Source organism: Embiotoca jacksoni, unplaced genomic scaffold (assembly GCF_022577435.1).
Source record: "Embiotoca jacksoni isolate LCO1_2020_lvr unplaced genomic scaffold, fEmbJac1.0.p SCAF_8, whole genome shotgun sequence".
In the NCBI taxonomy this organism is placed as follows: Eukaryota; Metazoa; Chordata; class Actinopteri; family Embiotocidae; genus Embiotoca; species Embiotoca jacksoni.
Window position 1 is genome coordinate 5,281,712 of NW_027185436.1, and position 72,089 is coordinate 5,353,800.

The 72,089-nt window shown below is 39.0% G+C and overlaps 1 protein-coding gene across 1 annotated transcript; it reads right to left on the minus strand.

Annotated features, from left to right (window-relative positions):
- Nucleotides 1–40,334: 40,334 nt before the first annotated feature.
- Nucleotides 40,335–60,038, minus strand: tars1 (threonyl-tRNA synthetase 1). The gene is made up of 19 exons (XM_069138653.1): nt 59,869–60,038; nt 59,150–59,227; nt 57,498–57,688; nt 56,109–56,232; nt 54,781–54,905; nt 53,874–53,991; nt 53,719–53,783; nt 53,092–53,170; nt 52,716–52,862; nt 51,919–52,017; nt 50,122–50,288; nt 48,229–48,391; nt 46,736–46,873; nt 44,639–44,716; nt 44,440–44,540; nt 42,620–42,724; nt 42,344–42,416; nt 41,062–41,176; nt 40,335–40,949 (listed from the first exon to the last, which is right to left on the minus strand). The coding sequence occupies exons 1-19, from the start codon at nt 59,926–59,928 to the stop codon at nt 40,801–40,803; spliced, it is 2,175 nt and encodes a 724-aa protein (XP_068994754.1). The 5' UTR covers nt 59,929–60,038; the 3' UTR covers nt 40,335–40,800.
- Between the last annotated feature and the right edge of the window lie 12,051 nt (nt 60,039–72,089).

The window sequence follows — 72,089 nt, forward strand, 5'->3', positions numbered from 1 at the left end:
CCCAGTTAACAAGACATTGTGGATGAGGCAGAGAGCTGCTGCTGGAGGACGAGATTGTAGGACGAGGTTAGTTGGACATATTCATCATGCACCTCGACAAGCCTCAGGGCAGAGGAGATCATCATCAAACAAATCATGAACTAATTGCAGACCATAATGGTGCAGGTTCTGCAGCTGAGCCGTTTGATGTGTGTGTGTATGTGTTGTCCTCATTTCAGGAGGAAACCACAATGTTTAATCTAGATTAGTACTTCTTTAGCAGGCGCAAAGCCAAGCTGTGTATGTTTGGTGTTGGTTAACCAGCCAAAGAAAAGATCCTAATGAGATACCTACACTTATCGGCTGAGCTTAGCCAAAACACTTTGTTCAGCCGGAGGGAAAAACCATACAGCAACTTAACGGTATTTTAAAAATACTTTCACCGCCGTGTTTGATGATACTGTACTTTCAGAAATTTCTGTCGTAAAATATAAAGGGCAATTTTCCTGAAATAAAGCCCATATTCATTGATGCCATGTGTATTTTAGTTAAGTGATTTTCAAGTTGAATTGGCTACATTTTTTGCCTCATAAAACCTTTACAAATTGAATTTCCATTTCTGTCTCTGCTTTTTTATGTTGCTTTGCCATTTTTAAAGATTTTTAAAGTCACATTTTTCCTTTTCTTTTAAAGTAATGTTCGAAAGTAATCAACATCAAGGCTAAAACTGTGTTTTATTTAACTGATAAGATGCTCAATAGAAAATGAATACTCCAGCGTCTGTGATATGAAGATTTGTTTATTTTCTCTCAAAATTCTGATTGTTTTTTAGACCTAGTGTTCAATTAATTCAATGACTTCAGAAAATAAACATTAATTATTGTCAAATGCAGTGGTAATTATGCTAGAATCCTTCCATTGCTTGATGCTTATTGAGGATTAGCGTGTAGGTGCTCATACATTTTCGGAGCTCCCATCGCAATGGATCCAGACTATTTAGCACCAGATGATGCTAAACCTGACCTAATGGGGACAATAATTCTCTCTAATTTAGCGTGTCTTCAGTTTAATAGATCTGACACATTCCTAAAGGGCATTTATAATTTCTCAGTCGGTTTGTGTGTAAATGGGCCAGCTGCCTGCTCTCAGCTGTTCTGCTTGATTCCTCTCCGTTGGTCGCTGCGAGGTCAGCGGTGGAGACATACTGCGTTTGCTGAGAGATATGAGGTGTGCAGCCACCATTTGGCCACAGCAAAGCCCCTCCCAATGTTGTTCTTTGTCAGTCATGGCTCAGTTTGTGTTGTGAGATGGGGAAGAAGTGGAAACAGAGCTGCCTTCAGTTTGTCATTACAGACGTCCTCCATCTTAAACCCCATTTTCACCACCGCTGTTGTCCAACCTCAGTGTTTTCGAAAAGCTAAAACTTCCTATGCATGCTTCATCATGTTGTCATCACAGTCTGCCTCAAACCGCTTACAAACTGATATCTGCATAAAGATTTTTGTGGTGTGAGACGCTGGGTCGCTGGTGTTTGGAATATGTTTTTTGGGCTGTTTGGATGAAATTGATATTTACAGTCAACACCAGTTATCCTGCTCTTTTAAATAATGTTGAACATGGAGTGTGGAGCTGCAGCAACTAGTCAATTAATCAGTTAATCTGCTATTATTTGGTAGTCAACAGACACTGTGAGTTATATAGTTTTGGTAATTTAAGTCATTTTTCAAGTAATAATGCTCATTATAGATATGTGTAATCTGACAATTTATAAATTTGGTGCATCACGTTTTTAGACTTGCCATCGGGGATGGCAATGTTGTTATTCCTGCATATATTAGTAACTATTTGATGTATTGCCATTAAATTGCTCCACACCTTCATGTCCGCCTTTATAGCAACTTTGGTGGCTGACTTTTCATTTTGCGCCACCAACAAGTCAAAATTAGGATTTCTTTGGTTTGGGACCAAATAAATATAACATTCCCATCAACCTCAAGTTTGTGTTTTTTGCAAATTAAAACAGAGGTGGCTATTGTGAACATTTAAGCTGCTAAATATCACTATGGTACCATTGTCACTGTGAACAAGTTAGCTATTGACTCTTATTCTTGATGATTTTCAATTTTGCTTCAGATATTCTTTTAAACTGGTTTGATGGCTGAATGATCAAATCACAAAAAGTCTTTTACCCTTTGTTTATTTAAGGAATTGTTTAATTTCTATCAGAGAGTGGAGAAAAAAAAGGTCCATCCCATTTTCCCAGAGTCCAATGACATATGTTTAAATTGTTTGTTTTTGTCCAGCCAACTGTGAAAACCCAAAGACATTCAGTTTACATAGATGAATTACAGAGAAAAGCATCAAAACCACACGTTATTAAAGCTTGAACCAGTGAATGTTCGACAGCTGATTGTTTCACAGTAAATTAAACTTCGTCCTCACCTTCCTCTTTGTGTCTGAAACCAAAACCTACAAAACAAATGCCACCTTTTGCTTTTGGGAAGTGATACATCCCCTTGACACCCGGCCTGTCCTCCCTCTTTAGCACCTCAAGAGTCTCCAGGATCTAATGCTGTTAAACAAACAAAACCTCAAGGAGAAGAGCAAAGGGCACCAAGCCACATTTAACTTTCTAACCCTTCGCTTGTTTAATCTTAGCCCCTGTTGGATTAGAGCTTTTGTTGCTGTATTTATCTTTTCATTCACATAGTAATTGTTTTGCTTGTGGCCCTTGCAGCCATTCAGAAACTCTGATAATTTGGAAAGGTTTGAGCGAGTACATGCAGCGTAACGTGACTTGTAATAACTTAAATGCCTTCACTCAGCAGTCACTATTATCTAATGAGCAGCTTTTGTGTGTCTTTTGTCACTCACAGTTAATCAACAAAGCAAAGCATGTCAGTGGCACTCAGAGGAATTAAGTCCAATCAAACAATGTGACCACAATGTGAAACCTTCTGATCTCCTTTCAAATCCCTGCTTTACTGAGCTCTGCTCAGCGCCAGCCAAAGTAAACTTCTCTCTTCATGCACCTTGAATGGGAGCAGCACGAGGCAACGTAGCAGCCCTCCAGATCCCTGTAAAGCTCTTTGTTTGTGAAGTACTTTTAACTGGAAACTGAACTGTAAAAGATACGTAATTATCCAAAGCTGGCTCGTAAAGAGAGAAAAAGCTTTGCTGCAGGTGACCCTGCAGGTTGTGCAAGAAAAGCTGCAGACATTTTGTAACCAGCTGCATTTGGCTACCCATTGCAGTGCAACACTTCAACACTTACTCATTTTGTTGTTAAGAAGGTGCGTTGGTGAGTGCTCTCTTTGTCTCTCTTTCGTACACAAAGAATCCACCATTGCATTGTTGCTCGCAAGTAATGAGACGAAACTATGACAACAGTTTCTATCAGCAGATAATGAAGTGGATGTTCTTTAATCCGAGAAATAGTTAAAGTATTTTACCATTAAAATAAACATAAAAAAACAATAGTTTCACAGTCTTTTTGCATGTCGGTTGGTTTCGACTCAGCAGGCAGCAGCTTGATTGAACCTGTATTTATCTATGTTCAGCATCACTCTCACTGTGCAAATGCTGGCAATGCAGTACAATCACATACATTTTAATGTTGTTTAAAAATATTGTCTGTCTTCCCTCTTTGCTTTCGTCATAATTAATGAGGCTACTAAAAGCTTAAACACATGAACGTATTTGTATGTTGTTTTGACTCACATGGTGTCATGCTTCATAACAGGGGCGTCCTCTGTCAGAGCTGGATTCATTCATAATGAGATGAAGAGAAAAATTAAATGCCAGTGCGTTATTCTGGGCTTGCAGTCACGTGTGGAACTATTTGCTTGTTGATGTCGGTGAACAGTGACATCTACGAGTTGTGACAGCATTCTTGTATAAATTGGGATCACTGCAGACAGAACAATGTGTTTTCAGTAAAGTATCTTATATGAGAATCTTGTAAGAAAGCAGTATTGGTTTGGGACACCGCTTTTTGGGAATGAGCTCGTGCCTTTTAGCTGCTGGTCACAATCTTTCCTCTGGTGGTGTCCCCACATAACCAGAGCAGAAGTATGCTTTCATCAGCCTGGGGGTTGGATTTCTCTTCTGGTTTCTTCGCCTGAAAAAGTCTCAGAACCGTGCCTGTCTTCATATTTGTTTTCATAAATGGACTTTGCTGTGGTCCGATTTCCCCACAAAATTAACAGTGGCCACAGAAACGATAAACCACTGATTAACCGCAGCTTCAAATCCACTCAGAATTCATGCATGTTATGAAACTGAAATATTCGAGTCTGTGCAGCCAGTCGGAGTGAAACAGGAAGTTAAGGCAGCAGGCAGAGAAGAGGTGAAAGTGCGCAGAGAAAAGAGCAGACGTAAGTGAAAACAGAGGACAGGTCCGCTCATACGAGGCCTGATGCAGGACAAAAAGACTCTCCATCTCCCGATGATCAATCCCAGTGCACAGCGCAGCGCTACAGGAAATGGCCATGGCCGTTAGTCTGGCGTATGACTTTATATTCCATCCCTGTTTTGGCTTGAGGCCTCGGACAGAAATGGGAAACATTGAAATGATTGTGCACCGCAAAATTGTCGGAGAAGAAAAAAAAAAAAAAAACATGCTGGCATACATTGCTGCTGAAGGCTATACACAGATTCACAGCACACCAGGCAGAACAGATTAACGCACCCAGCGAAGAGAGAGACGGTAACATGTTCTAGCCAAGGCAAACCCACACTCGTGTTTATGGACATTTTTTCTCTGGCAGACCACAGGCTCTCTGGTGGTGGCTTTGGATCGGTCCATGAGAGAGAGGGAGAGAGTGTCTGTCTGTGATTTCCAACAAGATTTTTTTTTCCACCCTAAATCTCACTCTAATCAGTATTTGAATTCTAATTGTACGTTTAGTTTTTGTAGAGGGCTTTGATGTTTAACTATAGTTTGTGCTGGGAGAACGAGCTAACTGCTAATTTATGAGTAGATCAGAGTCTGTGGTGCTCTCACAACATAGAATATTAGTCCTTAATATGAAACGTAGTACATTTTTATGTTTCTTTTGTCTTCAAAATTGTAATGCAATTTGCGGAGTTTTATGTGATTTATTTATTTATCACAGTACAATTTCGAGAATTGGAAAAAATTGCACAAAAAAAAATCTACTTTTTTTCTTTTCACTATTACATAATGAAAAAAGAGTCATATGTAATTTTCTTATGACATAAAAAAAATATGGCACATACCAGAAAAAACTGCAAATATTTTCCTATCCTACTTTTTTTTTAATTTGGTGATCTAGACCCATGGGCTTAAAGTTACAAAAAAGATATCCAGAGTCATACACATGATGTAGCTTTACAAAACAGTCTGACTGTAATATAGTATACATGCTTACATTTTATGTAAACAAAACAAAAAAAAGTTATTTAAATGCTTATTAAATAATAATAATTCAACATGCACTGTTTGCACAAAAACAAACTGCAATATCGACCACATTTCCCATAAACCCCATCACTTGCAGGAGGAGAGGATGAAGAGATTTTCTCACTGTAAATGAGTTGATTTTTGTTGATTTAGCAAATTTAGTTTGAAGAGGCTCACTTTGTGCCGTAATGCCTTTTGCAGCTCATCTTTTGAGTACTTTTTGTATTGTATATGCATATGTATCAATAGATCTATTTTTTTTTTTAAAGTGTGAAGCCTTTTCCTATTAAAATCGGTTACACTGAAAACAGTGAGTGCTGAGGTATGTGGGATCCTTTTATTCACATCTTTTTTTTCAAATAAAGACAAACAATGTTGTTGTTTTTTTTCCTGAAGTGTCTTGGCTAAACTTGAATTTTAACTTTTTAAAAACAGAAATGTTGTGACAAATAAAAAAAAAAGTTAAAATTGTGTATCCGGTCCTGACGATGGCCTAAGCTTGTTGGGAATATCATGTTTTCATGCTTTGTAGTGTTTTTGCAGATGGCCAGCTGCTAGTGGTTTGGCCAGCCATGGGAAATCTCCCTCCCATTAGCTTGTCTCCTGCCCTTAGTCATCTCTCTTATCTTCTAGCTCAGCCCATTGAGAGAGCAGTCCTCTGCCGAATGGACAAAGATATTTCCCCATGAATGGAGCTACAGATAAAATCTTCCCCCATGATACCCTAGAGCATAGTCCCTCTCCCTGGGTGCTACCCTGAACTATCAGAGCTACATGCAGGCCTTCCAGCTACCAAACTATTTTAATGAACACACAATTAGAGCAGCCCAGGGTCAACTGAGGCCTCAGGGTCCAGATGCCATCAGTGTAAGACATGCACTTGTCTAGACAGTTGACATCAGTCCAGTCTCTGCATTTTTATCAAAAACATTTTCATCATTTTGCCCTACTTCAGTCTAAGATTTGCTCCTGAATTGGTTACAGATAAACTAACAAACTCACCGGAGGACAGGATATCTTCGAAGTGACCTATAGGCTCATTAGGCAGCTGTAAATTGACAAAAATACTCAATAAAGCTAAAATCATGTTATATAGTCCAATAAATTTAAAAAAAAAAAAAATCACAAATCTGCCTCAAAGGACTTTACAAAAGTGTCTTCCTTTTAAGACAATACCAACAAAGTTAAATTCAGTATGGTGCAAGATTTTCTCCTTACTCAGTCACGCAATAAACAAAATAAACTGATCCACAACAATTATTTTCATTAATTAGAAAACCATTTGACAAAGCAGTGTGTGCATCTAGCGGTCCACCCTCCCTTTCCAAGCATATAAGAGGCTCTACGGTGGCTGCCAAAAATGTGAAAGGCTGTCTCTAGAGCCAGTGTTTGGTTTGTCCCCCATGGGCTGCTGTAGAAACATGCTGACACAGCACTCCGTGGAAGAGGACCCACTCCCTCTGTAGATTTGAAGGCCTCATTCGAAGGCAATGAAAACAATGATTTTTTTTTTGGTCTCATATGATTATATACTAATTGGGGGCTGTGGCTCAGATTGTAGAGCAGGTTGCAGGTAATCCATGGGTCCTCCTGTCCACACACCGAAGTGTCCTTGGGCAAGACACTGAACCCCAAGCTGTCGCCAATGGTGTGTTAATGTGTGAGAATGTGTCTGAATGGGTGAATTTGAGTAAACTGTAAAGTGCTTTGTGAGACTGCAAAAGGTAATAAAACACTACATAAGTACAGTGCATTTACCATTGACGTAATTATGAATGTTAAAATTAATTTCTACCAATAGATTCTCTGAAACCCACTCATTGAACCTTTCAATATTTGTAACACAGTTCATGCAATCCAAATGCTACAACGTTTTGGGCAGTAACACATTATTTAGTGATTTATGATTATTTTAATAATGATTAAGGGTTACACCTTTCATCAAAATTCATTAATTACATAACGGTTACCGATGCCAGTAATGTTCTGTTACTTTCACATTTTGTCAGCTTGTTAAACTACAGTGCTGGTAACATTACTACAAACTAGTGCAATGTGTTAGTAAACTGGTGATTAGTAACGAAATGCAATTACTTTTTCCATTAGTAATATCTAATGAGTGATTACCACCTTCAATTAACTTGCCTAACACGGATGACATCATATCACATGAGCTGTACTTGAGGTCACTGAAAGAAGGTTGGGGGGCTTGAAACTTTAATATAAAATGGAACTAAGATGATGAATTAACAAATAGTTGGTATATTCGATTATTCAACTTGAAAAAGAGTTGATTTCTGTTAGATAAAACATTGTTTACACAATGTGGAATGAAAAACTTTCAAATGCTGTTTCAAATTTTCATTTGTGGACATTTAAGTCATGAGAAGTAGGTAGATGGCAATTTAGTAAGACTCCTGACTTAACCTTGACTTGCTCTATTTGGCATGTGGCCATACATTTACATTTACAAGACTTCTACTCAAACTTGTCTCCATTCACCTGAGCCAGGTCTGGCGTTTTTACATCCAGCAGATAATGTACAATAACTACAATAACCATATGCCATTTTGGGAGTCTGCAATATATAACCAGTACAAATATATGCTGTGTTCACACTAGTTGAAGGAATCCCCACATATGACCTGAACTTGGGAGTGGACATATCAGTCTATAAAATAAACTCTGTCATCATCTATCACACTGCAGAAGGTGTATGTTGTTCACCATCATGACCGACAGCCGGTGCAGAAGTTGAGGCATGTCGTGTTGCTGCAGCATGTTTTGCATTATTCAACTGCAATTTGTATAATGTGACAGAATCAGACCAACACAATCTGATTAGACAAAAAAAAAGTACAGTCAAATAACGTGACATTTTCTGATAATGCTTGTGAAAATGCCAAGTATGTTTATTATTTATAGAGATGCAAATCAGTTTCCACAAAGTGGTCCTGGATTTGATTATAGTCTAAACATTTAAGTTAAGGTCAGGGCATGCTGTACATGCACTTTTACACATTTGTATTTGTTTTGCAGTTTTGTTATTACCATCTAGAGACAGCTAATCGACTGTAGATTGCAGCAGCTGGTTTGAAGCAAATATTAGGTGACTTTTTAGATATGATTGAACATCATGAAATGTTTAGATTTTGCCTCCAAATCTCTAATCGACTGAAGTGCTCTGTTAAATAGAAAGAGTGGGGGCCCCAGTCTCTTCTCCAATAAATAAACTCATATCTAATATTAGTTGGCTTTTCATTTGCGAACAACAAGACTTCAGGCACTTGGAAGACATCTCTTTTTTTTTGTTAGCTCGTTTTTCTGCTTTTTCTGCTCGCTCTCACAGCCTCCTCCTGCACACCCTGACACAGCAGCAGACATTCTTTACCGAAGTGAAAGATAGCACCAGCAAGGGAGATAGAGAGATAAGAAGAAACTGTCATGACATGCTTGTTGTCTTTTAAAGGAAAATTAGAGGCAGAAAATTGCTGAAGGAATTCCACAGTCAGCATTTATAGAGACAAAGACTAAACTCAGTGGAGATGTTTGAATCAGAGAGGGAGACTGTGTTTTAAACATTTTGACATGAGATACACATTGTCCAAATCTATTAAACAGCAGAACTATTTCCCATACACTGTATTGTAATGAAAATAAAAACATGTTAAGAAACCAAAATGTGGTCAAAAAACAAAACGTAGATGAAGCGGGTTGTCGTGGTCCATTTCAAACTTGTGTTGCCTCAGGGACTGTTGGCCAGCTGTACTTCATAAGCGTCCCTCCGACCAAAGACAGGTTAATAAAAAAAAGTCTCAGACCAGACTCCTTCAAGTTTTGAATGTAGGCCTCCAAATGCTTGACTTTATTATTTTAATTTCCACCGCCCCGACTTGTTTGAGTAAGTTTTGAATTTCCTACTGTGAACATTCCTGTGCACTCAGCAGACTTTAGTGGACATGGCATGTTGGTGAGGTTGTCAAAACGGAGTGACTTTCACAAACTAAATGCTTCTAAAGGCTTGGAATAAAGTTATTTTTTATAGATCAAAAAGTATTAAGTTAACTACATCAAAATCATCCAGCTTGTGGGAAAGAGGAAAAGAGTTGAACGAGAACAAGAAAACAGAACAGATAGCTCACCTGACAATGTATCTGACATTGTAATTGACATAAAACAAAAATTGTGAATAAAGTAAATTTTGGGCTTTGTGACTCTTCTAAGGAATTGTGCTTTTTTGAAAAAAAAAAAGTCCTCAGAGATGAACTTTGCTCTGAACGTCTGTCCACTTCATTGTTTTTATGCAGGTAGGGCTTCGGGGAAACACATATCGATGGGGGAACAGAGTTTGACATGAATACCAGCTTCACTCACAACAGTCAGTGGGTGTAAAACTTCATAATGTCCAAGACATTCTGATCGCTTCCGCTCGCTCCGAACCTCAACGGAGGTGATACTGAAATAGCACCAGGTGCCTTCCACGGAGGATGGAAAACCAAAAAATAAGCCTGGTAGATTCAAGACCAGCTCAGCCGAACCAGTACCTTCAGTGGAAAAGGAGCATAAGCAACCCTTTCAAGGCTACCTCACATTGCTATCTTAAAAATATTGACAGGTTGTATGTATGCCCATTTAACTCTCATATGTACAGATTTGTACATATGAGAGTTAAATGGGCATAATAGAAATAGCAGAACAGGGTGTTGTTGGTTTTTTTTGGGGGGGTGGGGGTGGGTGACATGACACATCTTTTTGTTTGCACATTATTTCTGTACTGGACAGAGGAAAAAAAGAAAGTCCTGGTAAATGCAATTTTACAGAACTTTGATTTAAAGTACTTTATACAATTACAGCCATTACAATTACACTCTTAAATAATCCAACTAAATGACAACAGCCCTGTGATTAGTGGATAACCTACTCTACCTTCTGAGTCGCAGCTACTAGTTAGTTCCTTGTACTTACCTCTTGAATGTCATTATAAACAGTGTTTACATGGCAGAATGTATCAATACTGCTTATGTTTGCATCAGAAAGATGAAAGGAAATATTAGTCTCATTGTGTTATACTATATATATAAATTGATTTATATTCTTATTATTATGATATTAGATTTATCGCAGTTTAAGCCTTCTTTCCCTGTCTCTAAAGATGCATACAAGAGCCATTGTACAGTATGTTCTTTCCCTCAACATGGCATACTCAGTGATGTCATATAAATTCCTTTGTAGGTGTATCATTTACTGATGTCAGCTCTTATAATTCAGAGGAGGTAACCAGCCTGATATCACAAGTGACAACCTGTTGATGTGTTTTTGCAGCGAGGCGAAGGAGTTGCTTAGCTGTTTTTTAGTCAGCAATTAATTTTAGGCCCGGCCAAGGGTGGGTGTGACGGTCCAAATGGCTCAGAGGGGTTTGACAGCCAGCCAAGAGAGTGTGAGAGAAAAACACAGCGAGAGAAGGAACGTGAGCAAGAGAGATTCCTTCAGCTGACTCTATTTTTATGGCCGACAAACCACAGTAAACAAACAAGAAAGCATATAAATTGTTCATGGACTTCCCTCTAAAACCCCAAACTCTTATAAGCAGTTATGTTGCAAGAAACAAACCTCCTCCATGACAAACGTAGAATGACTGATTTTAGTTGGAAAAAAAAAAAAAAAAAAAAAAAAGTCTTTTAATAAACCATGGCACATTTGTAGATTATGCAATGAGAAATGTTGTAAATTGCCTGTATTTGAAGTGTGATTGTGTTGAGAGCTGTACATTTAATCAAATGATATATAACCCTGAATGCATATCTTGCTTGTGCATTTGACTATATCCAGATACACGACGTACTGTGAAACATGTCTCCGAGTGCCATTTCTAATGACAACTGGAATGTCAACTGTGCAGCCCACAATTAATGTGTCTGCAGCCATGTCGCCTTTTGAATGTAAAAATACACAAACTTAAAAATGTAATGTGTGTTTAGACAGCAAGTAGACAAACTGCCATTTTCTCATTTCTCTTCCTGTTAAGCTGGAAAGGTGTTTGACAAATAGAGTGAGCTATACTCCCACCAGCTGAACACCCACACAACAACAAACTAAACAAAGCTACCCAACCTCTACATGGAAATAAACATGTCACATACACAAGTTGGACATGTTAGGGCTTCTTTAAACCTGCTGAGCTTCTTTTTTATTTTATGGACTTCATCGCTGCACATTGGCAAAAATACAGCAATATGATACATGTCATAATACAGGAGTTACGTTTCAATATATTGTGATTTATTGGGAGACTGTAAGCAAGGTGAGATATAGAGATTTTTTTATATTTACGAAAACTGTCATAGTATACACTATTTTCTTTATAAGTTCTCAATGTAATATGTTGGAGTGGATGAGTCAAATGTCTGAAGATATATCATAACACTGCTATCCAGTAGTGAGTCAGCACAAATTGACATTTCTTAACATGTAAACTAGTAATTTAAAACCAATACAGTGTTTGTGAGAATCAATGCAGTTTCACGTAACATAATATTACGATACTCAAGTACATAGACATTTTCTTATGTACAGTGGTGTAAAAAAGTGATTTCCTGATTTCTTATTTTTTTTGCATGTTTGTCACACTTAAATGTTTCAGATCATCAAACAAATTTAAATATTAGTCAAAGATAACACAAGTCAACACAAAATGCAGTTTTTAAATGAAGGTTTTTATTATTAAGGGAGAAAAAAAAAAATCCAAACCCACATGGCCCTGTGTGAAAAAGTGTTTGCCCCCTAAACCTAATAACTGGTTGGGCCACCCTTAGCAGCAACAACTGCAATCAAGCGTTTGCGATAACTTGCAACGAGTCTTTTACAGCGCTGTGGAGGAATTTTGGCCGACTCATCTTTACAGAGTTGTTGTAATTCAGCCACATTGGAGGGTTTTCCAGCACAAACCTCCTTTTTAAGGTCATGCCACAGCATCTCAATAGGATTCAGCTCAGGACTTTGACGAGGCCACTCCAAAGTCTTCATTTTGTTTTTCTTCAGCCATTCAGAGGTGGACTTGCTGGTGTGTTTTGGATCATTGTCCTGCTGCAGAACTCAAGTTGGCTTCAGCTTGAGGTCATGAACAGATGGCCGGACATTCTCCTTCAGGATTTTTTGGTAGACAGTAGAATTCATGGTTCCATTTATCACAGCAAGTCTTCCAGGTCCTGAAGCAGCAAAACAGCCCCAGACCATCACACTACCACCACCACCATATTTTACTGTTGGTAGGATGTTCTTTTTCTGAAATGCGGTGTTACTTTTACGCCAGATGTAACGGGACACACACCTTCCAAAAAGTTCAACTTTTGTCTCATCAGTCCACAAAGTATTTTCCCAAAAGTCTTGGGGATCATCAAGATGTTTTCTGGCAAAAATGAGACAAGCCTTAATGTTCTTTTTGCTCAGCGGTGGTTTTGGTCTTGGAACTCTGCCATGCAGCCATTTTTGCCCGGTCTCTTTCTTATGGTGGAGTCATGAACACTGACCTTAACGGAGGCAAGTGAGGCCTGCAGTTCTTTGGATGTTGTTGTGGGGTCTTTTGTGACCTCTCGGATGAGTCGTCGCTGCGCTCTTGGGGTAATTTTGGTCAGCCGGCCACTTCTGGGAAGGTTCACCGCTGTTCCGTGTTTTCTCCATTTGTGGATAATGGCTCTCACTGTGGTTCGCTGGAGTCCCAAAGCTTTAGAAATGGCTTTATAACCTTTTCCAGACTGATAGATCTCAATTACTTTCTTTCTCATTTATTCCTGAATTTCTTTGGATGTCGGCATGATGTCTATCTTTTGAGGATCTTTTGGTCTACTTCACTTTGTCAGGCAGGTCCTATTTAAGTGATTTCTTGATTGAGAACAGGTGTGGCAGTAGTCAGGCCTGGGTGTGGCTGGAGAAATTGAACTCAGGTGTGATAAACCACAGTTAAGTTATGTTTTAACAGGAGGGGGCAAACACTTTTTCACACAAGGCCATGTGGGTTTGGATTGTTTTTTTCTCCCTTAATAATAAAAACCTTCATTTAAAAACTGCATTTTATGTTTACTTGTGTTATCTTCGACTAATATTTAAATTTGTTTGATGATCTGAAACATGTAAGTGTGACAGACATGCAAAAAAATTGGAAATCAGGAAGGGGGCAAACACTTTTTCACACCACTATGTACTGTATGCATAATCAATATTTTAATATTGACAGGGCATTTAGTGACCACTTGTAATCAGGAATGGGTTGCACATTGATTCCATTAACATGTATCACCTGATTGGTTTCCTTCAGCTCCATGCTAGCTACGCTAAGGCCAGCTTGTCCCTCAGACTCCTGAGGGCTGCCACGATCACAAAATGTTTGATGACAATGAATTAATCATTAATCGCAAATAATTGTGATTGTTTGTGATATTTATTAGCAGTGATGTTTTGCTTTGCAACTAAATCCATGATTGTAATGTCATTAGATGCTCATCAAAATTTCATTGGTTGAATATTTGAAGTTAGGTCTCTGGAGATAAACGGTTGGTGGCACTAATTCTACACTATTGTGCTTTTAAACCTCAGTAGAAGTCGAGTTTGAGATGAGATGACATCACTAAAAGACTGCCAGTAAATCTTCAAATGATAGAAAAATCATCCAGCTATTTTTGTTCTTGTAAATGAAAAGGATTCTGATGATTATGCAAAATGTTGACAGTTATGCTTAAATAATTGTGAACTGGTGATTGTGTAATAATTGTGGTAGGTCTACACCTCAGTTGTTGATTTTATCAAGCATGAGTGAATGAGTGGAATTTTGGCTACAAGGTCTAAAAAACAGTCCATATGCAACAACGCTTGATCTTATGGGTCTGATGAACCTTTTACTGTTGCCACTTCTAGCAAGAGACGTAAATATATTCTTTGATTTTGAAACAGTAGCTGTATGTTGTTGTCATTTTGCCTTCCCAACGCTATTGCATGGTTGAATCACTGACTTTTAACTTATAAAAAAATATTGGTATCTACTGTGGATAGTAGTATGCAGAAAATTTGGTTTAGTATATATATGTAACGATATGTCGTCTGAAAAGTTTGAGAACCTCTGCTTTAACCCAATTGTTCCTCTGAACTTGAAATGTGATTGAAATGGTAAAATGAAAAAATACTCACCAAAGCTAAATGTCAACACTGATTTAATCAAATCTGGTGTTATTCAAAGCAGCAAAAACAAGATAATATATTACAGTACAGCACTGGATGAAACACATTTAGAAGTTCTCTCTAAAAAAATGTCTGTCTTTGTTTTCAGGTTTTGAGTCAGATCCATTCTGTTGTGGTCATTTTGCCGTGATTTTAACTAATGGAAGACCAACAACATCTGGACTCACTAAAGCGCTATTAGCAGCTTGCTCATAATTGCCCCATATCCCTTATTCTGAGAGGTCATCGGTCAGAAAAGTTTGGGTAGTTTAGGAACAGGAAAATTAACTTCCTGTTATTCAATGATAATGACCACATTAGGTGCAAAGTTAACTAAGGGTCATTAGTGAGACTGTTATACACAAACAGCTGCTTGGAATTTTTAGAAAAATGTTTATTGAATTTACTGAATGGAAAACAGCTCTAAAGAAACACGCTGATTAAGGATCAAACAGGTTTAGCCAAACCTCTGTGGGAACTTGCATGAATGAGGTCTAACTAGTGTCTGGTGATTTGTAGCTCACAAAAATGTCTTGACATTTTTATGTGGTCAGAATTGGACCAAGTAGACAAAGTCATCTAAAAACACACAGCTTGAAGTATGTCTATATATATACAGTTTTCTATGTATGAACTTCCATACTTACACATATAATACATTCAGCAGCATGCTTGTAAATGGTAAACAGCCATCAAAATAAAGCTGAAAATTAACCTCCATCCAAGTTTCATTGCACTTCTCGGGAATCCTTTCATCATTATTAGATGCCAGCTTTTTGTTCTCGCGTCCAAAAAACATAAACTTTGACTGTAATCTTTGAAGCTTTATGCTGCCTGCAGCGATTGGAAAATGTCTCACTGAGGCGACTGCTCACTGCTGGTCCCGTACAGAGACAGAAAGGGCCCAAGGCTTGCTTCTAACTAACTCCATATGGTACAGGTCTGGACATCCAACTGACTTCTAAGACTGTTTCAGACTGGTTCAACGTAAACTTAGCATCTCATCTGAGCAGGGGCCACGGGCAAACCCCCTCCCATGCTCTAAGGAGAAGCATCTGTATCCCATCGCTCTCAATATCCACCTCACCCACTGCCAAAGGCTCTGACAGTGATGTGGCTTATATTTGAAATATTACACACCGCGATTTCTTCATTTATCTAGTTTTATACAGAACAAATCATCCAAAAGAACCGAGGTCAGAAAGTTTTAATAACTAATACTTAAGACTTTATACAAACAGCACATCGAGGCTCCTTTTTCTAGTTTTTGTCAAAGTCTGAGACACTTGGATCCTTCTTTCTGTGAGGAATTTTTATTGAGAACTCTTCAGTGAACGAGATGGTGAAAGGGACTGCTGGCACTGAGAGTGAATTGGTGAATGAGGAGGGTAAGAAAGAGTACAACAGGTAACAAGGACCCACTGCTGAGAGACAGATGGCTGAGCTGCACAATAAGAGGCCCGTACTCTAACGGGAAACTCTCTGCGTGTGTGTTAATGTATGCATGTAAAAAGCTCTTTTATTCACTGTATATCAATTTGTCCAATGAGCAATCAAAGAATGTCTCGTGAATGACTGTTTCACAGAGCTACTGACATTTCTTTGGGGGTTACACACTCCCTGGTCTTTAATGAACGATGCAAATGTGGCTGCTTGCACCAGAAAATACTCATCATGGCTGTGGGATTTCACGTAGAATAAAGTCTGTCCAAAATTGTGTAGATAACACCAACAATTTTATTAAAAAGTGGAAGCAAAAAAAAATGAATTTATGATTTGATAGATATGGCTTATATGTGGACTAATAGATTGCAATGTTTGGCATATTCTTGTTATTATCCACTATTTTCCTATCTATCATTTTGTAAGTGGTAGTCCAGTAATTTTTGGAAACAAATAAAGGCAAAAGAAGGCAAACAAGGCAAATGTCATACAGGTTAGGCAACAGCCTCCATATTACATTTTAGACAGAATGGGCTCCAGTTGAAGTCGTCCATCACAGATCAAGAGATTTTGGTTGGTTTGCTTGAGATGCTCTCTCTTCAGAAGGTTTGGGAAATGTTGTTCTCTTAAGAAAAGTACAGGAAAACACACCATGTATAGGCATACTCTTAACTGTACATATATCCACTCCCAGATTTAAGTTTCTTGGTATTTGTTCCTCGTTTTTGACCCTTCAGTTGTTCTATTCAGTGATATAAAGTCAGAAACAAGCGGCAACTAACCATGGCATCACCCTTTGGTTTGTGAACGGCAGTTTTGAAGCCTTAGTATTTCGGCCGTAGCCATCTTGGTTTTTTGAAGCCAGAAGTGACCATATTTGACACGACCTGACAACCCGAGGACACTATGGCTGCCCACCTGCAGCGGAAGCCTGACTGCACCACAGGCCTGTCTAAAATATATAGCTCTTTGAAGCCTAATATCTAGTTAAGTATGAAATTATTTTCAGATAAACTGCCACACATCTAATAAGGAGGAGTGAATTTAGCAAATGACACCATAAATTATTATTTTTTTAAATGTGTTGACTTTGTATTTCATGAGAAGTTGAATGGGAGTCTATGGAACCAGAGGCTTTTTGTAGCCAACCTCTAGTGGCTCTCACCGGTATTGCACTTGAAGGCACTTATGCACTGGCTTCACTTTTCCGACCGCGAAGCTATGTCCACTTTTACATACAGTTATGGTCAGGAATGCATGTAAAACTACTGTAAAACAACTTTTAAACCAAAGCTGTTTTATAGTCAGTTAAACAGTATAAACATTCAACATAGCAACAATCAAACAAACTGGGAAAACAAAGCTTTAATTTGGAAGATACACTTCCTTAGTATACTGTATCTAGAGCTGGTTTATTGAGTAAACCACATGTATCTGCATTACGTAACGTTTTTGAGTTTCTCACGTCCCAGAGAGTCTGCACTGACATACATACGTGTGCTGATTGCATTGGTGTTTTTGATTTTTAGAGTGCATGTAGAGAAACTTGTTCATCCAACATGACACCCAGTACAGAACCACAGCTGCTGCTGTTTGAATTTGTTTTTGTGTACATCAGAGCTCTTTCCTCCTACTCCCATGTCACAAGAGGGTAGAGGGCAGTAGAGGGGTTAGATTTGTTGCTTTCAACCAAAGAAGTTTTGGATTTGTGAACACTGGGGCCTACCGTAGATTGTGGGTCTGTCCATCACTCAAATTGCAGTATGTCTAGAGGTTGCATTGTATCTGGCCTACCGAGGCTAATGGTCCTGGAAAATTGGCATCTCTGCCTGTTTCATAATGATTTTATTACTGTATGTTTGTTAACCATAATTAGAAAAGGCCTTATTCTGAAGGATAACCCTGACACTGCAGATGTTTTAGGTTGCTGAAAAATGCTCTACAATCACACTACATCAAAACTGCACATGAAATACTGCCTGTTCACATGACATCATGTCTTCCAACCTATCTCTGGGAAAAAACTCAGAACACTCAGAGAATTCAAAGTACATTACAAACAGCTGTTTTCAAACAGTTGCAGACCAAAAGTAACTTTTGCAGTATGTAAGAAATTGTCCATGTTTCGTTCTTTATTTCTTCAACTGTAATATTTTTTTCGGCCGCTCACAGATGTCCACAGTAATATGAAAAAGTGACTGCATGGAGTAAAATGACAGCAGACATTAAAGGCTTTTTTTGTTGTTGAAATCTGTACAGTGATTATTGTCAGAGAACATGATTACCAGTCAAGCATGCAGACATAGTATGGTTGAATCACAGAGAATCTCAGATTGCAGGGCTCCAGCCACTGTAATTGATAGTCAAACCACCATCTCCCCTTTGGGAGAAAAGCTACAGCACAGAGTCAAACCACATCCAGTTTGGACCTTTGCCAAATAATTATTCATCGCTTCAGCTATCTGGGCCAGTGCAGAATCATATGGATTACACACTCTCACACACACACTGGTGACTTATCAGGGGCAGACTGAGCTATTTTCTGGAAGTGATGTTGTTGGCTGCGGTGGCTCTCCACACTAAATAGCGAGGCTAACCAGTGTTTGCTTTGTGGAAATCCCTTTGGCGTTTGCAGAGCGAGATGGGACGGATGGCTCACACAAGCCAGCTGCCCTTCTCTTTTAGTGACGTGTTGCATGTCGCGTTAGAGGCTGTGTGTTTATAGTAAACCATGTCGTAACTGTGCTGGTGGGGCAAAATACATGTTACAGAAATGAGAAAATCAGCCATCTGATCATGCAATAAAAGAGCTAAACAGCACATTAAAAAAAGGAGTGGCCATGTTTTTCATATTGCAAGTAAAATAGATATCAATATAAGGTAATTTAAAGGTTTTAGTACACTATAAAGGTTTGATTCTAGAAAACATCAGCTAGACATTGATTCCTAAAAAAAAAAATGGGCGGATGTTTGTGTTTCAAAAAACAGTATCCAAGTAAAATTACATTTTTCTGATGCATGGTGCCTTTCTCAAGTAAGTACCAGCATGTAACAAATTGTAACACAATAAAACCACAACTAGTGCCGGAGAGTGCATGAAAACCAGATAGTTAGTTCAGAAGTTAAAATAGGTCAAAGTAATGGATGCAGGCCTGGTTAGGTGAAATAGGATGGATTTTCCAAAAAGTTACCACAACATTTTATTTTAATTAGCCAAACAAAATGGTCAACCAGTTGAAAAAGCAGCTCAAATTAAATACTAAGCTAGGCTATGATAGTTAAGATAGCTAGCTAAAAGTAATACATGCTCAAGTTCTGTCAGTCCAAGCAGAGTAGTGTGATGGATGCAAACCTGACAAAACTAACTTAAAAACATGACAGCTGTATTAAAAAAAAAAAAATCCCTGTTATCCATTTTTATTGAGCGTTACTTGACACCTACTTTAAAATACATTGAAATGAACAGATCGTTGGTGTTGGTGGGGCACTTAAGCTTGTGATGTGGGGGTACGTCAGACAAAAAGTTGGGAACCACTAGCTGAGAGGTTGTTTTTTTTACTCTTTAACCCATGATCCAGGTCTCCCCTGTCAGGATTTGACCTGGCAATCTGCAGGCCGAAAGTGAAAGCGCTGCCAGAGTTTGGGCCCAGACTTCATATCATCTGTTTTCTATTCTCTCTACCCTGTCCAATGAAATCTGACCTGCTTTAGAGGAGAATTGAATTATGGGCCCATCAATAAATACCATATTTCCCTCTTTGAAGTTTCATACATGATGCAAAGTGGTAGATGTCATGTGTTAAAGTTATTACCCAATTCCTTAGTGCTAATCTACTGTGCTTGATGTTGAAGACTGTTGTGGCTTTATCTATCCTGACAGCAGCCAGACCATTTTTTTTTTTACTCTACCAAAACGTCACAACTATTTTCAATCTCCCCTCGACTTTTGTAACCCCCGTAGAGGGAGCCTTTGCCTCGTAGGAAGAGGGAGAGGTGGGTGCGTTACTGGGGAAAGATTGCCTTTGGATGTTTCGTGACAATAGTGGATCATTTTACCAGCTGGTGAATAGTCTGCTCTTGAGTCATATGGAATTGCCTATAAAGCCTGTGTGTAATCTTCCTGCCTCCCACTCTTTAATTGTGCCTCTCACGGAACAAGTTGCTTTTGTTAAAAAAAAAGAGATTTAGGCCTTAGGTCTTTCTCATCCAACAAAAGACAAGACGTGAGGATAGTATGTGGATTCATGAGATTTATTGTTGTGCAGTATTTCAATTTTAGTTTTTTTTATGTTTAGCTTTATTTGATATTTGATAGTGAATATAGGAAAAATGGTAAAACAGAAATGACGACATGCAAAAAATAAAAATCAGTGGGCAGATTTGAAACCAGAAGTGCACAGCATATAGTCACATGGTGTGCACCTTAAGTGGGTTGGCTTGGAAAGAATTAGTTTAGAGTATGACTGAAGGCTGAAGTGTTTATACCTGTTCTGACTGGCTATACCTGAAGGCAGGTTGAAAAGCCTACGTCATTATGAGGGCCAAGCATGAACGAATTGCAGATATTGCACATTTTGCATTTGTGGTGTTCCACCAAGTGGCAACCAACAGTAACACCACCCATTGGTTTGTGAACTACCGTTATAAAGCCTCAAGTTTCTCTTTTCGGCTGTTGCTATCTTGCTAGCTCGAAGTAGTTTGAAGCCAGAAGTGAACATATTCGGGCGAGCTGGGGAGGGGCGAGCGGTGGATCTTACGCGATCGGACTGGAGACCCAAGGACAATATACCCTGCCCACCAATAGCGCAAACCTGACTGCACCACAGGCCAGTTAAACTGACATGCCCCCAAACAAACTGCTTTTTGAGGCCTAACATCTAATTAATGATGTGATTATTTTCAGATGGACCACCAGAAAACTAATTAGAAGGAGTGACTTGAGCAAATGACACCATTGTATCACGTGGAGAAAACATTTTGACTTCATATTTCATGAGAGAAGTTGAATAGGAGTCTATGGAGCCAAGTCCTAGCAGCCCTCAGTGGTATTGCACTGAATGGTACTTCTGCATTGGCCTTTTTTTTTTTCAGATCCAGATGCTACGTCCACTTTTATATACACTCTATGTGTTGCACACAAGAGGTGATGTAAGTAGTAATGTGAAGTTCAAATTTTGCATGCTTTCTTACCACCATGCACCGGGCCAGTGGCTTTGTGAAGTCAGCGTTAGAGATTTAGATGTTCCGATGACAAGGACTGTATTTTATAGCAAACTCGTGTTTTTTGTACAATTTCTATTGTACAACACAACAACACAAACTGCTAGAAAGGTTGAAAAACAAAAGCCGATAGAAATGACATAAAAAAGTGAAAAGTAACTACAGTGCCTTTCACAGCCCCATAAGAGCCATAACAAGTGTCAGTGGAGAGTGACCTGGCGATGAAGATCTCAAGTTAAGGAGCTGCCCTCTCTGACAGGTCAGTGAGATGTGGGGTTAGCTGCCTGGGATAATGAGTAACAGCACTCATACCATCCTGAATGAGTGAAAAACAGCACAGCCATTAGGAAACCTCGCATGAGCAGAGGAGGAAGGGAGGGGAAGATGACAACACTGTTATTTGAGTACAAAATGAATGGAAAATAATCCAACAGCTGCAATTACATCTGTAAAGCAGAAAAGCCAGCAGGTTAAAAAAAAAAAAAAAAAAAAAATCCTCAGAGCTGCATATAGGAGTGAAAAGTTTCTCTAAAGAACCTAAATGCGTTTGTAAAAAAAATGTTGGTTCATCTATAAGGTAGATAATGCCTGTACCAAGTATATATAAGGAACAGCGCTCTTCTTTCAGAGCTGCATTTACACAGCGGAGCATCTGTTGACACAGCCATTGTGTCATTTCAGTGGTGCGGAGAAGGAGGTGTGAAGATGTTGTCAGTGATATTCATTACAAGCCAGCGCATCAGCCCATCAAAGCTCTCCTTTGTGGAAGGGGATCAAGCCAGAGGCAGGTTAAGGCTTTCCACAGAGACGCCTGTGGTTTGTTCTTCCTCTTAGTTTCCTCTTTTCTTCCACCGTCGCGCTCATGAGCATCTCAGCAGGATGTCTGCGCAGTCCAACCCAAACATCTGCTCAGCTTCAGTGGAATGTTGAACCAATGCAGGCTGATATTTCCAATCGGGCGTTTGTTTAATGTAATTTCAAATGCAGAAATGCATGTACCATACAACACAGAAGTTTTTAAATCCACATGAAAAAAGTTAAGAGGAAGTGGAGGAAGAGATCCAGAGAGAGGGAGAGCTTTCAGTCAGATGTAGAAGGTCTTTGCCACAGTACTTAAGAGCCTGCAGGGTCTTTCCTGTCCAGCGCAGGTTGTGACCCTGCAGGATGGAACAGCTGCTGCAGAATGATCTGTCTGTTGAGGGAAACTGCTGAGCCATCAGAGCGGTCGAAGACCAAAAGAAGCAGCCTGAAGACCTTTGACAGGCTCCGATCAATCAGCCAACACCACCTCAGCCTCGAGGGTCATCTCCACTGAGATCATCTCATCTTAAACAGCAGAGGTCACAGTTTAAATCTGAGTTTTCCTCACTAGACTGAATGCCTTGTCTAACATACAGATAGGTATTTGTTTGAAAATCAAATCCTTCTATGGTCGTTTGACTGATGACCTTTTACTCATTAAAATGACTGTTGTGTTCATGCTGGATTACTTTGTTGTCTTAGACTTGACTTTAACGCTGGCTACTACTGCTCTACTAACTTTTTATATCCACCGGACATTTTGGCAAAAAAAAAAAAAGTGACCAGAAATATCTCCTCTATATAAACTTTTCATTGCAGTTCAGAAGTGAAAGCAAAATTGAGAGGCGCAACTATACATAGCTAAGAAAGTTGAATAAACTTAAAGCTCATTGGTGAGACTGCGGTGACCTTTAGCTGAAGCTAAATGTTACTTCCATCACATTTCCTAGCTGTAGTCTTTAAAAAACTTCTCTTTGACAAAGTCATCTTTGTAATTGAGTAATATTAATAATATTGTAAGTAATATTCGATATACCCTTGGAACTATTTAACCAATAATTGACTTTTAACAATCAACTATTACAACCAGCCGCCAGTAAAAACAGAGGAATTAAAGAAGGACAATAGTTGCATACCGTATTTTATTTTTTATATTTCAATGAGTATTGGAATATTTGAAAATCACGAACCCTCCCTATTAAGAATAAGTTATTCCTTACAGTTACAATTTTGAAGCGCATCGTTTTCATTCTCTTTGGAAGCAGCAGTTGTGGAGATAAGCAGTAATTGAAGCTGTGTTTTCAAACTTCAATTCCCGGAGATCCAAACAGTGTTGCCTGTGTGACGTCGCACAGTTTGCAGTTGAGGAGCGAGCCTGTTGCGTTAGCTCCGCCCACCTTCTCTCTGATGAAAAATGTGTCACTAACCATGGAGTCCTACCGCTTGTTATTTTTCTTGGTAATGTCACCACAGAGCCCGAGCTTGTTTAGTTTTAAATGCTGTGAATGCGTTCATCAGTGGGCTGCAGGCTCAATCACCTGTCCTAGCTCACTCAGTGATGGTGACCTAACAACCATTTATATAAATTAAAATCCTTGAGATTATTACTCTGAACTTGGGCAAGGTTCCTTCAAAGTTATTCTCAATTTAGTCCCCAAATGTCCAAAGGAGGAGACAGTTGAAAAATGTGAAGATTTACCGGGAGTTTTGTTTTGGACTCATTGTCGTCACTCTTACCCTCCATTCCTTCCAGTTCAGTTATCTGCCCTTTTCCCTCCTCAGGGCCGGAGCACCAAGCAGCAAGCTTCAACTTGTGCAGGGGTCTTGAAACTCTGGTTAAACCAGAACAAATCGGTGTCTCTTTAAGACATAAAGTTTCAAACTCTCCACCCTTCATCTTCTTTAAGTCTTGATATCATGGAGGTGGTGCAAGAGTTTGGTTTGCCAAGTCATCTCAAGGCAAACCGGTTGTAACTATAAAACACAGTTGTTGTTTTTTTTATAGTAATGTTAAATAAAACCGAAAAGTAATGCTGATCAAACCAACATGTAAATTAATTCTTAGTCATAGTTCCCTGTAACCAGACATGCAAGCATGTTACAGAAAAGAAAGAAGCAAGAGAAATACAGGTAATAATTTCCCTCCTCTCTCCATCCATCCATCTCTATCTTTCTCCCTGTCCGCCCAGATAGTTTCCTTCTGTACTTTGCAGGGAAAGTATTGAATGCCGTGGACAGATTTGTCCTTCCTAAAAGACTGCAGACACCTGTCTCGTGCTCATTTAAAACTTTTACTGGCCCATTTCTCCAGGTCACATGCATGCAGAGGCAGGGACGTTCGGAGTGTACTTTTTAAACCCCATCGGCCTCAGTCCGTCCCTCTTCCACCCACAATTTAAATGACGGTCACTTTTTTAGAATAGATTTTGAAGAAACTTTGGTCAGGTCATTGCTCTGTTGTTGATTGTCACAATAACCTCAGATTTTATGTATGACATATTTAAAAATTGCAATGATTTTGTCTAATGGGGCTCTACAACTCATGTGTTTCCTTTTGCTAAAACTCTGGGTAATAATGCATTTTAACACATGTAAAATTGAAAGATGTGGCACTATATATTTTCCAAATCCATGTTTCACACACATATCTCAGACTCCTTGGGGACCCGTTACAGCTAAAATAAGTTTACATATTTGTTCCATTTGCCAGAAACATCAGAAATTACAAATCCACAGTTATTTATAATTTTTCTTATCCACCATGAATATAAAGTATTACTACAATAATGCAGCTCCAGTAAAATGCCACTACAAAGACATATGCATGCATTAAAGCAGCACGTATGTTCTGCCGTTGGAGGTTTAAAGGGCATAAAATACAGGAACAAAGCTGGAAAATCAAATCTATAAATACCACAACATGACTTGACAAGTGAGACATGAGGGCAGGAGGCTGTTTTGCCAAAGGACATCGGAAACATGCATTCCAAAGCACGTCAATTAGGTTGCGTCTCCTCACTAATTTACTTTTGTGTTTAAACTCCACACTTACAAGTTTACACTCACGCCACATCAAATCAGTTTTGTATTTGCTGAAAGGTCACATCAGTTGTTTTTTTCTCAATAAATCCACATGTTATGTGAGTGTGCTGCTGTGTGACTTCATGCACGTGGTGCGTGTTTGGCATGGAAGCAAAACTCCTTAAATATAAATGCAGTGTTTAGTGAGAGTCCGGGGACCCCTGCGGCTCCTCAATACTCGCTTCAATTCTTTTTTTTTTTTTTCTTTTTTTTTTGTAATCTAATCAAAGTTCCCACCTCACCAGGAGGAGGAAGAGGAGGGGTTGGGTCTCTTGTGTTAGACAGCTTACTGCAATTAAAATTTATTTAAGGCTTACAAGGAATCCTTTCACTCTTGAATAAATCAGAATGAATTCCTCTGACTCTGACGAGGTTTTCCCTCCATATAATTATCCTCTGCTCAACAAGTGCTGAGAGTGCGCCTCTCCTTTAACCCCCCGCAATACCTCAGAGCTTTACACTTCTAATTAAATCATAAAATAACAACAACTGCAAACTCTTGAGTTTTCAAAACGGGCACGAGAAGACTGTGATTTCAGGAAACGGGTGCATGCCCGATGACTTCATTGCTGTCAGTTTTTAAACCTGTGTCGTATATCATGTTTTTATTGTGCTGGCGTTGTTGGGCCTTCAGCTCTCAGGCTTGACAGCGGGGCACAGAGCAGGACCGGCATCCTGAGGAGTGTCACTGTGTAATGTGGCACACTTCAGGAGATTACAAGTTTCAACAGGTACAGACTGATTCTCCCAGTGTAGCAGTGCAGAGAGCAATTTGTGCTCCGCTCTCTCAGGCTTGGATATTTTTTGATGTTTCAAAAATGTTGAGCTTTACAGTTTACAGTGTTTTCCTCCCACTCTGGTACAGTCTTGTCTGTTTCTGGACATTGTGGCCTGCTCTGTTGCTCTAAACTGTGGTTTTAATTTCACAGAAGGCCACTGGCAGAGTGACCAAGAACCATGAGAACAGAAATCTGTAAATATAAAATCCAGCCTCATTCTCAGATTTGCTGAGAATAATTTGAAGCGTTTAAATTTGTGACAAATGCAACTTGCATTCTTATGTTTTTAGTTTGGAGTTTAGATGAGATTTAGATGAGGTTTTCTGATGAGGTTATCTGCAGTATTTCTGTGTATAACCAGTCATTTCTGCAGGTTTATCTGAGACTGTGTCTCTTCTTGTCCTCTGAATGTTTCTATGATTTCCTTCTGATTACTTTGCCCTTTTGACCGAGTGTTGAATTAAATGCCTAATTTAACATGGGCCTTTTGTTGGCTGCCCTTTTGTTGAAAAGTTCTTTCTAATCATGCAGCAGGGGCTGCGGTTTTGGTGACGGCCAGGGGCCACTCAGTCCACTCCTATTATGCCTCCGTGACAATGTGTCCTTGGGCAAGGCAGCAGAGCTGTCAGGTCTCTCTGTCACACTTCTCTGCAGGCAGGGCATGGCCAGCCCACAGCACAGCTAGGGGTCCTAAAGACCCAGGGCAGCATTGCTCATCTCCAAGGATGCCTACCTTGGTTGTTTAGCAACCGACTGTGGCTGACAGCATTTGTTCGTTTGTGTTTGGCTGCCATGTGATGGAGCAGTGAATGTGGGGGTTACAGCGAAACTAACCAAACAACACGATGGGCGCTTTTGTTGCCTCACTAAAGAGGAGGAGCTATCAGGAGATCACACTGTGTCCTTTCGTGCCTCCAAGTCATGAGCAAGCACCTACACAACACACATACGCACAATGCACAATGTAGAGTACTGTATGAGTGTCACTAAAAAGGTTTTTCTCTTTAATCACACGTATCACAGTTAGATTTAAGTAAAGCTCAGGAAATAGTAAAACAACACAATTTTCCAGAGCCCAAGAAAATTGCTTGTTTCGTGACAGTCGGTATACTCTGTATCTGTATATTGTTGCTGGAGACATCGTAGAGAGTAAAAGTAGCTCTTCAGCACTCATATAATTTCCTTATAGCCCATTAAGAAAAGCCCTATGGCCCAGTATCAGTCGGGCCCAAGTGTCTCTTTTCCAGGACAGTAAATATTGCCAACATCTCATCCGAAGAGTCATAAATAGCGTATTTTCAGTACTTTTGATGGGTCTAAAGAAGACTGTCCTTCCAAGGAAAATGACAGCATCAGTTGTTTCAGCCAGTAATCAACATCCGTTTACATTACACCTCTTGTCGCAGTAGCAAAGGAGGAAGTCAGGTTGGATTGATGAGACCACAAAATGTCTGACTGGAACAAGAGAGACTGCTGCTTGTTCACTTTTTCTAAATGATGGACAAAGTTGTTTTTTATAGCATGGCCACGATTGCGCCATTACCACGATTATTACTGTAACCATGGCAACGTAGCTGTTCTAACGTTAACCTTTCCCCAAACCTAACCCAACCTTGCTGTCCCACCTTTAAATCAATACACAGGTTGATCTCTGACAGTTTTGGGAGGCACAGACAAATCAGATCAGAAATATGTCCATGTGTTCTGTTGTTCAATTTAGATGACTTGTTAGACTGATGAATAATTTACAAAATTTGGCTCTAGTTTTGTTTTCTTTTGATTGTCATATTATCATGACAAAGACCTGGTAAAACCCTGCCACTCCCCTCTGTGCAAAAAGGCAAATTGATAACAAACTCATTAAAAACACAGTTTTGTACAAATTCTAACATAAGTAAAAAAATTAAAAACCACATTGATGTAAGCAGTTTGTCTCCACTGTCAGCACAACAAAAAGCTGTATGTTTATTGACGTAGAGAAATAAAACTTTTTTTTATTTTAGAAATCAGATTCCAGTAAGTTCAGGTTTCAGAACTCTCCACTAAGTACAGTAGCAACAAGCCACAGACTTCTGGCAGCGACCGACTGAACCGGCTTCCTCTTTCTTTCATCTCCCCTCTAATCTTCTGTTTGCACAGCTCTCTGTCTTGTCAGTGTAGTTTGTTTAGGTTTTATGACAGTCAATACAGTTGTACTCCTCCTGTCTCAAGGTATCACCCACATCTGAAAAGATCACCGCTGATAGATTTGCAGGCAGAACGTTTCCTCAGATGAAATCCCCGGCTTTGTCTGGAAAATGATAAAGGTCAATGGTGTGTTTCATCCTAAGCGGCAACAAAGAAAACATCTTTCTGTCACTGAAAGTCTGCGATCTCACTTTTATTATCAAGACAAGATGGTCCAAGACGTGTCCAGGAGAGGTGACTGCAACAGAAACGGACATCAATCCTCCATATTTTGTCATTTGCAAATCTTTGTAAAGCAAGAGTTTAAGCTGAATGCTTATTTGCTCTCTTGCTGAGAGTTTGATCAGAAAATACCACTCTTACGTTTGTACAGGGCATATGTAGCTGGAGCCAGTAGGTTAGCCTAGCTTAGCATGAAGAATCAGCTCAGGAAAAAGGCTGTCATCGGCCTGTCTCTGTCCAGTTTTAACAAAATCCACCTAATATCACCTCTGAAGCTAGTTTGTTTGATGTGCACAACAAATGCTTTGTAAAGGATTAATAGAATCTATATTGTAGGTAGATTTCATTACCACCTGTTTCGACATGTGACTGGGGAATACATGACAGCCAATACCAGTCTCATGTCTCTGTGGTAAATATCTGTCTAGAGCCAGAAGCCAAAGTCTAAAACTTCTCCTTTTAATATTCAGCTCTATTAATATGGTTTAAAAAAAACACCAGGAACCCATGTAAATTATTTTAGCGTGGGTGGTGTAAAAAACATGAATGGTGTGTAGTTATAACTGCTCAGATTTAAATAATGGCAATGAAAAATTAGCCAGATATAAAAACCTGGACAATTATAGCAGATGAGTAGTCTACCAGGTACGAGGAAAAATGAAGGTGCTCTCTTCTCTTCACTGACCGGCCTCGCTCAGCAGAGAGAAAGAAAGTGTTGTTTTTCTTCGACCTCAGCAGTCAATGACTCACACTGGAACGTGTTGCCAACAGACAGAGTTTGACAGTTTAATATTTATGCTGTCAATTCCAAAGACTAACCTTGGTAATTAGGGGAGGTGATTTCGGACAGATGTGGACGGAGGGATAAAGAGGCCTTTTGTTTGGCCCTTGCGAATGCAGTCACCTCTCCCATGACAACATTAAAAAAAATCGGCCCAGAGTCATTGGCAGCCTGATAGGTCTGCTGCTCAGTGCGTTGGATGAAGTCACATTTCTTCATGGCATGATGTCACTCCTGGGTGGGACGTCACATCAAACAGCATTAGAGAGAAACTTCCTGTTGATTGCAAAGAAATGAGCAGCATTTCATTCATTTAAACACAAAGGATTACTTAACTAAACTGAATTATTGAAACATAGCAACTGAATATTTTGCCAACAGTGAAGATGTAAATAAAAGCAGGTGTGCGTTTCAGTTAAAGAGACGAGTCTGTCAGCAGGTGCGGCTCTGTCTGCGGTAATATTACCCGAGTGCAGAGAGGGCTCCAGACTACTATAAATGAGTCACCATGAACACATAACAGCTAACTCTTTGTATTTTATTATTTATATTCATGTTAAAGTTCCATTACTTAATATCTTGACAGGAGTTGAGCACTGAGAAATGAAATGATAGTTTTTCCCTGAAATGAATGCCAAAATATATTCCCTTCTCCTCAAAATATTACCTGTGGAAACTGAAGTTTTTCTGCCTCTTCTATTAACATACCAGACACTATCATGTACCATAAACTGTATATAAAGATTTACAAAATATATAATAGTGTTATGTTCTTGAAAACAATAGAAAACCTATCCCAGCTTCCAAATTTTAATTCACAGTTCCATACTATTATAGCTAAAATCCTTAAAAGGCTTTTATTACAGATATATAACTGTATTAACATTTGGGCAGCAATTTCGTTTGTGCTAAAATGTAAATTTAATTTAAGAATATGTATGATTAAACCTCAGTTCGCTGGAAATTGAGAAAGTAGTTTGATCAGACACACAGTACTCCACACCCAAATCAGAGTGTAACATTTACCAGTAAATTATCCAAATCTCTGCATGTAAAATCAAACTTTATGACAGAAAAACATGTTTTAGAGAATGACTCCTTGTACCTACTTCATGGAGAAGCCTCCAGATTTAATCTCAATGAAAGTCTTAATGGAAGCATCTTCTTTACTTCACCGTGTTTTAGGGCTTCTACTCGCAGCCTAAAAGCCAGAGACAGCCAGTTGTCATGTCACATTACAAAGAAAAGCAACAAATCCTCACATTTGCAAAGTTAAATCCAGACAACGTTGGGCTTTTTTCTTTTTTTTTTAATAACTGAAACATCAGAAGAGAATTTGAATGATTTTTTTTTAATGGATTAAAAAACTGATCATTTGGCCTCTAGGTTTTTCCAAGAAATGTCTTTAAAGATCCCATATTGAATTAATTTCCGATTTCTGTGTCTTTTTTCATTATAAAGCAGGTCGATATGTTGTAAAAATACTGTGAAAGTGTCAAAATGCTGAGTCTACAGAGAAAAGCATACAACATATGCTTGCAAACTGTGCTGTTTGGATGGACATGTCTTCTGCAAGTTTGTGATGTCACAAACTCATCATATGTCCACCTTCAGCACAGCCCACTTTCAAATCTTTTATGTGGAATAAAACATTGGACAGGCATTCTGTCACAAAGTTAGTAGGCTACATGATCGAAGACAAACTTTTGCTCAGTTTAGGTGGCATTACTCAGAAAAGAGTCAGACAATCAGAAGAGAGGATCGTTGGGATCAATGTGCCTTACAGGCACAGACACAAAACAGCCTGAACTTGGTGGAACTTCAGATAGAAGCTTAAGAAAGGATTGTGAAACTATATTGAGATGTTCTTAATACTAAACAATCACAAACATTTATTTTTATGGATATCGGGAGTGCAATTAAAATCCCAGCACAGTGTACAATATGGGACCTTTAAGAAACACACCAAGTGCTAATTGCATCTGCACAAAACAATCAGGAGAACGTTAAGTTCACCAAGTTTAAAAGTAAGTGCTAAAATTAACCCACTGAAACCATCGAGTTATCAATGAGCATATTATACACAGACACATAGTCCTACTGGTTAATGAAAACTACTAAACTTAAATCTAGAATTAAAGTTTTAGATCAGTCAACTTTTTATCGATGCAGAACAACAAATAAATGCCTACGTACTGGTAGAAAGGCTTCACTGACCACTTTTTTTTTTACTATTTCCACTAAGCTGTGGTCACTGGTCAGCCTAACAGCCACTGCTTGGCCTCTCTTCTGTGTGAACCGTCTGACCACCGACTGCAACTGTTTCCCTCTCAACAGATTACACACCACAAACTGGTACTCGAGCACAGTTTCACATCATCTCACATAAATATTGAAATTGAAGTTTCAGTCATTAAAATTTGAAGATTATCATTGGAACATTTCTAGTTTACCCCATGAAAAGAGAACTTTATACTGGTTGTTTAAGCAAGACACATTTTTACAGAAGATACTCCACTTCATTGGTAACATTTTCCAATAGCATAAACCACCTCCTCGTTACAGACAACCACATCATTTATTTTCTTTTGCCTCCATCCGCCCACCTGGACAGAGAGTGAGAGTGGAGTACAGGTATTTGCCATAAACACTCAGTCTTTATCGTCGGGGGCAAACGCAGCCAGGACTCATTTTGTGGCCCACTCTAGTTTAATGGCAGATGACCTCAAGCCATTTATAGGCTGTAAAGGACACCTTGTAGCAGCTTAAGTGCATCAGAGCCAGAGGTTTCAGTCAGAGGCTGAGCAGAACGGCCAGGAAGGACAGAAGACATTTCAGTGGGCAGAAACCCTTCTTGAGTTTGTGTTGGGGCATTAAGCTGACATCCCAGCCCGCTCCCTCCGCTCTGCTTCTACCAATCGGCTTATTGCTCCCTCGCTGCGAGCTAAACACTCTACAAAATCACGACTGTTTGCTGTCCTGGCTCCTTAATGGTGGAATGAGCTCCCCAACGACATCAGGACAGCAGAAACTCTGTACATCTTCCGCCGCAAACTAAAATCACACCTCTTTCGACTTTACCTTGAATAGGAGAACTTTAGTAGTGCTTAAAATGGCACTTATTGATGGCACTTTGTAGTTTGGCTTTCTTGAAGAAATTGTATTTTCTTGATTCTTGTTGTTCTGGGTTTTGTACCCTCATGGTTGAAATGCACTTATTGTAAGTCGCTTTTGATAAAAGCGTCAGCTAAATGAAATGTAATGTAATGTAATTATGATGATGGTCTGTTTAGGGATTTGTGAATGATAATATAAAATACTTTTAAAGATACAAAACAAACATATAATGACTATTGTCATAATCGATAACCTGCCAGATATATTGTGGATTAATCAGTTCTTTAGTTCTTTTCAGACAATGGCAAAACACATTTTCTTCTAAAGTGAGAATTTTCTGTTTTTCTGTTTGATAGGTAGGTAGGTAGGTAGGTAGGTATTTACTTTATTAATCCCCGAGGGGACATTTTTTTTCACTACAGCAGCATACAGAAGCAATAAGATAATAATAGAAATAATAGAATAAAATAATAGAATAGAATAGAATAGAATAATAGAAAAGCAATAAAATAGCAGTAAATAGCAGTAAAAAATATAAAATATAAAATGCACAGTATATACAGTACATTATATATCTATATATATTATATACAAACAAACCAAGATCATTGCAAACGGGATCGTTTTAGGCTGTTGATTGCAGAACAATGGAAACAAATGTTTTCACTGTCTGGCAGATGCCAAGGTGATGTCTTCAAATGTTTATATTGTGTTGTCCAATAAATACAGTAAAACAGTATAGTCTCACTTTAGAAGAAAACAACTGGAACGCTTGCTTCAAAACCAACAATTAAACCAACCAACCAAGCAATTAATTGGCTATCAAAATAGCTTTCTGATTAATCCATTAATCTCGGCTCTATTAAGGACAAACCAGAGAACGTTGAGCTCATTCAACTTGCAGCGCCACAAACCCTGGCAACATTTTCAAATTAGAAATCGTTAAAATTCATTAATGTGTTTCCATTAGCTTTGATAATAAAATGTAAAAATCAAGGTTGGTTCTCTGTATATATTCATATTTAAGTCCGACTCGTAAACACAAACCCCCCCCTTTCTGTTTAGACTGTTTGGTTCCTGCTACCTGTAGAGCTCTGTAGTAACAGTGAGGGTAGCTGTGGAAGTCATGCAGAAATATTCACGCCGCTGTCCATTGTTTGAATCATTAATCCCAACTCACTTTATGAAAACAGTGTGACTTTAATAAATTAATAAATTATGAAGAGCCTCAGTCATCTTTAGTTCAGATGATTTTAGCATCCGTCTGTAGCTAAAATAATTAGCAGCTTTTAAATGTTGAGTTTTCCGCTTTGTTTCCACAGTATTGTTGATAAGATATGCAGGCTTCGTCTCTCACATTCAGATCAATAATCGATTTTTCAAATTACAGGACATAATACAATTATTTTATATGGAGAACATACAGGCTTGTTTTTACAGCCTCCAAGTGGCCAAGTAATCAGATAATGCAGGTTTAATATATATTTAATATTATAATCTATACATAAATGCTTTTGAAGCTTACAACCACTCCTTTACAAACAGTCATGTTTTATGACCTGCTGAGTTTAATAGAACCATGAAATAAATAATGATGTCTATTTTCTTTAGTTTTGGCATCAAAATATGTACAACTAAAATCTATAAAATCTGACAGGAGTGAGTTCATTTTTTTTTTTTTTAAAGGGAATGAGATTTTTATTGATTTGTGTTTGTTATTCTACAATCGCACTCCTGAGAAACTTGAAACACTATCTGTGATACTCAGGGGACAACAGAAGTTCAGACATGCCACAAAACAGGGTTTTGTGTGTGTGTGTGTGTGTGTGTGTGTGTGTGTGTGTGTGTGTGTGTGTGTGTGTGTGTGTGTGTGAGGGTGTGTGTGTGAGGGTGGGTGGGTGGGGTTGTAGGGGGATGTCTCTCTACATGCGTGGTCAAACCCGATGGCAATGGGGCCCTTCACCCAAGGTAAAGTTTTGTTGTGCTAGACCCGGGGATCCAGGCCTTGTTATTCAGCAATATGCTCAGCTTTGTTCAGCGAGGGTCCGCCCCCTCACGCTCTGCTTGTGTTTTATCTTCCCGTTCACAAAGAGAGAGGCCCCGCAAACAGCCACCTTCACACCTCTCTGGGAAGCTCTGCTGAATGAGTTCGAGCACTTCTCCATTCATACGTGGAAATATACTCTGCGCAAAAAAAAAAAAAAAAAAAAGATTCTGGGTAATGTTGAGTGCGCAAGGCTTTCTCTTCACCGCGCGGAGTGAAAAAAAAAAAGGTGCATTGTGCGATGTGCTGCGATCTTCTTCTGAAAGAGGAAAAAAAAAAAAAAAAAAAAGCGCAGGCTCCTGTTCGGTGATTGGCCTCGAAATATTTATAGGTTTTTCCGAAAGGGCGATTGAGAAAAGTAAAACGTTCGACAATAGGCCCGAAAAAAGTCCAGCAGCTTGGAACCTTTATGAAAGTGCCAAATATGAATCACTGCACTGCAGATGCCAGACGGGCCTTTCCTGTGTTGCTAAGAGAGCCCCTCGGACTGGAACAGGCTGGGCGGCCGAGGTGGGGAAAGGGGGGGGGGGTTAAGTGTTTCGGATGGCTGTACAGTGCTGCACGGTAGATATGACTTGATGCTCCCTATTCCCGCCCCGCAGCATGGGTGGTCTTGCGTTTGATTTTATACTGCCACCTATTAGCACCATGAGCCGGTGATTTATGCCGCTGTCAGCTTCAACTTCATCAGCTCCGTCAGCCACTGGTGAATTGTGGGTATGCTGGCAGAACCTACCCTCCTGCACCTCCCACTTTGGGGCTAAAGTAAACCACCCCTGAGAGCAGAAAGGAAGAAAAAAAGTGCTGTTAAAGAGAAAAATAGAATTTAGATAAATAACAACCATGCAGACCACTAAGGCCTCCTCTGTGGACAACTTCCAGCCTAAACATCTGGCAGGCTGCACACAAGGAAGAGACTGTTTTTGGGTTAAAGCAAGGTGAGAAAGGAGGAATTCATGGCTGAAACAGCCAACCTAACAGTTGAACTACTTGGGAATCAGTCAGAGGCTGCACTGAATTATAAGGACGCGTTTTAATCAGGACACGACAGTAAATTGTCTTAAACGTGTACAATGCTTAATGCTAAGCGGATTTTTGCTTGAGAAAGGAGTGTGTTTAAGAGGAAAAATCTGTCGCAAATTTGTCCGTTGAGTGAGTGGTGAGTATAGTACATAGTAATGGAAAGTGTGGGTAACAGCTCTTATTCGCTGCCTGATGAAGAAAAAGGTGTTATTCCCTGTGGGCAGGGCAGGGTAATGGGTTTTTTGCTTGGTTGTAATTAGGTTGCTCGATTCATGCTGGACCAGTGCGCCGAGCCAATTTCAACAAACACAGGAATGAAAGGAAGGTGAACTGTGCAGATGGGGGAGTTACAGTATTCTTTACCATAAGGAGCATATTAACAAAATAATGATAAAATAACAACAACACTTCGGCTGCTACTGTGATGCTGAGGGCGCTGATGAAAATTCAGATTTGTGGAAGAGTCTTTAAAGTGTCAGCAGCTAATTGCTTTCACTGCAGTTGCAGCTGAAGAATGTCAAACTTTATTAAACACCTGTTTAAATAATACTTGTCCCAGCGAGTTTGTGGGAAACGTCCTGTTGGATAGATCTGAAAGGAAATAAGATGTAGTGGTCCAAGTCGGTGATTCCCAAACAGGGTCCTTCTGCTGGTGTTTGGAAATATGTGGAAAGACTGTGCAGCCGCTCAGTGTAATTATTTCAAATAGACTAACACGTTTGTGTGATCTTTCGAAAATGTATTATCACAGCACCCAGCGGCTACCAGCTGCAACAGGCTGCCAGCAGAGCACCCTCCACCCACCTTTGTCAGTTGGAACTCCTTAAAACCATATGCTGCAGTTCAGGTTGCATGGAAAATTGTCAGGAAGTCAAACTGCTAGATTGTTTCAACAGTAACGGCATCTAATAGTTATGGATTGGCAGCTGAAATAATCACCTAAAACTGATCAACAACAGTTGAAATAGAGGCTAATAGTAATGGATAATCAATAACACGTTTCTGAACTCTTACAGTTGAACTGCTGCCACCCATCTTCATATTTATATTCTGTACCACGGTGGTAGCAACTGAGCCTGACGGTGCTGCTGCTGCTCAGTTTGCCTTGACATGCAGCTGTCTTGTGTTTGCAGATCCTCTCGACCTACATCGCAGACATTCATAGTGAGTTGTTGCTGTTGGCTACATGCAGGGTGTGACTGGTGGCGAAGGCAAAGTGGTTTACTTAATTTATGCTGGGTCAGAAGGAGAGGTCACACTTTTCAGATGAGGAGAAAAAAAAAAAATAAAGCGTCTGCTCAGGTCACACGCTAGCTCTCCAGCTGCCAGAAAATGCGATCAAACAGTTCCCAATTAGAACCATATAATTTGGTAACATTATGATATTAAGGCTGGCAGCTTGGTTTTCCCAAGCAAAACTAACTTCACGAGCGGCTGACCATAATTTTGGGTTCTGTTGCATTTATGCAGAGGGGTAATGGAGCAGGAGGGGTTTGTGTGTGTGTGTGTGTGTGTGTGTGTGTGTGTGTGTGTGTGTGTGTGTGTGTGTGTGTGTGTGTGTGTGTGTGTGTGTGTCTATGTGGTAGGGCTGATAAGAGTTGCTGCAGAGACGGAAAAGTATTCTGGAGAGGAAAATGGTTGGTAAGGATTCAAATATGCATTTGTTTGGCCCAGAAGCAGCACGATTTGAGGATGAAAGAGTAGGTAGGAACATGAGTGTGTCACAGGGGAGGCGTCTTGGCTTTTCACTCTCACTGTTGGGAAAAACAGCAGAGGGGAAAAAACCCCGAAAAAAACCAACTTTTACATACATCATACAGACGGAGTAGACAACAGCAGTGACTGCTGGCAGTTGTCATGGTGACAAAGGACAATAAACATAAAAACAACTTGTTACTGCAGAGAAAAGAAAAAGGCAGATGGATGAGGAATGTCAGCACACACGATGTGGTTTAAAGGTCCACTATTCTACATTTTTCCGGTGCTTTATTTGCAGTCTGGGTGTCCATAAGAAGATATTTTTGTGGTTTGAAGTAACAAAAACCATCTCAGCATAGTATTACATATCAGGAGCTCTACCAAGAACAGTCAGTTTTGTGTCTGTGTCTTTTAGGCGCGTTGATAACATTTAACCCCCTCTTCTGGTTGGCTGACTCTTGAGTGACGCACTCCCAGACCAACCACAGGTTTTCTTTGGTCTCCGCAACAGAATGAGCGCTTGGTGTTTTCTATCACATAAAAGGTTAGCGAGTGGCCCAGACTGTGTGACATCACAAACTTAAGGAAGTCCAAACGGCAAATTTGCCTAAGGTGGGCTGTGGGCATTTCTCCATTAAATTAATGTTGAGACACTTAGACACAGTTTTTATATTGAACTTAGACCTACTTTATAATCAAAAAAGAAATGGAAATCTAAATGTATACCATAGGGGGCCCATGTTAGCAAATACACTTAGTTTACTCTCTTGCTATTTACTTTTGTATGTTCATGATATTACAGTGAAAGTTGCTTAGCGTATCATAAAAACTAAAAAAAGGTAGGAATTAGATCACAGGAGTAGCATCTCTCTTTGAAAAAAAGAGAAAAAGAAACCATAGAAAAATAATTGAAAATGTCTTTATTTTGTGATTTTTAGGAGAATTATATGCCCAACCATTTCTTGACTGGGAGCAGTTGCCAGGCAACCAGTGAAGACAGAGGAAGTCAAAATGGTGAGTTGTTGTTTTATACTTTTTAGTTAAGTTACACCTTATTTAACTCTTTTCTCAGTTTTCAGACTTTGTGCTAAGATAACTGAAATGACTGCTGGTTCTACCATACAAATATGAGAGCAATATCAATTATTACTCATATAAGTCTTGACAAAATGTAGGCCTAAATAAATAAATTGCCAAAAAAGAAAACAAATAATACAGAGCATTAAAGATTTGTCATGAAAACAGGAAAAAAAAAACTAAACTCACTGCCATGAAATGAGAGTTCACTTCACATCATGACTCACCTGTATTTTGTCTTTTTTTTTTTTTTTTTTTCTCCCCTAAACGTGTTCCTTTGCTGCTGTGACGACAACATGTCCCCACTGTGGGATTAATAAAGTCTTGTATCTTATTATCCATGTGAAGAGCTGCAGTGAGGCCTGTTAACGTGCGAATCAATACCTCAAAATGCACGTGTGGCATGAGAGAGGAAAGTTTGCTCAGTTCAGTGGAGCGTTGTGACCCTTCATGGTCAGGTCGTCAGTGAAGCATTCAGGAAGGATCCAACGGGACAAGAGGGAGCGAGGATTCACAGGCAGGCCGAGAGTCAACAGCCGAGTCCCTGGAGTCTTCTGGTTGTCTCGCTCTGTCTGTTGACACTCTCCTACTCCATTGACTTTTTCATTAACCCCTTATCAAAATGTTTTTCTCTCCCACACTCCACTGACATTAGGCCCATTAGTCCTTTTTCCTCCCACAACATCCTGGTTCAGCTGTTCCCCCTTGTGGTCAGATGTGATAAGAGGGCGTCTTCAAACCAACAGAGACGCATTAGTTTGTGACATCTGATTGGTTTGTTCATTTCTGCTCTCCTTTGTCCTCAGACAGATAAATCCAAAAGCTGATTTTAAGAGTAAGAAATCAGTGTGAAGGCCAAGTCTGTCCGATCAATATAGTTTTTAACAGAAATACATTTGCTTTTGCGTTAAAACATTTTACAAAACTAAAAAGGACAGAGGCTTTTACACCTGTTTCTGACTAAGTATAAAATATAGAACCGTACAAAGAACCAAACCTGTGAACATATTTTATTTGGTGCTGAAAATAATTGATGGCTTCTCGCATATTGTAATTAATCACAACTTGTGGAGCAGCCAAAATCAATGTTTTCATTAGCCTGTAGTCAGAGTTTGGCATTTGCTGCCTCCTTCGCTATAACGTCAACCTTCGTGCCGTGCCTTCTTTCCCTTCTTAAATTAATGGGAGGACGTTTGCGTGATTTAAATAAGTCATTTCCAAATAAACAGGGAGCAGTTAAAGCCATGTTCTGCAGCAGGAAGAAGAGCGTGAGTCTCCAAATATTAAACCCACTCAAGCACTTTATAAATACTAAAGCATTGTAGTTTATTTGTCCAAGTCTGTGGTGCATTTCTCTCCACAGAAACTCTCTTGGTATTAAGTCTGAGCTCGGTCACTTCCCCCGAGCTGTTTAACTGCTGAAAGTCACCATGTGTCTGTTCCAGCTGTGCAAGTAAAGCACAAAGCTGTAGCACCCACTAGTGGTTGGATTGATAATGTGAGTTGGGTGCAAAATACACAGATTTGAAATATCCTCAAAATGCACAAAAAGTGTGCAACTCGGGCACTACTTGAGTAGCATGCCTTCATTTGTGTGATCTCTTTACGGTTTTTCATCCTCCTTATGTCTAATTGAAAACATTTTCTTTGAATAAAAAATAAGACTCTTCGGACAGTTTTAAAAATACCAAAGTATAAAACAGAGTTGACAATGTTTACATCAACCTTTTCATGCTTTAGTGTATTGGTGCAGACAGCCAAAGTAAATGTTGAGTTCAGCAAGCATGTAATAATGAGGAGCATCAGGTGTTTCCCCGCCGGCACAGCGCTCGTTTCCGTCCTCAGTGACGATGCATTAGAGGAGGAAGCTGATAAGGATCCGATTCTCGCTCACACTCATCTCTCCAATTCTGCGTCTCCCTTGTGGAAAATTACATATTTCCAATCCTGAACTGTCTAATTTCAACTTTGACCTAAATATGTAGAATCACGAGATTGTAAACTACATTAGCCAAGTGTTGGGAGAGTCTACACTGCACTCATACGTCATTATTATAATGCAATGTCAATACATATGGACTTATCAGCTTGCAAGACCTGTAATTTTCTGGGCAACGTGTATATGTACAGATTTTTAGCATGACTGTTGGTTTGCAGCAGCAAAAACTGAAAAATTTCATCCTGCAATTTCCCCACAGGAGAAAAAGATGTCTTATCTGATATTTAAAAAACAACAACAACACACTTCCATTAAGAATATCTTTGTTTAATTATCAAAATTGTAACTCATGTACAATTCCCTGAAGATATAACAAGTGACTAACACAAACTGTTCAGACAGTACAAACCACTTCCCCTCTGTGGGTTCATGTAATATGAACAAAGGTGTTGAGAGAAGTTCTATGATCCTATTTATTTACAGAGGTGTTCTGAAAAGGCTGTTACGTCTTACGAGCCGTTTGTCACTATAAGCGGAAGGGACGAGGCCAATTAAACTTCATTCCATGGAGTACAGCAGCCGTTGGCTTACCATAACCGAAAACAGTAATAAGAGACAACAGAGGACATGATCGGCGTATCAGAAAACCAACTTCCGTAAAAAGCAGAGACTAGGCGACATTTGAAGGCAGTTTTATCCCCACATCACAAACTGATTTTAACCGCGTGGCCCTTTAAGAGGCTGGAGGTACTGTTGAGAGACGTCGTTTCAGCGAGCTCAGAATTCCTCTTCGGCGTTCCGACTCCTGGAGGTCTTGAGCTGTTTCAGGCGCTCGATGCACTCCTCCACACTGCGCTCACCGTGCACTTTGTTGTCTCGGGTGCGTACGTTCACAGTGTTGCTCGTCTTCTCCTTCTCTCCCACCACTTTTTCAGACGGGGGAAATATGCAAAGACAACAAAGGAAAAAGAAACTCAATATCTGGAGGGAGAGGAAAGGACAGACAGACCAGTGAAAGAAATGTGTGTTTCCTCTGACCCAGGATGAAGTTGTACTGAGCCAGCTGCGCATTTCTGATCTTCTTGTTCAGAGTGCAGCCGGGGTCGAGGTCCACGTCAGTCATGAAGCCGCTGTTGTGGAATTCCTGCTTGACCTGCCACGTTGACAAGAGCAGCAGATAAAACAGTCTGTCAATATGTTTTGGAAATGGATTCATCTGCTTCCACAAATCTTTTTTTTTTCTTCAAATATGACATTTTGGAAAAGTTTTCAATCTGGATGGAGCAAAGATTACATGACTGCGAACATTTCCATCAGTTTTTTTTTTTTTACTTAATCAACTGTGGACCTGCTGTCTTTTCTATTTACATGGATATCAGGACTGCAAAGCTACACAAATTTATTTCACAAATTTGCTATTTTACAAATGTGATAAACACAAAAATGATCAAATTGAAAAGTCCCAAACCCATTTCAAAATTCAGGTTTATTGCAACCCGAGTTTTGCTTTTGTAGCTCTGTCAATCATTTTTTTTTTTTTTTTTAATCAGCTATAACTTTCAACTGAATAAAACTAAAAGAAAACTGAGGGAAGTAAAAAAAATTATCCCTCAAACTTTCTGTTCTAAAAATCCATCCAAACTCCTGTCAAAATTGTGATCCACTTTCCTGGCTCTAGTTGTGTGTGCATGAGGGTAGAGATAGTGAGTTACTTGCAACAGTTGCATTTTTGGAAGTAATGAAATGGTGAAAACCTAAAAAAAACGAGACAGTCGAGGGGCCTGATGCCAAGTTATGTCTTTTTTCCGACAATGCTGGAGCAGTTCCATCATTTAGAGGAGTTGATGTCTCATCGAATAATCCCCAACTATTGAAATTTACATTCAATAACTAGACAGCAACACAATCAGCCGGCTTAAGCCGAGCTAAGAAGGTCCGATTCTCACTGTTGCAACTTTTCCCTGCAGTATCTTTAAACGGTTTCATCTCGAGATTCAATTTTGGTCTGAACAGGGCTTAATGGAACCAGTGGCCTGAAGTAATAATAAGATTACATACATTAAGTTCTACCCTTCCTGTACGTCTTTTAAGCCATGAAAACAAAGCTGAGTTTTTGGCCATACTACCCGGGCCTGTATGATAATTCGTCGTAAAGCATACAACAGCACTTTATGGGCCCAGTTAACTGCAATAGTTTAACAGCACAGGATTCTAGCCTGTAACCAAATGCGTCACTGATCAAAACGACTGCACGAGTTGAACAGCTCTAAAAGCAGCATAATGTTGAGTATGTACTTAAGTATCTGCGGTCGGTGCTTACCTTCTCGGCGTACTCCTCGCAGGTCGGTCCCACAGGTACAACCATCACCTGACAGGGAGAGAGCCACAGCGGCCTGAAACACAACAGGACATACTGTGTTTGCATTTAGGTGATAAGTAGAAAAGCTGGCCAGACGCAATCTGTAAGAAACCTGTGCAGATATTTACAGCTACACAGAGCTGAGGTGCTTTTAATCCTGTCCCATGAATCGGGAAAAGTATTATCAACACTCTGAAATGGCGGCAATAAAACAAAACGTTTTGATCGTTGACAAACCATTTGCCTCCATAGTTCTCGGTCAGAATAGCGATCATCCTCTCGACTGATCCCAGGATGGCTCTGTGGATGATCACTGGTCTCTTCTTGTCCTCACCGTCATGGCTACGGAAGCATTTGAAGGATGAAAAAAAAAAAAACGTAGGAACTTTTATACAGAAATCCAAAATAAAAACAACAATGATCACCTGGAGAAAATATTGTATATTGTTTTACATGGTTAATTCATTAATTCTTAACAGGGTTGGTTAAATTTCAACACAAATTTTACAGCTAAATGTTAAAACTCTTAACCTCTGAAGCAGCTAAAAAAAAAAAAAAAAAAAAAAACACCTTAGTACTGGGACCCGGCAATATGAGATTTCTTTTTTTATTTTATATGTATTACAAATACCTAAATCACAATACCGAGAAGAGGACTTTCTCTCAAACAACATCACAACAGTAATGTAAGCTGCTGTTTCCTTGGAGACGCTCACACGTGTGAGCTGAATAATGCCAGCGGCAGCGACAAAGTAAGACCCATGAAAGATTCTAAAATTGTTCAGTTTTGAAAAAGTCACACAGTTGCATGTTGTATTTGACCCGAGTGCGGGGTGATTGTGAGACTTTGTAATACGAGGAAACATTTGAACTTGGCCTGTTGGTAAAGTTTCCCTGAGATACCATTAATGTGGAAGAGTCCTCATCACTGAAGCCTTCTCTCTTGTATAAGTGATTACATAAAACATGAAGGTATATAAAACCTTCGTTTGTGTTTCTTTTCTATCACAGACTCGGACTTTCTCCTGTCAGACTCTTGAATCTTTTGGAGCTCATCATCCGTGACATCTGTTGTTCTGACACATTTTCTCCCTGGTTCATTTCTGCAGTAAAGACTTTGGGAGACACTATGAACTTGTTTTCCGTTTCTGTCATGGAGCAGCGGCAGCAACACGTTCCACGAGCCTTCAGAAACTCCTGCAGGTTAAACTGGGTTAACCAAACACTTTACAGGCTGACTGACTTTGAACGACTCACTATAAATGGACTGAAAACACACACTAGCAAAATTAAAGCGGCAAACAGCCCATAATGCAACACTAGAAGTCCGTTACACCGGTACTCTCTCCAATCAAAAACAATACCTGATGGTGTTAACATGTAATTGTCTCATCCTCTAATACAAGCTCACATCCTCTTTCAAAAGCCGTATTACCGGAAAAGCTATTCTCATACTTGGGCCGGTGAAGTTCAACGTTGTGTAAAATGACTGTTTAACAAGGGACCCACAATATGGTGGTGGCAAACAAGGAGGACAACTAAGTACTGGAACAGTAACAAAAATGCAAAAATAAACCTGCAGTCCTGTGTTATTATATGATCCAAATATTTGTCAAAACCTTTCGCACATTTTCAGCATGGAGAGTGTAGTATGGAGGTTTTTTTTTGTTTTTTTTTTCCACTGCAACAGGGATTTTGAGAACGACAACATAGATAACGTTCAAGTGAGTCAGACTACGTGATGTAATAAGATCATTTTTGACATATATATTGGTCTGGGAAGTGTCATATTGCCTAGCCCTCTGTAGTAAATGGATATTATACAGCTTCTTTCAGGTCAATCCTATTTTCATTTTATAAACTGGCACTTAAATTTTATCCCACATGCCATCACATTAAGTTCTCCAGCATATGAAACCTTTATGTTTGGATATGTTAATTGTATGACCATATGTTGAATTCTGTAATACACAGCAGCATTTGCAGCAACGAAACCAAAATATGATTCTATTCTATCGATTGACCTTTAAAAGAATAAAAAGCAGGTGAATAGTTACCTGACAAAGGTGAGATTAAAGCGGATCGGCAGCTGGAAGTCGAGCTGTATTGTGGCACACTGATGGTATCGACCAATGGCATCCTTGATCTCAATGTCGATCTGCAGAAAAAAAGAAAAGAAAAAAGGACACGTGATCAGCAGGTTCCCCCCTGCTGTTTCACAGTTTAACTACCACATTACTGCGGTGCACAGCTCACCTTGGGTCCATAGAAAGCTCCGTCACCCGGGTTCAAAACCCATTTCTCCCCAAAGTCATTCAAGCTGTTCTCCAGTTGCTGTAAAAACAAACACAATACTGCTTTGTTATAATTCCAGTGGCTAGCCAACATGTAGGTAAACAGTGGTGTTAAAAAGTAAAGCTGCATATTTAGACCTGACATTTTCTTCATCTGGAACTAATCACTGAACTGAGAAATGTTAATGTCGCAATAATATTTTATGGTTGCTTGTGGCACTTAATGGGGTGAGGGAAACATGCAGCAAGTTCTGTTCCCGTCACTCTGCCAAGTTCACAAGTCACTTTTCTGTGTAAATAATTTTCCACCTTTGTGCATCCAAACATTAATCATAAAAAGTCAGCGCTGAAGTTAAAGAATGTTTTTCTCAGAGAAATGTGTCCTGATAGGTCAAGTATGACAGCTGTACAAGTCATTATCATTTATTCTTTTATGGTTATTATCCCTATCCTGAGAACTGTGACAGAATGTTAATTACAGAAAGGCGGAGGCACAACGTCATTAACATGCAGTCACTAAGACACGGCTCATTTCATCTGTTTGTAGACTTCTGTCCAGCAGCACACTACAAAGTGTTTCGTATTTAAATAATTCCTGTGACCGCCTTATTGATCGATTCATAGATAATAAAATAACATGTTAAAAATAACTTCCAGATTCAGTAATCCTCTTCTTCCAGCAGGCAAAAGATACAGCTGACAATAAAATGAAAATGATGCACGGAGGACAGAACGATGACACCACTGACTGTGAAACAGCAGCACAAATTAAAAGGAGCTCTTTGAGGTTTATGAAAATACCCATGAATTAAAAAAAAAAAAAAAAAACAGAAGAGCAAAGAGTGCAGCGAATAAAGGGTAAATACCACTTTTCTGCTTTTTACCCTGCTTATTAATTTGTCATTTATTCGAATATGAATTTGTCTGCAGTTCTTGGTGATTTGTCGGACCAAAAACAAAATCACCAATTTTTGGGCTGTGGGTGAGAACAATGGAGCATTTTCTGTTAGCAGGACAGAGGATGCATTTTGAACCTCCACAACATTCTGCTGTCTACCGCGGATTAAGAAGACAAACCCAACACCGCCAAAAAAACAAGACAATAAATGCAATACAAAAAAACAAAAACACAAAAAAAAATCAATGAAGTGGGGACAGCGAGGCACAAAAAAAAAAAAAAAAAAGAGCCTCAGCCTAGTCTGTAAAATGAGTTTCCAACAGCGCAAAAAAACAACAACAACACTTAACAGAGGAAAGCAAACCAATCAAACGTCTTCGTGGCATAAACAGAGTGTGGTAATTCGCACTGCAGATGTTGAAACAGCATTACCCCACGATCAGATCAAGAGGAAAATGGATGCAATGTGAAAAGAAAATCTCACCTCCTGCCTCGTGTTTATCAACAAACACCTTTTCACAGATTCCGAGCCTGCTGGTAAATACTTTGCCAGACTAACAAACAATATTGATGTTCTTCAAACACTTGTGCAACTGATAATACACCGCAGCATACAGGTAGGATCTTTTGAACTTTTACTGCCATTTAACTTCTCTCAATTCTACAGATTCTTCCCTCAGACTTAAAGTTGTCTCAAGAGAGATCTTTTCTGTGGCTCCTTTTAATGCTGACGTGCCAAGCAATAAAGACGTATTATCATTCAGTCCAATTCACTCAGTTATTATTTGTTTGGACTTGTTTTAGAGCAAATTAGAGCCGAACCGCAGATGTAAAAATGTGGAGCTGGTCTTCAGGGAGTAAACTTGATTTGACGGAAAAATGGCAGACCTGATAGCACTGACGTGTGGACGGATTCTCTGGAGAAGAACAAGCATTTACTTCTTCAGAGCTGATGGCTGGTCTACAGAAAAAAACTCATTAAAATAAAAAATGTTCTCCGAGTGTACAAATCTCATTCTGTCTGACGCTGTCTGGAGGGGATCTGGTATTTCCTTCTTGATAATATCATACATCAGCATCTTAACTCTCCAGCGAGACTTTGTGTGAGTGGTGCTCATATTTTCTAATATATTGAGAGAAACAAGAGGCCGTCTTGATTACCTTCTCTGCTTGGTCCCAGATGCCTGGGTCTCCCAGGAACTTCTCTGGTCTTGTGGAGAGGTTGAGTTTGAAAGTGAAGCCAAACACATCATACACGGTCCGCAGGAAGTCCAGGCATCCCTTGATCTCCTCTTCAATCTGGGGTCGATAATAAAATGCAACAGAATTTGTATCATCCATCTGGACATGGCTGCAGGTTTAAACGTGGGGGAATGACTGCTATTGATTTGTGATATAAGAAATGAAGAATTAAATATTCAAGGTAAACAAAACATGATCCAAAATTGTATTTGACAAAGAACTGCTCAGTTCTCAATGAACAATCTAACTACCAGAAACATTTGGTCAGAATATTATGTGTCCTATGTTCATAAAACAACTAAAACATCTAAAAAGAAATGAAATGTTTGTTTGTACTTCCTGAACGTAGGTCACCTTCTGGACTAACTGATAACAAATTAATTGCCGACAAAGATAAGACCATATTTCCCTCAGTCTGCTTTAAGTTTGCTTAAATTTGGTAAATAATTGAAGACAATAAGAGAACAAGCGGTGATTTCCAGCTGCTGCAGCAAAAAAAAAGAAAAAAAAAAGAAGATTGAACGTGAAATAATTTGTGTACAAAGTGCAATCAAATAATTAACCATCCAATCCACTGCCAGCACTGGTAAACAAAATCAGTGGGATCCCGGCTGCAAGTTGCTGTATCACTACATTTGAACAAACTAATTAAGAAATCTCTTCGATCTCCCACAATCCTGTTTGTGTGTATCAATGTTTGCAGTTCTGTTCTTTGGTCAAAGGACTTAACGTTCAGTTGCTACATCAAGCTGCAGCAGCATGTGGACGCCTCTGCTTTCACCTTGAATGTGACTGATCGTTCACTGACAACATTTCTTGAATTTATTCAACGAGACACTGATGCACTGAGAGCCTTCAAACATGAACTATTCTCCTCAGAAAACCACTTCTCTGTAAACTGTTTGCTTGTTTTTTCACAATCATGTCATAACATTGTTTAAGTGGCTTTAAAGTGTATTTTTGTATGAATTGCTGTTATAACCTGAGTAAACATTAATCAAAAGGTATTTTAAAATGGTATTTAATGGTATTTTAAAGAGGTATTTAAAATGAATCGATGGGAAATGTGTCCCAAAGAGTATTGCATGAATTTACTATTGCAGTCCTATAAACATGATCAAAAGTTGATGCAGTTTTATTCCATAATAACTCTACTCCTGCAGATTTTTTTTTTAATTCTCAAACTTAAAACCTTCAGCCTCAACTGACAAAACCTCAAGCAGCCACACTAGGTGCAATTTATTAACCACAAACGGCTCTATACAACTTATTTTCCCACTTATGAAGCAATAGACCCCAGGTTTGTAAACAGACTTCCATGTGTAAAAATAAATTGTAATTTTTTTTTCCCGTCAAGATTTGAATAACTCCAAAATGTGTGTTTTGTGAGTGGAGCTCGGTGCAGATCTGACCTGGTCCATGGTGCAGAAGATATGAGCATCATCCTGCTGGAAGCGGCGCACACGGGTGAGGCCAGTCAGGGCTCCTGACAGCTCGTTCCTGTGCAGGACGCCAAAGTCGGCCATGCGAAGGGGCAGCTCTCTCCAGGAGCGAGGCCGGTGATCAAACATCAGACTGGTGCCAAACAGACGAACAAGCAAAGTGTAAAAAAAAAACACACCACAATACAGCTGCCAAATTCACCATGGAGGTATTACAATACCTGAAAATCGGTCTACCCCTTTAGCACGACTGTGAAAGATTTGACTAACATGTTGTATTATCTGTAAATTGTTTGGGTTTTAAAACTGATATTTAACACAAAATGTGTTTACAAACTCCGTTTTTTATTCCACTGTGAGCGACAGACAGGCTGTTAATGTGGATGGCAGAAAGACTGGAACAGTTAAAAGCAGATAAAAGATTTGAATACAAAGAGCTGCAGTCTGGCTCTTCACACTGCAATGCAGCATTTGGCACTAAATTGAACTGGGTCATTGAACAACTGAAAACATGGCAAGAGCATCAGTCTATTACGAGTTCAGCTGAACCGACAAACTACTGCAGCAGTGAAATATGAAGCCATTTCACAAAGACTACATCCACACTAGTAAGCTGTCATTTTAAAACACCATTTTCATAATTTTACACCCATCGTCCATATTGAGATGTTTTCAAACCCCGAAAACAGAGACTTTTAAAAACACTGCTGACCCTGTTTTAGTGGAGACTTTTGAAAATGATGACACAGACAAACACATGCTTGGAATGAATTGACTGCTCAAACATATGAATAAAATAAGCCCCTAAATCAACTGTCTACATTAACAGAAAGGGGGAAATAGTCTTTGAATGTACAAGCCACTGTTTCATGGACATTGTTGTCAAATGTGTTTTCAGGCGTGCTAGTATGGATGGAAACTAGTTATGAGCAGTTGCAATAAAATGATTGCATGGATGAAGATGGATGATGTGGACGCAGTCAAAGACTGACTCACGGCATTCAGTTGTGGTAAAACATTGCTTAAAGGTGGTTCCTGTGCTGGGCTGAATCCTTTTTTAGATATCAAACTAAATATTGAACAGAGGTTAAACATTTTGTTCTGTTCTCCGAGTTCATTCAATGGTAAAAACACAGTTAATGCTGAAGAACAAACAGCTCTGCCTCCAACAAACGGTTGTGTCTCTGATTACAGACAGAAACCAACTACAAATATCTATTTCACACTACAGCAAGACTTGATGCACAGTGTGTAACAGAAGTGGGTGTGTTTTTCATTTTCCTCTGTAAATAACTCGTATCTCTTGTAATATATTGTATCTCTAGTGAAGGACGGCTTTGTGAAACAGTTGATTTGCTGTGCTTCCTTTTTTGGATGCTTTTATTTTGAAAGGAGACTTGCTTCAGTTCCTCTCGTATAAAACCGAGATAAAAACTGTATGTATGTAAGAGAAAATGTTAGAAAGAAAGAGGTAGGTAGAAAGGAAATTGTTTTAGGATATTAGGACCTCCACCCCTCCTGAAGAGGTATGTAAGTATCTGTTGCTATACTGTTAAGATTTTAAATTGTAAAGGTAGATTTAAACTGCAGTTTGTTTAACTGAGTTAGAGTCAGCTTAATAATGGCAAGTGTAAGACTGGTGTGATACTGGTAGACTGTATAGAAAGGTAATTTATATATTTGTTGTTTGAGTGTTTGTACCAGCTCTTATGTTGGCTTAGAATTTTAATAAACTAAATCCTCAGGTCAATGGTGCCATGACCCTCTTTCAGAGAAGTACGCTGCACACTGTGTATTCTCTTGTTTCTAGTTGCTTGCTGAAATAAAAACTAGTCTGAATGTGAGGAAAGAAAGAGGCCTCACCAGTGCCCAGGGCAGTTCATAGGTTTGAGGGCAAAGGTCTCCTTTTCAGCCTCGAAGGAGAACATGTTGTCGCTGTAGTGCTGCCAATGGCCAGAGGTCTGCCAGAGTTTGCTGTTGTAGATGTTCGGTGTCACCACCTCCTGGAAGCCCCTCTTCCTGTACTCACTCTGTTAAAGACACAGCAAAATATTTTACTTTTAAGACAAAAAAACAACAACACTCAGCTTCATAATTCGGTGTACACATCACAACTACAAACAACTGGTTAAAATGGTTTCTGTCAACACCTGTGGGCTCCCATAAAAAACAATAAATAAGCCTGAGACTTTAAAAAGCCAACTACCTCTAAGAACGTTTATAACGCTGTATATTCACATCCCCGTTTGTTTATACATTATGAAGGGTTTCAGGCAAATGTGAAATGAAAATGTTATTATTTCAGTGCTTTAATGCACCTTGGGAATGTCTGTGTTGTTCGACATCAATTTTTCAATATAGATAAACAAATGAAACATTGTATAATTTATTGTAAATCCTCACACTCATATATTCTCCAAATATTTGGATGTTTGAGGTGTTTTGCTGCGTGTACAGGCAGAGCTGCTATTAAAACTAATCTCATTACGCCAAATCTGCTCAGTCAAAAATCCATTTTACCACTTCGAAATGAAATTGCTTCCAATGTGTTTTCCATTATGAATGCACTGACTGAAGATCAAGAAAGTGAACGTGAAAGAGAATGAGGATTGATTTTGTGGCTCTGTATAATGGAAAAGGTGCAGCAGTTTTTCTTTAATGCTGTCAATCATACGTTTTACATGTTTCAATTTATTCCAACTAAGTTTCTACCAATAATAAACTCTGTTGAGATTCAGAATTCATTTGTTTTATCTGTGAAGCTAAAAAATTTAAAAGGCACAGTCCCTTATTTCCAACAGCTTTTATTTTTTTTAGCCCTTTGTTTAAGACGGTGACCTAAAGTTCTATCATCAAAATTTAACTAAATAGATACTGCAGGGATGTGAAGCTGTTGTGTGGGGTGTGGTTTGTGCTACTCTATCTGATGTATTCAAAGTAACTGTTCCATGCTCTTGCACTGTGCCTCTCTTAAATAATACCTTTTCATTAAAATGAAAATGTTTTAATAGACTTATTCTCTTAACTGGCATCACTGTTGCCAAGAAGATGCTGGCTGTACAATGAAAACCTCCTCATACAATTACCGAAGCTCAAGGGATTAACATATATATTGATATTATTAATATGGAGATGTCAGAGGCAAGAGTGCACGGTGCTCCAGCTGGAACTATTTTGACATGGAAAACCATTGCAGATGAAATTAAAAAATTGCTATAACTATCATTTGTGTTTGCTGAGATTTTGTGGACTCATGTTGTCCTGCATATATTTTAAGGAGATCAGTGAGGGTCGGTTGGGGAGGGGAGGTTGCCACTGGGTTTTTGTTTTATCTATATATTTTATTTATTTTGGATGTTTTGTTTTTGTATGTCTGAAGCAAAAGAAAAAGAAAATCGTTGATTATAAAAAAAAAAAAAAAAAAAAATTGAAATATTTCCAGCTCCTTTGTATAAGTTATTTTGAATTAAAGTAATGCCTTTTTTCCTGTGAACATTTTTTAAGCAAATATTATCACACAGGCTGACAAAATGTACAAATCTGTTCATTTCTTTCTCTTCAGGTCTTTCTGCCTCATAACCTCTGTCTTTCCCTGCATCTCATTAATTAAAGTGAGATCACAGCAATTATCCGCTGTGAGCGCTGACAGCTCTGACTTACTCTGATGAACTCTATCAGGGTGCTGTAGATGAAGGCCCCCTTTGGCAGGAAGAAGCAGCTCCCTGGACTCAGGTCATGGAAGAAGAACAGGTCCTGCTCCTGAATACAAAAAAGAAAGTTAGTATGTGTGATTGAACATTTTAAAGGGTCACTGCTCAGGTTAAACTGGTTTCAAATCTGTCTGTCAATGTGCTCATTATCCTGCACAGCTTGCTTTTCCACACTTGTTAGTACATGTACTGAATGAATGGTAACAACCAACAATGAAACAATTACTTGTTAACAATAAACACAAAACTGTAATTTAAGAGTGTGAAGTACAATAAATTCAACCCATCTTTATGGAAATGAGTGATGGGGAATTTTTTAAATCATACTATAGTCAATATTTCTTTCTGGACTTGACATCTAAAAGAACAATATACGTGATCTTTTCACCAAGTGATATTTTCTTCAGTGTTTGTCTTTTACATTTTAAACACTATAAAGCTTTTCTTGTTGTGAGCCAATGGGTTTTTAACAGTAAATGTAACAATGCTGCTGCCAATGCAACACGATTTTCCCACTGTTCAGAGACCGCTTTGAATATTCTGTCGGTGGAAAGGTGCGACTTGGTAACATCAGACATCAAACCCAATCCTAGCTCTTACAGTTTTGAAGTGTTTTGCTTTTGATTCTTATGTTTTTTGACTGCAACAGCAACTCAATAATAACCTACTTTTGCAACAATCAAACCTGTAGGAGACCATTTTAAACTCATTTGCTAACTGACAGCTCATTCACATGTCGGTTCATACCCGGCCCAGTTTGCGGTGATCCCTGTTCTTGGCCTCCTCCTGAAACTTCTCCCACTCTTTGAGCATTTTGGTGTCGGGGAAGGAGATGCCATAGATCCTCTGGAGGGTTTCCATGTCCGCCTTTCCCTCCCAGTATGTAGAAGAATTCTAGCACACCACAAGGGAAGTATGTTAGTTTTCTCTGTTCTTTTGGGTCCATCGAATCCCCCGAGGATAAGACACAGGGGAACTCTCGAAATGGGGACGAATGTGCTTACTGCCAGACATTCAGGGCACAGAACACAGCATTTGAAATCGTTCGTGGTTTAAATCCACATAAACATTAACAGCAGGTTTGCTTTATAGAACGCACAGCAAAAAAAACAAAAAGACCAACCTTGTGGACCTTAAGTGCCTTGATTTTTCCAGTGTGTCTCACATGGGGTCCCCGACACAAGTCAATTAAGGGGCCACATCTGAAATGCAGAGTATTTTATTAACATCGTTTCACTCATTATTTAAAAAAAAACAAAAAACAAAAGGCAGAATGGGATAACCCGATGAGTTTAGGGTATAGCTATAAGTACTGTATTTTGAAGTTGTTCCCAACAAATTCCATACAGAGACCAAAACAAAAGATGTACAAGTTAATTTTGTATATTTTTTATGCTCGATAAAAGGACAAAAATCCTAAAACAACAGAGCTTTGTAGTTTCAAGCAAATGTTACAGGGGTAACTAGTTTTACTATTTTTTGGGGACTATTTTCAGTTACATATTTAGTGTGTGGATTTCTGGCTGCGGTATGGTGTATGTGGAATGGATTCAATGTAAACTACAGAGCCAATGTTAATCATTTATGTGTTTTTAGTGTTTTTTTGGACAGCAGGGTAGGTCTATGGCACGAGTAATTAGGTGTATCTGACTTTGGATACAATAGGATTTGCGGACAATAAAAAAAGAGTAAATCACCAGAATGCTTTTTTAAAGATAAAAACGTCTAAATGCACTGAACCCGGACTCACCTGTAGACTGTGGTAGTGGGAGTGGTGACCTTCTCGTTCAGAATGCGGCACTTAAACTTGTTGTACTGTGAAGGACAAGTGGTGGCGTTTCAGCGTTTTTATATTCTTTCTTTGTTCTACATGAATTTCGGGAGCATATGGGTGTTTTAAGTTACCTTGAACATTTCCAAGAGAGTTTCCTTCTTTATCTCCAGCCTCTCAAACGGCTGCTTCTCCTTGATGATTTTCTTGCACAGGTTCTCCAGACAGGGGAAGTCGTTGCTCGATACACCCCTGTCCAAAACATATAGAGATATACTCAACAGGAACAGCTCACCCAACGATAACTCTCACAACTTAAAGTCTGCATTAATATGCAAAGTGTAGCCACTGTTGAATTTAGTCTGCCACCATTTCCAAAGGGCATCATGGCTGTGACCAGGTATTTAAACACGTGAACAGACCTTTTGTCCACTGATGTGATTCTTGGACTTTCAAAGACTGATAACCTCTGCCAAGGACAGGCAAATACTTTAAAGTCCTTGGCTTTAGGGCTTAAGGAATGTCAAAATATCCTTGTAGAAAAAAAAAAAAATGTTCCCAAGAATGCCATTAGCATAAAATGACTTCATTATGGAGGTTGTAGAATTAATTAGACAGCACTCCTCAAGCTCTCCTGCAGCCATAAGCAGGGAGAAATGCATCTGTTACAGGGAAAGGTCAAGTGAAAAAAGTTGTTTACGTAGAAAAAGTGTTGCAATTTCAGAGCGTGTCTTAACAGACTTTCAAAGCTTCACTGAAGTAATATCTCAGTCTGTGCTTTGAATGGATTTGTTTTTAGGATTCCAATCCTGCAGGCAGACACAGAAAGATGTCGTTTCAAATCCACACCCCAGAAAAATCCAGCTCGACAGCATTAGAGTTCATTACAATCTGCCTGCTTTGTGTTTGCTACCGGTCTTAAGACAGTGAACCAGACTGACAGCTGCTAAGCCCTGAAGTAAACATCAGAAATAACACTGAATGCTGACTAACAGCCATAATTACACAGACAAATCTAAAAGCAAAGACTGTGCGACTCACTCGTTGTTCTCCAGGAACATATCGTAGTAGAAGCCGTTCTCGATGGGGGGGCCGTAGCAGAGGCAGCCTCCATACACCCTCTCCATGGCTTCTCCCAGGATGTGAGCACTGGAGTGCCAGTAGACCTAAAGAATTCACAAGAAGTAGTGTCCAATTAGAAAAACAGCAGGAGTCAAACTGTATGCTGTTAAGATCACCATTGTAAAGAAACAAAATCAAGACTGAGAACCTTCGCTAATACATTAAAACTAAAATATGCTATGGACACTGGTACCATGTAAAACTCCTTAACTGAGACTGGATTGTTTTATTGTAAGTACTTTACAATGTCAATTGACAAATGCCTCTTCTTTAGGGAAAATAATAGGCCATTTGTAAAAAATAAAAATAAAAAAAAAGCTGAAAAGAGACTCTTCCTGCTGCTGCTTTAACAACTCTACATGATTACAGCAGCATTTTATATACTCACTTATCCTTTTAATGTCTTTGTGGATCAGACATTTGATAAACCACAAAGCTTTGAAGTTTATTATTGATTGTAAACCTTGATAAGAACAAACTCTTATCCATATTGGATAACCCTGACCACTTTCTCCACCACTTGCTGCAGGGACAGCGGAGCATTTTCTCCAATAGACTCATCCAGCTCTGCTGTCACAAGGACCGATACAGGAGATCCTTCCTGCCCTCTGCAATCAGACTGTATAATACCTCACCTCAGGCCAAATCCATCCTACATCATCATTTACACCGTTGCACTGTTTTTGATTTAATTTAATTACATTTAATCTTATTCTATTCTATTTGTATATACTGTGCACATTTTTTTTTTTTATATATATATATATATATATATATATATATTTTTACTACCTCCCACTCCCTCTTCCATGCTGCTGTAACAAAGACATTTCCCCTTGCAGGATCAATAATGTATGTATGTATGTATGTATGTATGTCTGTCTGTCTGTCTGTCTGTCTGTCTATCTAAAATGCATAAAAACACGACTAAATAAATATTTTCTCGACAGTTATAAATTTAGAATTTGTAAAAAGAGATGAATTATTCAAAATTTACAAACAGAACTGCAGGACCAACAAAAAAAAATATATAAAAAAACAACCAATAACATTACAAGCATGCCAGACATATTTTTTATAATCTTTCTCAGAGTAAAATTAAAAAGGTGAGCATAGTTTTGGTGCTTGACGAGGATCACGCAGTGTATCCAGGAGATGTTTAGGATGAGTTCACTCTACCATGTTCCCCTATATTAATCCATATGTAGTGGAAAAAAGAATTCAGACCAAAGATGAGGTCGACTCACAGCTTGAGCTTCTTCATCATCAAACTTGAGCAACTGAAGGCTGCAGTCATCTTCCAAAGGTCTGTCCAGGTCCCACACACCGTTGTTTACTTTGGCAATCACTGTGTTGTCAGCCAGACCTTGACTGCACCGTAAAACATGAAATATTCCACATCAAAATAATGCGCAGATTCACATATTAAAAGGTAATTGGCTGCATTTATAGAGCTTAATTATTCAAAGCGCTTCACAATTTTCCTTTCATTCCCCCCCACTGAGACAACTAGACAGGAGGATGTTGTAATAGCACCACCAAGCTTATGATTTGTGGATGATCCTGTCTACCTCCTGAACCACAGCCACCCAAAGTACAAAAACATCAATTATATTTTATCATCATATTGGCCAGTTCAAAACTGGTCAAATGTAAAATGTCATTTGTTTCATGTTTACCTAACACCCAATAAAGCAAAGTATTAAATATTCCATAACACTTTCCAAAAGTAATGATCCTATTACTATTTATAGCATTACACACCTCCTCAATGTGTGCATGCATGCAAGATAATGGCAGGTGAGATTGATCGTAATTCCAAGCCCAACATAGATTTTTTTTTTTGTTTACCATAATGATCTGATCATGTGACCCGAATATGACCAGTGTTACAGTAGCTGTAGTCATGCTGGTCTTACAAGGTGAGTGTTGGTTTGCCAGAGCTTTGTACTGTGCACTATGAAGACATTAAAGGATGCTGCTTACAGCAGGATGTTACGTCTAAATATCTAATTGACTTGGTCTGGAGAATTCTGGACTCTAGAAACAGACTTATTTGCAACAAAAAGTTAAAAACACAAGCTGCATACAATAATGTGCTTATTGCAGCACAAACACATTAGAGAGAAAGGCCGATGCTTTGAAGTCGTGTGGCATCTACTCTACTACTTATGATGAGGAGTTGCTGACATTTCCTAAAGCTTTCCAGTGTTTACTGTCCAGTCAGTTAATGTGCCTTGTGGTTAACAACATTTAATCTCTTAGCGCACTCTTCACACCTACTGTATTAAACCATGCTGATCGAAAAAAGACAACACCAAGGCTGGTTTCCTCTACTTTTTTAAGACCAAAGTTACCAGAGTATTTTCTTGCCTTCAGTGGACAGTCAAAGGTTTGGCTGGTGTCATTACTAATTACCGTTTTCATAATTTTGGGTAATGGGAAGGCTTTTGAAACTGTAAAAATGATTACAGACTGCAAAAAAAAAAAAAAAAAAGGTTGACAGCTCATCTTTCTGAAATTAGAATCCCAAAGCGCCCTGAATTTTTCCCTCTTTTTTTGTGCCACATGAAATCGAGGTGTAACACGACACAATTAACAAGTAACAATTACAGCAATCCCATAATTACACTGACCTGATTCCACAGGCCACCTGGTAAGGTGTGGTCTTCCATGACTCAGCCTCCACCACCTTTCCATCGGGGAGAGTCACCTTGATCGGTCTGCTGTCCTTTGCAGCCCTCTCTGCCATCAGAGCTTCATGCTCAGCTTTCAGCTTTGCGTACAATGTAAGACGCTCATCAATGTACTGAGGTGGCGAGGACAGCTAAACAGAAACACAAAAGGTGTGAAATGAGGGGATAATAGATAATGCTGCTACTGGGTATAACTTTTAATAGTCTTGGTTAAGTGCACATCAAACTGATTTTCAAGGCATTACAGGTGGTGGAGAAGAAATACTGTAAATGATTTTGTTAGTCTAGCCCAGGGGTGTCAAACATGCGGCCCGCGGGCCGGATGCGGCCCCCCAGGGGGACAAGCTCGGCCCGCCGGATGACTTTGCTAAGTGTAAAAATTACAGAAAGACATGAAATTGCATTTCTATGAGAATATGGAGGTTTATGAGTACAAACGTTTTGTAATTTTTTTTTTAAAATCGATCCAGTAATTGCTTCAAAAACAGCGTAAATGCGACGTCTGCTCCGGAGGCAGCAGCGCTCGCTGCTCGCTTTGTGACGCGTTTCACGTCAAACGCGTCACAAAGAGATCCCAGGCAGATAAACAGTGGGCTGATGTCTTGAGTTTTTGCTCTTTAGGTTTCTAGTTTATTGTAGAAAGTACCTTAAAATAGGGTTTATCATCCAAAAACTTTCACCAATGATTTAAACATAGAGAAATATTGTCGTTATGTATGCGTTATTGTTAAGAGAAATTACTCATGAGGCTTGGTTCAAAATCAAAACACATCGGACATTTTATTCTTGCAAGAAGGAGCAACTACATGCACCCTCAAAGAGAGGTGTGCAGCAAAGCTCCCAGATCTCCTCTGTAGGGCAGCTTTCATACAGTGTGACAAAACAGTTGACAGTCACCCCCTTATTCCCTTTGTATCTGCTTTCGTATGGTAATTCACAAGATAAGGACACAGTGGAGTCAATTAGATGCGGAAAGTAAAACAAAAAAGGAATCACTTGCAAATAAGAGAGAAAACAGAAGAGACTTTCCGGAGCCACAATGCAAACGAGAGGAAGAGACAAATCTTTTTTTTTCCCATCAGTTATTATGCTGTGATTTTACTGGTCTGGCCCACTTGAGATCACAGTGGGCCGTATGTGGCCCCTTAACTAAAATGAGTTTGACACCCCTGGTCTAACCAATACCTCATCTTCTCCTTTGTTTGATGTAACACGTCAACGTAAAATAGTTGGAGCACTGAGACACACCAAGACTGCACTGAGGAACTGAAACCTGGATCTCATGATTTTTTTTGGATCGCTGAAATATTTTCTGTCCTGAAATACAACTGTTGGGACTATCTCACTGTGACGTTGTTTCAGTGGAACAATTTATATATTCCACTTGGAAATACGAGCGGTTTAATGTTTGAACAAGTGTCTGATCAGATACCTCCAACAACCATGAAGATAGTGGGTGGCTGATTTGAGATTACTGAGCATACAACTAGAGAGATCAACACAAATACACATCTCAAGTCAAATTCTTGTAAAAGAAGACATCACAGATTGTCCAATCCACATCATTTATGACACTTATTTTAGTAACTCACCTCAGCTTTGCCTCCAGAGTCCCCAGCAGCATTTTTTGCCTTCTTCTTCCCTCCATCTTTACCACCTTCAGGTCCCCCCTGTTCAAAAATCACACCGTGAGGTTACTGAGCTTTTAACAAGGACACGTACAGTTTCAACGTGGGTGTAAAAGGTACACGCCTTCACAACGCTTGAACATTCACAGCTAACACTGGGCACGAAATCACGTTGACTTCATATACAAGTGTATGACGTCAGAGGCCTTCCTTTACAGGTAGAAATAGCCCGCATAGTCGTCATGTGAAAACTTATTACAAACGGGCTGTAATGAATAAAAAGTATTTGCTTGACACGCTGGGTGTGTGCCGATGTTATAAAACAATGTCGAGTGAGTTATGCATGACCTCAAAAAGCAGGTCCGACGTGTGTAGGCCTTCCGATAAGCAAAGAAACGTAAAATTGTCCATATTTTGAATGGAGTTCGGCGTAAGGTTCAGCGTGCGTTTAATAGCTCGCAACGTTTATTAGCCGACCGGGCTCGCTTCATTACAACGTGGCGCCATTTACCACAAACAGATTACAACCGAAATGAAAACGAACACTTAACACGAGAACAGCAACACTTTCGGTAAACTAAAATAACGTTACTCATAAACGAAAGAAAGCCGAAACGTCAGCAGGCTAGGCTAGCTGCTAACGAGCTACCATGCCTTAAATGTATCCGGTAAAGAAGGATCACCTTTTTGCCCTCGTCCACTTTCAGCTCGCTCATTTTCTCCACGACTGTCTGTTCAGCCATACCAACTAAAAAAAAAAAGAAGCCACCCCGAGTTTAAAAAGATAACTTTTGCGAAGTCTGCGGTGTCCGTACTGTAAGCAGCCACGGTGTCGGGCGACGGCTGATGACGTTTCCCGGATCTTCTGATGCAACATGGCTGGAGGCGGTCCTTGGTGCGACGAGGAACACCGGCTCCCTCTGACCTGCAGGGCTTTAAAAGTCCATTTAAATCAGGTTGGTTTTTTTTGTTTTTTTGTGTCTTTGAACAAAATGTATGAAAGAAAATGATTCAAGACATCTACAACAGGCCAAGTGCTAATTTTAGCTGTTATATACCAGCACCATCACAAAATAGACTATGTGACTATTGCAGAGATTTGATGAAGTGCAATACACAGCTACACATTTCAGGTAGGCATTTTCTTGAGCATCCCCATTTTATTCAGCTTTATACTTCTACTCTACTAAATCCTAGAGGCAAATGTTGTTCTTTTCACTCCACAATTATTATTATTTTACCATAAGATTAAAGTTTTTCATATTCTTCTAGTCCAGTAAAAAAAACATGCATCTCCGAATTTGTTGATTTTAAATTTATATTTTTCTGATAAACAGACGGATTGGATGTTTCCTCATAGGTTGAGAAAAGTATTTTTCAACCCAAGTAAACTACACATTGAAACACACTTAGATGTATCTTGTTAGAGGTAGGCTACTTGGTTCTTACAGAACAGAAACTATGCAAAAATGATGATTTTATATAGAACATGATGCATTATTAAACTACATAACATAAAGTTGTTAAAATAAAGCACAACTTTAAATGAATACAGCACTGAAATGCACTATAATTCAACAGAAAAACATCATCATTGACTAATGACAAGGAGCATTTAGCCACTGTGTACTTTTACTTTTTTATACTTAAAGTACATTTTACTCATAATACTTAAATCCTTTTACTTAAGTTTGGTTTTAAAAGCAGGACCTTTACTTGTAGTGGAGTATTCTCACACTGCAGTATTAGTACCTTTAGTCAAGTAAAAGATCTGAATACTACCACTGCAAAATACTTCCCCATAGAATTCAATATTTAGGCCTAAATGCAGACTGTACTGTAAAAAAGTCAACATGATTTGTTTTCCAACAACAGTGCCAAGCTTTTCATTTAATGTTTTGACCACAAAGTCAGTGGATCCTTTTGGCATGATCTTCCTTATTCTTTGAGTTGAAATTTATTCTAACTTTTCAAGTGATTTTATTAATCTGGAGGTAATACATGACCAATATAATAATAGTAATAAAAATTGTGAATACAGTGAATAATATGTTATTACTAAATTCATTCATTTTCACCAGGACAGTCGAGCCACAAGTAAAAAGCTTCCCCACTTTTGGAGAACTGAGTTTAAACGCCCGAGGCCATCATCATCCCCCCATTTATTTTGTCGGTGTAATGACATGCAATAAATACAGCATAAGTTTACAAAGTCTAAAAATCCTGGGAGCTGCCTGTCAGCCCAGAAAAAAATACTGAGGATATGCTCAGTGGTAGAAATGTCCCTAATTATCCCAATCATCAACACTCCAACAGTCCAGGCGAAGTCTGTTCAGACAGTAAACACACATTCAGAAAGCACAGCGTAGTTGTCTCTGCAGTATTGATTCTATGTGGAGGGAAAGGAAACCACCAGGTGACTTTTCATATCTGGATGCTGTTTCCTCTCTTTTTTGGTGATGCTCTTGCACAACACAATTCCTGACAGTAAGGTTATTATCATACTATGAATTGGTGAAGCTGCATGTGTGCCAGTGTTCATTACAAGTGTTTCATTTCACTGTTCAACACTGGAGAGCTATATCTTAAAGTGCTCAGTGCTGTTATTGTTGTTGTTTGGCTCTAGCATAACCTGCATACACCACAGTTTGACCACCAGCTTAGGTAGAAACATTTGTTTGTTAAATAGATCAGTCATTTCTTCTTTTATTCATATTTTTTGAGGTGCCTTGAATTCACAGTTGTATTATAAATATAGTTAAATTATTGCTGACGTGGTTGCCCAGGAGGAACAAGAATAAGACATGCATAGACATTGTTAGAGGAGCATTGATCGGGATTGAAATATTCTTTTCTTTTTAAACCGAGGTGGATTTTCCTTCTGTTCAGCAACAGATGAATTTTTCCCTGCACAATCCAACGGCCTTCCAGGCATCAAGTTTAACATTTATATTCTGACAGCGCTGCTTTTGAATATAAGATCATTTATGAAGTGGGAAAAAAGAGAGAGGGTAGAAATGGAGATCTTGAAACTCATTGTTCTGCTACTCGTAAGTGGTTTCAGCTGAACACTAAGTTGCCAGTGGCAACCATTACTGGTTGCAGTTTAATTAATCTGCCTCTTTGACCAGTAATGACAAACAATTTTTCTGCTCTTAAGATGCCGTCGTTGGAACATTAGGTAGCTACTTGTTTTATTATACCTGTTTGGAAATGACCAGTTTATTGCTCACCAAGCCAGCAAGTACAAAATGTGGTTCTCATGTGGGGCTACTATCTGACAGCATGCCAGTCTTTTGTGAATCCAGGTTTCTTGTTAATGTTTTAACAAATCGTTGCAATAGCTTTAGCCTAACTTTACAACAAAGCTCATCTCCTGATTTCAAATCACTATCACTGAAGTTGCTTGCAGAAAAAAACTACAGTATATAAGACAAATACTGTCTTTGTTTATTTATTGGAGATCCATTTATCCTGCTTTATAATCATGAGCCTACATACATGGTTAAAGTGTTGTTGGTTCATCCAGAATGTGGTGCAGGGTATTAAGTATAAGCACAAAAGTACTCTGTAGTGCTTTGAATAGATTTTGACTGGATGTTGGGCTGGAAATTAAAGTACAGTGTGGTGCCTTTTGTTGCCATTGTGAGTGGTTTAAAATTTCAGTGAATATCGTTGCTAAATAGTCCACAGAGTCTAAAGCAGGAGTGATTTGGTCAAGGTCTGGGCTACTTTTTAGCTTTTCCTCTCGCTGCATATTTTGACGACTAACAATGAGAAAAAAATGTAGTTTGGGAACTCTTAATGAAGGCAAAATAAAAGAAGCTTTCGTACAAAGCTGACATTGAAATTTTGAGAGTAAATTCATTCCACTACCTCTACTTTTTTCTCTTTTTATGAAAAAAACCCCACAGAATTTCTGGTATATTTGAATTGCTTTTAAACTTACTTATGAAAACATTAATCTTATCGTGTTGTTGTCTACATGTCCAACATGTTCATTATGGAGTGCCGGAATGTGTTCTTAATCTTTAAACAGATGAACTAACTAATCTATAACCGTAATTTACGCTCACAATGCATGCATAATCAAAATAACAAAGAACAGATTAGTCGTGTTGCTGATTAGCATCATATCACTGATTGCTCTGCTTCCCACGACCCATTCGGAGGTTGTGTTTGTCCTATATTTTTCTTTCTTGCTTGAAGGCACCAGACTTCAGACGACATGTGCATTTCAATTATAGTCAAACAGTGGTTTTAAACTTCTGACACTCTCCGAGGGAAAAAAGAAGACACTGCAGCTCACCTCGCTCTCCTGCTGTTCTTGGCTTCTTGTGAGGGGAAGGAAGTCTTGAATAATTAACCTTCATGCACTTGAAAAGTCAGGCACCATGTTCTATTTCTTGGCTCGGTTTTGGGCTTGAATACAGTTCCTGTTCCAACCCAGAGTCAGGCAAGGTGAAACAAAGGTACAATAACTGCAGTTTAGCTGTAAAAATATTTATGTAATTGTGAATGTTTGATCATGGGCAGATTTCGTACATAAAATGGATAACAATCAATTACAAACATGACATTTTTTTAATGTATATTTTTGTTAACTCAATATTCTAAAAGTCGTAATACTGGCGCAGGTTTAAGGATGTGAAACAAACATATTTTGATAGGTTACTGATTTAATTATTTATTATTAGAATAGTAATTGCTAAAGTGCCACCACTCTCATTTTAAATAGATAAAGCAGTGCATAAAAGGATAAAAAGGTGTGAGATAAAGTGAAGTGGATTCTTACTGAGAAAGTGAAAAAAGGTAAAGATGCTGTGAAGGTGGATTATATAAGGAGTCTCTGCTGTGGTAAGGATACGATTTATGTGCCACATCTATAGTCACTCTGATTGAACTGAATATTTTATATCACTAGCCATTAGGTGTCAGTAGAGAAACCCAGGACAGGCCTAACCCTGAATCCAACAACACCAAGCAGTCTCCACCACAGTTCTCTGCCTGCAGTTTGCACTCCCCCACAATCCAGCAGCTGACACTGTCACCTCCCTCACTCAAGTTTTGATATAACCAGCATTTGTCTGCAGGCATCTCTGGAGATAACGGCCCAGAGCTCCTGCCTCTTTCACTCTGCTTCACATTCAAAGATAAATTGCAGAGGCGAATGCATGATGGGATTTGTTCCAAATGCATCATACATATTTTATTCCGACATGATATAATTTTCTTTAAACAGAGTCTAAATCATCATTTGCTGCACTGTGTCATACTTGAAACATGTCTCTAAAACAAAACAGGAGAAGACGTCTTCAATAAAGAATTTATAAATGTTAGTGAAGCCCATTTAAAACCTCACTAATTTTCACCCATGGCCAACATCCTCAAAACAAAGCCTTAACTCAGTGATGCAACAAAGATGTAAAATCCGGAGCTGTAAAGGATGAATGGCGAAAGATGAGACAAGCTGTGGGAGCTGGAAGATGTTTTCAAGCTCAGAGTAGCTAATTCCCCCTTAAGAGCACTTAATGAGGATCACCAACTCCTCAGAACAAATCCAGTTTTAATAATACAGGTCAGGAAGTGAAATTGTTCTTACAGCCTGGTGCAAAAAAAACCCTACTGTGTTCCTCCTCCAAGGGCAAGCTCCAGTATGAAAAATCACTGGCCTTCAGCTGCCCTCCGCACTGGAAAAACGATGACACCAGGTCAGAGACGGGGGCAGGGAGATTCGCTGCTCAGCCCAACCGGGCAGACAACCATCTGCTGCAAAATCCTTTGTGAGATGCTCTAAACCTCCCCAGGTGCTGTCACACCTCTCCCACCAACCGTCCTAATGCTCATCACCTGCACGTGCACGCACACACACAGTTGTGTTTCCATCATTTCAGAGGACATTGTATTGACTTCATTTCCTGGGGATTTTACCATAGTCATTACCAATTCTTGCCTAATCCAACATAGTTTGAACATTAATCCATCTATTTTCCTTATAATTTAATGAGTTCCATTATCGGGACTTGGCTGAGGTGGGTCCCCACAATCTGTATAAACTGATTTTTGTCCCTTATGAAAGCAAGTGTGAAACCTGCTACTACCTATATTTATTGTTACTCTGAATATTATTGACAGCAAGAGTCAACAATATTTTACAACAGAAACCTCACAATGGTAAATTTTCCATTTTGTGCTTCAAATGACTGTATTTCATTCAACAAAACTCCTTTTAGCAAGGCATGAATAATAAATTGTTCATGTTTCCAAACAGTATTATTTGTATTCAGAAGCCAACGAGGAAAAGCTGTGCAGAGAAAAATACTTCAGCCTTGAATTTCCACATCAGTCGTCACATTATCAGACTCATTAAATACCAAATTCTTTATTTCGTTGCCAAACATTTTTCAAAGTCAACAGTCAACAGTTTTATACAGAGTATTACTAAATGTGCTTTCCCTGTGTTTTCGAGACAGAAAAATTTCTCCTGGATGCTTTCAGTTTATGTCAACAGACTAAAGACACAGCACTTAATGTTATGGTAATCTATTAGCTGTTAACGCATATGGAAAGTAATTTCTTGGTAATACAGTATAAAGGCTGTTCTTAGCTTAGAAATCTCAGATGGGAGAGTTGACAAAATAATGTCCTAATGTACAGGAAGTTTGCAAACAAGGACACAATGAGAAACATAATGTGAATTTGATGAGTCCATGAATCATAACTGACGGTGATCAGCAGCCAACTGTTACCATACAGTTGTCATTCTACATTATTTTAATTCACTATTAATTGATTATCTATATCTGGATTTTCTGAATGTATTAGCATCCAGACGATTGTGTATTGTACTAAATAAATAAAAAAACAAATTGCGATGTCTGTCTCTTCATATTGTATGCAGATGAAATACTTAGAAATGGATCTTCTGATCTGCATCAGCCCATTGTTATACCCGCTCCTCTCAACAACACATCCACAGAGGCACACACACACACACACACACACACGCGCGCGCGCACACACACACACACACACACCACACACACACACACACACACAAGCAGGTCTGTTTCTGGGTCGCTTGCCTTCCTCTGCAGAGCTTCCTGCAGAGTTTCTGGTTCAGACGGAGGTGCTCCCTTTGAGATGAAATTCAAATGCTGATCCACATAAAAACAGCTCTGACAGCAGTCAAATGAAGCACAACAAACAGGGGAAAAGAAATTCATGGGAAAAAGAAAAAAATATGTTCTCAAAAATGTTTTAGCACCGAGCTTGAGCTTTTTTTTAATTCAAGGTGAATGACTCCCACGAAACATTTCTCTGCTTGACAATAAAGTGGAATGAAGATATGAAATTGTGGCGTGTTAAAGTAAAACCTGCTCATTCCATTGTATCCACTTAAAGTAATCAGGTGTGCCAGTCTGCATGTGACCACAAACTTATAAATGAATAATACAAAATACCCTTAAAAATGCAGTCACATTTATTTCTTCAAAGCATGAGGATGAGTTATATTTCAGATGGTAGGGGGTCTGGATTGGGGTTGTTGCCATTTCAGCATTGCCACATAGTGTCAAATACACCAAGGGAAGGCTGCCTTTTCCCAACACGGTACGCTGCCAGGGTAGAGGGTAAAAAGCAGAAGCAGGAGGAAAAAAAAGAATCCCTGCTTGAATTTAAGTACGAAATGAGAATCAATCAAAGTAGAAAACACTGAAATGTACATCACATCACATCCAGAGGAACATTTTCTGGCCTCTTCCTGCTGCCAGGGGTGACGGCAGATCAACTGGCGGTTAGTTTAAAGGCGAGAGACAGAGAGGGAGCGTGATAGAAGGATTACGCTCGAATCTGGTCCCTTATCATTCAGTTCAGTCTGCTGGCTCAGCAGCAGAAAGCAAATTGAAACTAACAGGATCTGCTGTAGCTACTACCTCTTCACAGTAATATGTGAGCCAAGCCGGGCCTGCCTGTCATTAGAGGATTACACTTTATGTCCTCTCCTACTGCCAACAGAATCCTGATGTACTTAAAGGAGCAACCCTCCCGAAACAAAAATCACATTATACATTTGTTAATATGACGATGCCTCCCCTGACAGAAGCCAAGATTGTGATATTTTTTCAGGAGCTTATATGCAAACCTATACCATTAGTAATTATTTATTATAGCAGTTCAGAGCCTGAAAACGCATTCATTACACAGGAAATACTCTTGGGTTCCATAAAAGTGCCTTCAAAAGTAATTTTGACAGGCGACATTACTGCACACCGATGCATTCACTGGCCTGTCTATTTATGCAGCCATCCTATATATTGTCTGTGGTGACTTTTAATGCAGAGTCGAGTCGCAACAAGCACTTACTTCATTCTTATTCTGATGAATATTTTGTCACCTTGGCTGTAATTTAGACAGAAATACATTCCCAAAGAAAAGGTGCTGCATTACACAATAGTGAAAGGAAGTTGAACTCATTTTGAATTCCAAACATATATTACGGGTTTATTCACTTCAATAGCAGGATAAGCCTCTTGAGATGAAACAGCTCATTAGAAGCATAAAAACAAGGAAGAAAAAAACCCCACTTAATCGACCTAGGCTTCAGCACGACTTTCTCGGAATCATTCCCATATCTTTGGTGAGCACTGTGTAAGAAAACCTCAGTGATCCAAACAGGTAAGCTGTATTAATCTCACAAGTTCTCATTTCATTTTACAAATTGAAAAGCGTCGAACAAAATCCAGGAAGCTCATAAATTCCAACAGGGAGCGTGAAATGGAATATTTCATTTTCTGCCATACAAAATCAGCAATACAAAGCAAAATGTTAGTCAACTCTTCACTTTGAGCAGCAACTTTGACTTTGAATAGTTCTGTCTGTGTCAACATCACGATGCAACATAATGCAAACTAAAAGGTGTTGCGTATAATTACAAGAATCATCACCTTACATTTGCAGGGTGGCCAAAATATTTTTCGTGACTTAAGTTAGCAACTATTCTCTAATAAATAAGCTAAATCAGCTTGATATGTGAAAGTTGTGTTCACATGCTGTTTCTGCTGTACCCTACAGGACAAAAAAGTAATTCCTGCAGATTTACATAGTACTTTTTATTTCATCTTCATTTTAAATTCTCTTTGCTATCTTTACCTTTTACTAAACACTGCTGGAGATTCTGTTGTATCTAATGATGTTGATAATGTCAACAAAGGTGCTTTTAAGATCAACATTTTTCCACCACCTGCATCTATTGTGCATTTATGTGAGGGCATATTAATATTCCTCATCTGGCCAAAAAATTCCTCACTACCTCTGTCCTCCTTGTATTAAACAGATTTTGGGGATTTTCTTTCTTATGTTTGACAGAATCTACATTTTGTATAGTGTCAATCATTTGTCCTCTTGCCCTAACAATTTGCAAACACATCTTATACTATAATGAAACGGGTAATTTCCCTTTTTTTATTTATTACATTTGACAGTATAATACGTCCTTCAAAAGTGTATCTACAGTATATACATTGATAGTACCTCGAATCCTATACATTTTCCATGGCCTCAGTTTTGTGTGAGGTGTCTGGATTCTAGAGCAACATATTGTGCAGTTACTTCTATAGTTACAGCGAGTGATTTTTTTTGCTTTTGCCGCAGATTGGGGTCGAAAGTTCAATTTTAATCCTATTAGATCTTAATATACCATTTGACAAGCAAGAATTTAAATGTACTGCTTTAATTTTGGGAGTTGACATCAAAGGCAAAACACGAAACTGCCTTCATCATACCACTACAACGTTCCCACTATATATAGAAAACATTTCAGCACGTGTTACCTTGTGGAGTTCCTCAAGGTTCAGTCTTAGGCCCTGTCCTTTTAACAATTTTTCTCCCATGTGACCTTATAACAGGAAAGGAATTGCCTTGGAATGAATTCCCCCTTTGTGAAGCTTGTGATTTCAGTTTGTGCACCGAGTCTGTGTCAAAAGACATGATCATTTTTGAGACTAACCCTCAGAGGGTCTTTTTGTAGAGCGTCCTGCAGCACAATCCATCACTTAAAACATAGCAAATAAGGATGGCTGTTCTACCAACACAAAAACTCCAGTGCCCTTTGAGAGCAGTTTCTGGAGTTAACTCATCATTTGGACAAACATAATTGCTAATTTCTTAATTTCATAAAGCAGGCTATGCATTTCTCTATTTTGACCAAGAGTCACACATCTCTAATATTTCCTTCTTTGAATAAAGCCCCTCAGAGTGGTAAAGGCAGACCAAATCAGACCATTCCAATTCAGGCATCCCCTCACGGATTAAACATTTAGAAATGATTTTAAATTTTACTGATTACATTTAATGCATGGTTAAATCAAGTCCTGGGGCACACAGCAAACATTTTAACTTGCTAAGCCTCTTTATACCACATTCGTCCTCAGGAACTACAGTTTGTCACTTGTTACTTATGAGCCGAGGCTGTTTTGTAACAGTGTTTCTTAAAATCAATATTTATCTCTTCAAAGCAAACCTACAATTTGCCTAACAAATCAAAATTTGATTAAATCAGTGCAACACAAATAATCTAAAATCAAGCAGTTGGATTTAGTGGTGGAAAGAACTGTAAGATACTGTGTTTCGCTATTGTACCTTTTACCGCACAACATTTATTTTATATCTTTATTTACCAGTTACTTTGGCGATTGAGATTAAGATTAATCACACAAGATATAATCAACAAATAAATTATGATGTATTATAATAAGTGAAGATACGACTTCACCGATCCCAGTAAATTATACAATATTTTGAAATGAGCCATACTGCATGATGAGTACTTGTACTTTAGGCACTTTAAGTATTTGTTGAAGCTAATACTTGTGTATGAAATTTTAAGGAAAACATTTGAATGCAGGATTTTGACTCAGCAGTGCATTGCAGAACTGCTAATCATATACAAAAACCTGCATGTTTTTTTCACCACTTATTAGAATTGTAAAAACATCTAAATAAACACACACACACACACACACACACACACACACACACACACACACACACACACACACACACACACACACAACCAATTCTTACTGTCATATAAGGGAGATTAATTTTTGATGATTGCCAATAATCTTTCCAGGCACAATCATCCATAGACAAAAGGGCAGTGAGGAATGTATTGGGGAACATATAATGAGACATGCACAATTCACCAGCACCTGCTGTAAAATCCAAGTAATGGAGGGAGAACACGAAGCAAAAGCCAGTGAACCAGATAGCACATGAATAAAGCAGTAGGGAGATAGATGGAGCAGGGTCTCGAGCCCTCCCTCCCTTCTCATTTCCTTCGGCGCAGGTTTGGAGGCATCCTTGGCTTTAATCAGGCTCACCTAAGCATACCTCAGCACTGCTGTGCCACGATGATGGATGGCCTGGAGAAATACCTATAATGGCAGCCTCCATGCTATGCTTTGTATTTGGCAAAGCAGGTGCTCACGCTCCAAAAACTTTGGTAGTGAATCAAACAACCAATAAGACAACAAAGGCATGTACTTTTACATGCTTTTAACATTCCCCTGTTAATTATTGCATTCCCCTACTGTGCCTTATTTGTATCTCAAGGAGATAACTGGCTTGAATGTCCCAACCTGGTGTCTCAAGGTGCGGACACAGCTGAGAAGTGGAGGCTTTGAGGGCATTTCTGACATTTTGTGTGATATATTACACCGCACTAACATGTGTGTCATTCCTGTTTGCCTCTGGACTGACATCATGTAGGGCTGATAGAAAGATGTCTTCCCACTCAGTCCTGAACGATACATTTTGTTCTCTGAAAAGTGCCAAAGGCTCAGTTTAATCTATTCACACACTCTTTTTTCATGCTGTTGCCTTCAAGGGCCGAGGCTACTGCTGCACACAGAGCAGCTCATGTAATTGTAATAAATAATGTATGATTAATATGGCTGATTAAACAGTCTGGGAATCCTCTCCCTGTGGGCAACACTACTTCTTGCAGAATAACAAAGATTACCTTGGAGCTTTCCGCTCTTGTCACACCATTGTCTGACAAGAGTTAGACAGCTGCTTCACTTCAAAGACCATTTTTATGCAACACACCTTTGCTCAGTTCAGTTTTACTCAGTTTGAAAGTATTACAGGGTGTGCAGTTTGGGGAAAGTTTTCCAGTGGGCCGAACCGTGCTAAAATGGAAGATAATAGTTGTCACATTTCCCCCCGCATACAGAAACCCAGCTCCGTACACCAGAAATTGTCTTGGTAATTTACAACTTCAAAATATGTTTTGAAAGAAGTGTAATGCCACAAGAATTACAGTTTGTATCAAAACACAGGGGAAATGTTGCCAATGAACAAATCTACAAAGCAATGAAATTGGCCATAAAATTGACAAAGTCAGGAAGACAGTATGACATTTGTTGTTGCAACTTCCGCCTACTTAGTGTTTTATGGAAATATTTCAGCACTCAAAGCACAACAAAACACTCTGTTAATGAGTGGACAGATTGCATTCATTACTGTGAAGAATGGGGTAGCACATTCACTTCCTGTTGCAAACTGACCTACTTCTATTGCTTTGTGCCAAATTCAAAATATTGTTTGCAATATATTTTTAATTTATATGACTGCAAAACAGAAAAGGAGGGATACTGCTTCTCTAATGAGATGGGATGGTTTAATCACAGTAAAATGTAAAAAGAAAACATCAAACTTATCCTTACAGAAAAAACACATGAATTTCACTTGTTCAAAAACTCGTGAACACGTGATCACACGCACATGAAAATTTGTTTTTCAGTAATGGTAACATTTTTACATGGACAGAAAGAACCACCAACCCTACATTTAATGGACAGTCATCCAACTGAGCCAGCCCTACATTGTAGAATGCTGTTGT

Coding starts and splice junctions, on each gene's coding strand:
- tars1 (XM_069138653.1), bottom strand. CDS start 59,928: ATGGCTGAACAGACAGTCGTGGAGAAAATGAGCGAGCTGAAAGTGGAC. Junction 48,392..50,121: donor ATGAACTGCCCTGGGCACTG/GTGAGGCCTCTT, acceptor GTTTGGCACCAG/TCTGATGTTTGATCACCGGC. Junction 42,725..44,439: donor TTTAATCTCACCTTTGTCAG/GTAACTATTCAC, acceptor ATGCTTCCGTAG/CCATGACGGTGAGGACAAGA.